Raw genomic sequence first — 72,089 nt, 5'->3', positions numbered from 1 at the left:
GCCGAGTAATGGAAGATTATAGGAAGTAATGAGGCGATATTCTTGTACCTGTTGAGTATAAATTGGAGGCTTAGACAGAGGATGGAGAGTTGGGGAAGAGAATAGAGAGCTACAGAGAAGATATTGGACGAGTTGCAGAGAATATTTTTCTGCTGCTGTAGAAAACGAAGAACAGACTGCCAAAGACAGTCGTTTTCCAACAGTGACAACGACGCTTAGCCGTGGGTCGTAGAGCTACAGTGGTTGCGACACATAGTGACAGTCGTAGAAGCTACAGCGTCAGTAACAGTTTATTGTTGTATCTGTAACAATTATAACTGTTACAAAGGCTCTGTTTTATACCTTTTCTCCTTGTAAACACCTTTTTGAGCAATGGAAAATTCCTTTGAGTGTGTTTTCACCATGCGGAGCTAGACCCCATCACTGGGACAACGGAGGAAGCAACTTTTCATGATTGTGGTAAATGAATTAATTCTTTTATTGACTTTTTGCATAGATTTAATTGTTTTATGATTTATATTAATTATTTGTTATTTTGTTAGATGTCGCATGCTTAGTTCTAAATACTTCAGATGCGTCATGCTTTTAACTTACAAATAATATTTTACGAAATCTATTTTTTGCAAAGAACTAGAGTCACAACTTCTTTTGTTTGAGCTATATTGTCTAGAGTTAATGACTGAACCATAACAATATGAAAAGTAGTGGAATCCCGCGTCTCAGCCTCTCTTCATCTTGTGACAAATTGTGTATATATATTTTTCCTTATTTTCTTTATTAAGTCTTAAAACAAATTCTCAACAAATCTGAGTGAATGAATCATCTTACTACAACATCATTGAAAAATACCATCACCGTCCTGTATCCAGATTTACAATAGTTATATATTTCTCTCTAATAATCAATTTGAAATATTCCTGAATAGCATCAATGACACATATTACTGTTCAAGGCTATTTTCAAATGATAATCTTGAATCATAATTAAGGTCATAAACAATAAATTGTTCTTAACCAAATTCATAAAGTATGAACAAATGTTCTTAAGCTTAGTCAACATATTTTGAGAATAATTAACAAAATAAACTTGACTCGAAATTTCTGCTATTACTCGAAACTTTAGTAATAGGTGGTTCAGTGTACACTTACCTTTTGTTCATGAAGCTCTTCAAAAGCTTCGGTTGATTTTAGCCTTCAAACGGTAAAACATAGTGATGTCTGGTACTCAACTACACACTTTTATCCTAATCCGAGACTTGACTAAATGTAGACTAGAAATCAAGATATAGTTTTGATCAACTAAATTTGATAACATGTTTGAGATAGCAATACTTGTAGTTCGACCGAGCAATACTCTAACAAAGTCAAGTCATGTATTAGCAACCTCAAGCGGAAGGATGATGTCTTCATTGATGACGACACGTATTCAGATTCTTCAGGTCTTTAGAGTAATACTTGTATGTCTCAACATTTCTATACTTTCTAGTCTAATGAAGTTGAGTTTAGTAATCTAATCAAACGACTTATGAGTTTTGATATTAAAATATGATAACAAACCTTGACATACCAATGCTTGGTGGGTTTACCTAGAAATGCTCTAATAAGAATTTTCTCCTTTAAGTGTTGAAGGTTCCCCGCCTTGGCACGACGAAGGTTCTTCCCTTTTAAGCAATGAAGACTCTCTGCCAGCAATGGAGGCTTTTCTTCTCTGAGTGATGAAAGCTCTTTGCCTCGGAGTGGTGGAAGCTCTTCGGATCGGAGTGATGCAGGCTCTCCGGGCCTACCCATGATTCTTCTTGAATTAACATTTGTTTCTTCAGGAGTTGAACTTCGTCATCCTTTCTTAGGCTTCATACTGTTTAAGTTCGCAAGATCCTATGCATATCTTAATGGATGACCGCATTTATGGGCCTGAGTACCTCGACTAGGTTCGACATTTTGATAGAGTTATGATTTTGCTTGGATTACAAAAATTTCGAATTTACCCTTGGGTTATAAAATGATTGTTTTACCCTTGGTCCGAAAATCACCATTTACAATCACATAAATAACCATTTTTCCACAGAAGCACTAAACCACCAGATAGTCCTTCTGGATTCAATAAAGACATGATTCGGGTTTTCATACTGATTCCGGAGAAGCTTTGCTTATCACTTGACTTATTTTAGTTTCACATACACAAAAAAAAAACAATGTCAGGGTTTTGAGCTCGATTAAGTCGCTTAAGTGATTTATGGTATAAGAGGATTTACGTACTTATACGTTCCAAGATATGATTTTCATGGATTCGAGGTCGAAAAAACAAATGTATGATGTGTAAAATAAGAGATAACGACAATGCAATGGAGTACATGTAGTGTGAATGAGTGCATAGTGGAGTTTAAGCTTAATGAATAATGCAATGATTATAAAGGAAATAAGTAAGATGAGAAAATTATTTAAGCGGTATATGTAAAGAAAAAATATTACTTTTATGAGATTGAAAAGATGAATGTAGTAGTTACTTGAAACCCCTTTTATGTGATGGAAGCTTACTCATCTCCATGAGACCATGTGAGTTGTTTAAGAGGATGTGTTGTTACCAGAGAATGGTATTAGGAGGAGAGAACACATTCTCAAAAAGTACAAGAGGAGGTTCATCATCAGCTCTGAGTATTTTACCAAGTCTAACATCTTCAACATTTTCAGAACCATCCTTTTTGAGAAAGAAATCCAAATTAATGGCAACACCATGTTTATTAGGTGGGACGAAAACCATTATCTTGACAAATTTCATTGAGTCTTCTTTGCAACAGGAGCAGTCAAAGTAGAGATTTTTTTCCTGGATATTGCTAACTTTGCCAAAGAAATATGGCTTCTCAAGCGCTTTAGCTAGGTAATTAGAAGCACCTCTACGGGCACCCTTCGAGTGGTTGATGACATAATGGTCGGTACATATGCTACTTGGTTGTCTTTCATAGAAGAATTTGATCCATCGAGAAACCCCCGCATTAGTGATGGCTTTGACTCCTCTTTGCAATGGGAACGAGAGATCAAAGTTTACACAGACCTTAACAGGATCACTTCCAACTAGAATGGCATCTTTTGGTTCAATGTCAGTCACTTCTCCTAAAACTTCTCCCATCTTAGTTACAACAACTACGTTCATATGTTCTGGTAGTAGATACTTGAGTTGATTCCAAAATTGATGAAAGCCCCAATGTTTCTCAGTATAAACCATATCTAATATATAGTCATGTACAACAAGCATATATTCATTGACACTCCATGGTCTTTCCTCTACTACTTTGTTTAATAAGGACCAGTTACTGAACTTGAATATCATTATATTTGGATATATTTCAACTATTTTGATATCCTCAGGAGACATGAAAGGACAAGTGAAATTGATAAACGTTAACCTCTCAACATTTTGGTGACTTATTCTCCATTAAATGATGAATTTTCCAATTACTCTAGCTTCCCAGTTCGAGTCTTCTTCTTCTTCATTGTTGTCGTATTGCCGAACTACTACGACTTCATTCGTATCACCTAACTCAAATGTTGCCTTCATAAACTTGTTAAACAAATCATCCACTTGGCTTGAGCTTGGATTTTCAGCTTCCATGTTATCGAAGGAATTAGGGTTTATGATGTTGCAATGACAGAGATAAGAGTTATTAACAAAGGATATACTATGATTAGGCGCGAGGAAAAAGATACGATATGAATGTTTGCAAATATTCAGGCTAACTAGAAGAAAACAGATTGATATCATGTCTGCCCTAAAGAGGAAAGTACTAAATCTATCTATTGACCAACCCAGTAAAAAGAGAAAACATACATTCTGTTTATAACTAATTTTTCGAAATTTGAAATTTATTGAATTGATTGGAACACGGGATACATCAAGACCGTAACTCAACGAGTTGAACCTGGAGCAACTCTTATCACCCCTAACACCATTGATACTTTCTAGCAAACACTTGTAAACATACTCAGCAAATGCCGTGATCACAACGAATAAACAGGCAAGCACCATTTAAAATGAAGCAAACTGCATACACATATTGGAGAATTAAACAAAGTTAGTTACACAAAATGAGAAATCATAAAGAACAGGTGAAAAAACAAGTAAAACAAATTTTCAAAGTGTTAAATCAAAGAAATAGAAAGATAACAACAAAAGAACAAGATGATATCCAGTAAGAATGTGTATAAAATGAAAAACATATTGTAGGGCCTACGGCCCATAGATGTGCGGTCTAACTAGAACCAAGGGTTTACCTTTACATGTATATAAAGAATATGATATCCATATGCATGTAACCTGATTATTCTACTGAATAGAATTCCCTCTCTTTCTCTGCCTCTTTGTCTTCTTCTCTATACTGCAACACGTTGTAGATGGTGGATTTTCGACAAGGGCTAAAATCGTAAACTCGTAATTGTACGAAGCTATGATCCAACAATCAGACGTGAGTATTGAGACACGGGTCTCTCATCAAATTCTCAATGGAGAGTACTTTCTCTCGGAGTACATTTAGATATGTAGTCTCACGACTGGACAACGACATATCTCATGAATAATGAACACTTTCAGTGATTATTTCTATATAGTATCACGAGATGGACGGATCCTAGATAGCTTGCTTTGCTAGTATAGAGCGATAACGTCTTCAGGAACAAACAACGAGTTTACCCTGACTATATAAAGGATATTACTTGCCGACAAGCTCATATCGGGATAATTAATGCTCCTAGATAGTTTGCTCTGCTAGTATAGAGCCACAAAGTTAATTATTCCTAATTAAGATTAATTCTGTCGTGACATTCACTACTGAATTCCCAGAATAATCTATTATTGCTCCTATTCCATGGTCGAATCCACGATTGGTCCCATGGAATGGCAATAACAATTGCTCCTATTCCAAGGTCGAATCCACGACTGGTCCCATGGAATGGCAATAAACAATTGTTTTGATTCTATGATCGAATCCACGACTTGATCTCATAGAATAGCAATAACTATATTATCTCATTACTCCGATTTCATGATCGAATCCACAACTGGTCTCATAAATGGTAATAGAGAAATCTTAATTACTCTGATTCTATGGTCGAATCTACGATCCCATGGAATGGTAATGCTCACTTTATTATTCTGAATTCATAGTCGAATCCTCAGCTGATCCTATGAATTAATAATAAACATCTTATTACTCAGTTTTGTGAATTATTCTCCACTGAATTCCACAATTAGTAATAAATAATCAACAACCGGGCGTCTGAGCTACCTCTAAGTAAACCCCGATCCAAATGGTGAAAGTGTGTTCAACGACGATGCACTAACAGTCACCGCTCGATCGAGTATTTCAAAATACAACGAAACGATGAACCTATGCAAAATAGGGAAGAAAATAATAAATAATTAAAAATATTGACCAAAGTGCTGGGAACACGGACACACGACCGTGTCGTGGTCAGTCCTACGCCAGTTTTTATATTTTTAATACATTATTTTCCATGATTTGATGAAAATTCTCTCATTTGATCAAATCTCCTTCGTCTCGAGGAAACTCCTCGGTTTCATGGTATTGTCATAAATCCATAAAAAATAATATAAAATTAAGGAAAGGAGTGTGGGGCGTGACCATGGGCCAACCGGCCGTGCCTTGGTCCCATCCGGCCCCACACCTCACGGTTCCTCATTATTTTATTATTATTATTATTTCTCTAATTTCATGAAAAAACTGCTTGATTTCATGGTATTTTGCACAAATCACCAAATAATAATAAAATAAAATAAATTATGAAAACTTGTGGGACCGGGACCTGGCCGGCCGGCCATGCCCTAGCCGTCCCACACGCCCCTTTGTTTTATTATTATTTTTATTTTCCTTGAATTCATCAAATTCCTTGATTTCATGGTATTTCTCTCAAATTAGGAAAAATTCCCTCAAATCATGAAAAAATACCTAAAAAAATATTAAAAATTATGAAAACTCGTGGGACCGGGCCCTAGCCGGCCGGCCGCGCCTCCATGGTCCCACACGCCCTTGTTTTTATTATTTTAATTTTTTTTTTGCTTCCCTGAACTCATGAAAACTCCTTCAATTCATGGAAACTCCTTAAATTCATCAAATTTCTCAAAATTCATGAATTTTTCATAAAATCATCAAAATATTATAAAATTAAGGAAAAGGCACCACGTGACCGTGGCCACAACCGGCCGACCATGCCTTGGCCTCGGAAGTCCCACGCCTTCTTATTCCTTATTTTATAATTATTTTCCATCATCTCATGGTGTTTTCCTCAGTTTCGTCGAAACCCCAATTTTGGCATATTTTCTCGAATGGATGCTCAATTGCACGCCAGAAAATATCAAAATTCTCAGGACTGAGACGCGGACGCCTTGGGGACACGAGCGCGCTATCCTGATCGACCAAGATTGGATATTTGGCTTACAGAAGCCAGTCCCATCAAGTTTCACAGTTTTGACCTAATTTGCACAATTGCACGTATTAGGTCCAAGACTCTTCCAAACACTTTGGATTTTCATGAAGTGATCATCAGGTGGTCACGTGACTACCCAGGGCCGGTTTCTTGACCCCATGGTCGGTCCCTCACTTCGTCATAATTAATTAGGTTTTCTCACCTAAGGATCAGACGAGCATTTTCGAATAAATGATTAAACCAACATTTAATCATTCTTTCACCAACAAATCGTCAACTCTTCAGGAGTTCTTCGTATTTTCTCACGTGAGCATATGGACACTACATGGTTGATCCACGGTCCCATGTAGCCGCTCCTTCCTTTGTTTCATGATTAAATTTCTAACAAATCATGAATTGATCATCAATCGACCAAATTAGGGTTTCTGAGTCCAAGGACCATGCTTCCAGACTCCAACCTTAATAATTCTATGACGACCCCATGGTCATTAATATTATTAAATTATGCTCGATTCTACACCAGTACTTTAATTAATATTTTTGATCATCATTAGATGAGCAACACTAGCTCTAATGATCAATATTTGCTCAAACCAAGGAATATTGGTTCAACAATCAACCAATATTCGAAAATTCATCGAACGAGCAATACTTGCTCACCTCATCATGAGAATTATACCTCTGTCTCAACAGACACGTTTAAGGTCATGAATCTCAGAATATTTCATATTCAACTCATCAAATACATGGACTCATCATCCCATGAAGTCAACAACTGACTAACTAAAATCACGTCTGCCCTACAGACTTCACGATCACACGAGACATCAATCGTGTCACTTGGGGGGATATCAACTAGGGTTTTGGTCTGGCGGTCTATGGCACGTGTGTTCATACACATGTTGGAACGTGAGCAAGTCGTGCAATCAGTTGAAGGAGTTCACAAAGTAGTGGATGGAAAATCGACCAAGTCATCATACGATAAGCAACTGGTCTCAAACAAGATTTCCATTTCCGCACTCTTTCATCCCATCAACTGTCACACTTCACGGAATCATGGTGTCTAAAATTCCAGCAATATAAATAATTCTTTGAATCATGATTGAATCATCAGTATCAACAGTATCATAAATCTCACGTCTCATCGACAACACGAGATCATCAACTCATCAATTGAGCAATTACTCTCAACTGAGAAATTTCAATCATTCAGAACTTATCACATTCAGAATTCACAACACACCGATAATCTTTGATTACCATTGATTCCACACATTTCTCAGCTTCCCTCCTACAGATCAACCCATTCTCTTTTGTGACCGAATTTACTCTGGAACGGTCATTGTCTTGATTTAGGCCGGATTACTACAGATTGATCTCTCGAATCTAAAGCACCCCCTTTGCAACGGTGCATCTGTGTGAGGTTTAACATTTCGCTCGGTTCGAGGAGTCTCCTCCATACGGTCGTCTCCTCAATTCCTTAGAAACCAGCAAATCGTTTTTACCCATCTACAGATTGGCGACCACAGTGGGAGATCATTCTCTCGGTTGCAATCTCACAATTTCACAAGATGGTTGATCTCAGGTTTTGTTCAGTTCCGAATCCTAACACAAACCGTGCTAGCACTAGCAACAACAACAATCAGAATATCCTGGAGATAATTCCGACCTCCAACACTGATGGTGGTGACATTAATCTTCCTCACATCGAAGGTCATCCACTGTCCGGACGATACCCTGAAGAATTCAGAGGAGATCCACCACCTACCATTGCTGATCTTATCAAAGCGCAAGAGACTCTTGCAAAGAATCAGACTGACATGGCTGCTACACAGAAGGAGCTGTGTAATTATCTCAAAACTCTTACTGACAAGATGTCAGAGAAAACTCAAGAGAAGGGAAAGGAGAAGGAGAAATCCTCATACGACGATCCTGAAGTAATTCCAATCCATACAGTAGAAGACGACGAAGTCCGCAAAACTGCTGCAGACAACTCATCAGCGAAGGGATCATCGAATTTCATCACTCGCGAGGATCTGGAGCACCTCTTGGAGAACCGTGGAAAAGACAAAACATCGCATGTCCATCGTCATCAACCTCCTTATCATGCCGCTACGCAGAGGATTCCACTCCATAAAGGTTACGTTTCTCCAACCTTCACCTTATATGATGGAACTGGTAATGCTCGGGAACATGTCTCTCGTTTTCTCGAAGCCCTGTGAGAACATGAACATAATCATGTCGTTCGTCTCAAGGAATTCTCAAAGTCTCTGAAAGGCAGAGCATACACCTGGTATAACAACATCGCACCAGGGACTATCAACAATTGGGGAGAAATGGTTAACGCATTCTACATGAAATACTTCTTCGTGTCAGAACAAGTCACCCTCTCCGACCTTGGAAAAATGTTTCAGAGGGTCAGTGAAAATCCCAATGATTATGTGAAAAGGTTCAGAGTCCAAGCCCTGGATTGTCATGACCCAAACGTCACGGAGCAAACTGGTGGACTTGTGCATCAATGGCATGCTCCCGGTCTACAGGGCCTTGCTGGAGAACCTTCGATTCCAGACTTTCTCAGAGCTTCACGAAGCTGCGAAGAGGTCGGCAACCACTGCACCCGCTCTTTTGGAAAGAGCAAAGTCTACAAAGATGAGGATTCAAAAGACACTCGAGGAAGCAGGCGTTTGATCAACAAGCAGTACAACCTGCAACCTTCAAAAATGTTCGCAGAAGGGAGTAAGCGAAAAGCAGAACCACACACAGCACAAGCACTTCCTCCACCCCTTCAAAGGCACACAAGAAGGAGAATTCGAAAGTCCCTCCTCAGCATACGGAAGATCCAGAAGCACCTGATTTTCCCTGTTCAATGGAAGAAGTTAATGAACTACTCGATGCCTGGATCCAAGATGGTGCAATCAAATTGCCTTATGTCAAGAAGGAACCAACTGAAGAAGCCATGGAAAATCCTCGGTATGTCCGCTTCCATAGATACGTCAGCCATCCCACAAGTGATTGCAAAATTTTGAAGCGCATATTCAAAGAAAAGGTCGAATCAGGAGAGCTCAACCTGGGGACTGAGGGAGTACAAAAAACCCCTCCCAGTCAGAACTTTTACCATCTCTGAACCTCCTGTCAAGGAAGCGGTCCAATCTCTGATCGAACATGTCTGCGAGTTGTTGTATCTTTCGAAAGCTCAAAGGAAAGACATGTTTGCTGCACTGAACCACATCGTGTCCGGAAAACGTCTGCTGATCCAAGAGACCACCACCGAACCTTCAGCCACCGACAAAGAAATGTATGACTGGGGACTGCTCACCACAGTGCACATTAAAGGAAATGAGTTCAAGAGGGCGTTCGTCGATGTTGGTACCGCTGTCAACATCATCCCTTTGAAAACTCTCAGAGCTGCTGGTATTACTCGACAGGAAGCCACCCACGCTCCCATAGCAATCAGGGACCACGAAGGAATCTCCAGAGACGCATACGGCTTCATCACTCTCAAAGTTACGGAAAGATTGATCTGCACTAGGCCAAGTTTTTCATAATCCGGAAGACCCTGGATACGACATGGTCCTTGGAAGAACTTGGATTCATGCTGGAAGGATAACGATGCCTTCAACACATCCTGTCATCGACAAGGATTCCGAGTCAGAAGACGAAGCAGAGGACGCACCACCGTTTGAGCATCTGGAAGAAGTAAAAACTCTGATGGGACTTACGCAGGAACTTGGAGAAAATCCGCACACCTTTGTCAGAAGGTTTCGAGCTCAGGCAAGTCTTATTCCTCCTCATGCTCCAATATTACCAATGTTCAGATACGCTACTATGGTCCAGGGACTTCTCCCCATGAAAAATTTAGCAGTCATCAAAAGCTACGAGTGGGTAACTTCACCTCAGCAATATTACACCCAATGGTTGGGTTCAGAACTTCTTCAAATCGGTCACTCCATCGAGAGGTTTATTGTTGAAGACCTGGCTAAGCATGATCAACACTATGCTGGATACTCTCTTCCGCGCGAGTGTCCATATGTGCCACAATCGTGGAATTCCGTCAAACAGGGAATTCCGAATCAGCGGAAGATATTCAAGGCACGATCGACCAAGCCTAACAAGTTTCATGAAGGGACCTGGTTCTCAAAGCAGTTCAGCGCGGTCTTCATTCTACAAGGAACTCCAATTGGGAAGGACCATTCATGGTCGCTAAGTCCGTGGCCGGAGGATACTACAAATTGATCAACACAGATGACAGAACCCTGCCAGTAATTCACGAAAATTGGCTCAAGGCGTTTATATGAAATTATTGGACATTTGAGGTATTGGGCGTTCGAAGCATTCATGGCGTTTGGATTTAACATTTAGGATTTTCTTTCATTTGTATTTCAATTCCTCCAAAACGTTTTCAATACTTGCAATTAGTATTTGAATTCAACAATTTATCAAAATTCAGTTCATATTTCGTAAAAGAAAATCTCTATCAAATCTACAAGAAAATCCTTAACCATCAGTCAATCCAAAACCATCTAAATATCAAAACCCAAGTATAAACCTCACATCTCTCAGAAGTTCAGAAGTTCAAGAGATAATCAAATGAAATCAGCAAGAAAAGGCTTTCGCTCATCAGCATCCTTCAAGATTTGCAAAGCCGTCCTCTCCTTGTTCAACTCCTCGGTCAGCTTGGAAATCTTGTCCTCCTTCTCCTTCACAGCATCATTGGGAAAGGGTATGTTCTTCTCACATGAATCCTTGATAACGTTTATTTGCTTGCGAAGCCATTTCACGTTGAGGCCAAGTTTCTCTGAATTCTCCAAGTTAAACTCCCAATCAAAGAGTATATCTGGAGTCACAGTATTCCTAGGTCTGGCACACATATCACTCACGACACGCAAGATAACGCCTACTTGCATGGTTAAAGCATAAGCACGCCCAGGATTCATGTCAACGATCATGTGGCCAAACTTCTTCCATATTGTCTCGTACAAGCGTGCATATCCAATGGGAACGTTGAATCCACCGATCAGTTCATGATATGGGAGTGAAGTTTCAAATGGAGGATCAAAAGCAACTCCTGTAGTTGGATATTCATACACTATTATACGGTTCTCAGTCACTGGAGAGGCTTCCACAACCAAAGCAATAATTCCTTCGGTATTCTCCGCTGCTGTCTCGGTTTCTTCTATCACTGAGGCAACAACCATCTGGATTTCCGTAACATCAGTAGCGACCTTCTCATGGCCTTGAATTTCAGGGATGGTTGTATCTTCATCAATAACTCCAGAATGGTTAGAGTTATCATCGTTGGCTCCAGTATCCTCAACTTCGGTATTTAGCACCTAATACGAAGATTACATGAGGTTAGAGTCACGAATCCAAAGGATATTATGAAACACATTATAAAAACAAGGCAACATCATCAAGGTTCATCATAATACATTCAAGGCACGAGCAAATAACATAAAAGTCATGAAAACACGTTTTACGATGAATCCGTCTGAAGAAACTGAACTCTGCTATGTACTAAGAGACGAACTGGGAGCAATCTACAAGTAATTTTAGGATGCGTCATATACCATTCTATTTGTATGGATGTACTCTACGACGTGTCAAAATTTCATGACAATCCGATGAACGAGGAAGTAGATGTGGCCAAAATATCAAGTGATGCGCAATCTGAAAAAGTCCTGAAAGTCTCCTGGAAGTTTACTGTTTCGCCTTTTTCAGGCTCTAAACGTGCTCAAAACTTAAAAATCTTCTTTAAATAATCTTGGAAATTTTCCGGGTTTGAATTTACACATCCAGACCATCAAAATCCAATTCCGGACGAAGATTCTACGGCATTTCTACTAAAAAGCTGGGTTCCGAATTTTCTGACGACGAAATTTGACTAAGTTTTCATATACGCACATGGATTCACATTCATTCATTCAAAAATCAGCACTTTTATACTTCTATGAAGAATGTACAGGGTATATGCTTACTTGAGAGGTATCCAACGCGTTCAAGGAGTTGGGATTGTCCGTGTCAACGGTGGGAGGATCATTACTTTCATTCGGCTCCAAATCCTTGGCACCGCCTGTGTCTCTATTCTCATCATACGGTCGAGTAGCAACACTCTCCATTTCCATAACGACATCCTCTTGGACATATTCTCAAACAATTAGCGTTTCATCAATAAAGCATCATAATCGAACATGTGAAGAGATACTTACAGCTTCTTCTTCATCGCTCAAGTCAAGAATTGCTTGCTCAAAGGCGGAGAACCGAAGACAATCAATACTTGATGGAGAAAAACTCTGCAATGGAATAATAATATCGGTTTTAGGATCCTAATAATATGGGCGAGAAAGAGTCACAACAAATAAAATACTGGAAACTCACCAAAGACCAACTGGGGACTTTACGGTATTGGGTAACAACTTATAACCTTTATGCCTGCCTTCTCCGCCATGAATAACCGCCTCAGTCTCTGAGAAATCTACACCGATTCGAGGTCGTATATTTGGCAGGCCTCAAAAAGGGTATAGAAATTATCCCCGGCCAAAAACTTGGTGGGCCCGGAGATATGTATAAAATTAAGCGCAATAAAAACGGGGGCCTACAGTAATACCGCAAGTGCACGGTCGTCGGTTGTAGCTCGTGCAAGTACGGGTCGATCCACAGAGATCGGGTGTGTTTGGAGTTTTCTAGCTAATTGGGGTCCTAAATTTGCTATTGTTGGGCTTTGGGTACCAATGGATTTTGGTAACCAATGGGTTATGATTGTGCTTTGGGCCTTTGAATGATTTTGAATTGGATTGAACTGAGCTTGGGCTCAGAAATGTGGACTATGGGCTTTGGTTTCAGTGAACTGATTTGAGCTTTGGGCTCAACAGTTCAACTGTGAATTGGGCTTAACAGTTCACTTGTGACTTGGGTTTGGTAGTGAACTAGGCTTTGGCCTTAACTGGGCTTCAGAGGCTTTTGGAAGTGAACTGAGCTTTGGGCTCAGCAGCAGCAGGCAGGAAAAGGAAGGCAGCAGCAGGAGCAAGAGCTGCAGCAGTTTGGCAGCAACAACAGCAGCTGAGGCAGGAGGCAGCAGCAGGGGGAAGCAAAGCAGCACAAGTGCTGCAGCAGCAATTGCAGCAGTAGAAGAAAAAGGCAGCAATGCAGCAAGGGTTACAGCAGCAGTACTGCAGCTGCTCAAGCAGTGAAGAAAATGCAAAACAGAAAAGCAACAGAGTTGCAGGGCAGGGAAGAAACAACAAGGCAAAAGCAATACAAAACAAGAAAACAAAGCTAAACAGTTGAAGATGGAATTGTGGATGAGAATGAAGTAGATTATGGATGGGAACTAGGGTTTGAATTCACTCTAACTTCTACTATGTATTCTCCTATAGAAAGTTAAACTCAACTATGTTCTATTATTTCCAAAGCACTAATTGTCTTTCTACAGCACAACTAGTCAAAGGATTATGAATTCAGCTGAGTTGCAGCTTATCAACAGCTCATGAACCTAACTACAAAGTATACTTGGCATACATTGTGAAAGTGAGGTGATGATGAACTAAGTTCAAGTTTTTCCTAAACTTGTTTAGCCTTCTAAAGCAATATGATCAATGTACTACACAATAAGAAATTAGGGATTCATCATCAAGTCCCTAGCATGGTGGTTTAGAACATGACAAACATTACACTATCATTACAGGGCAGTGAGCATAACAGTGAGTAACATGGTGAACTAACATGACAACATTCATATAAACAGAGAATTAAAATCAAGAACAAGAACAAATGCAATTAAGGGTAAAAATGCAACTAACAGGAGCAATGAATTAACAGGAGCACACACATTAAAAACTAACAGTGCAATTTAACATTGGAATTAACCTAACCCAAATTGGGTGGAAACTTGGCTAGTCCAAGAACAGTTTTCTCTACACATCAGTTCCTATTTATAGTTTACAACAAAAAACAAACCCTAATTCGAAACCCTAAAATTTTGGGGAAAATCAAATTCTCTCACCAATTTTCTGAATTAAGCTCGACCCATGCCCTGTTGATGTTCCCTCTGCTCCTCCTCAGCTCCACAGCTCCCAATTGCGTCTACTGATGCCCTAGCTTTCTCTTTCTTATCTGTAGCACCTAGGGTTGATGCTAAGAACAGAAAGGGAAATACTAGGGAGCTGGATGATGGTGAAGCTCGAGGTGGTGATGAAGAGATGGTGGTGGCGTACATGGTGTTGCAGTTGCAGCTCTGCAACTGTCGGGTGGAGGAGAAGAAGAAGAAAGAAATGATTTGGGGAGAGGGTGTTTGGCTTGAGGTCGATGGGTTCGATGGCTAAGGTGTTGAGCGGGTTCATCAAACTTTGATGTCTAGCGAGGAGACGCGTTGGATGTGAAGATGGTTGGTAGATCTAACGGTGGTATGAGAGATGAATCACTTCAACCGTTGGATTGTGAAATACAACAAAGTTAACGGCGAAGATCGAGGTTAGGTGATGTAGTGTTAAGCGGAAGTATCGAGATTTGATGAGAAGGCAAAGAAGCGACCATTGGATGATGAGATCCAATCTAACGGCTGAGAATGGAGGCGGGTATGGATATAGAAAATGGGTTTGGGTAGGGTTTTGGACCTTGGGTATGCCAAGCCCATATCTTCTTTAAGAACAATTCTTCCTTCTTGAGCCCATTCCTAGCTTTTTGGACTTGTGCGCACCATTCTTTGCGCTTCCTTGCGTAATTCTTCCGGCTTTTCACCACTCTTCAGCTCTTTTCCGCTCCGCAAGTCATCCATACTTTATTTATTACCTAAAAATGCAAAATTAAGTAAGAAAAATATTTATTCTTGAAAACAATGAAAATACAGAATATGGGATAAAATGTAGAATTAATGCACAAAAGATGAATAAATGCCAACAAAAAGGGATAAAATATATACAATATTTGGCACTCATCAAATACCCCCAAACCTGAATTTTACTTGTCCTCAAGTAAAACAAACTAAGGAAATCCTAACTATACCACTGTCGCTGGTCTCTCGAATGCATTTAGCATATGCACTAAGCCTTTTAAACCACTAAGTGTCCCTAGTGGACGAGTTGAAGTCTCGTGAAGGTTTACCAGAGGTGTGCCTACAAAACCTAAGGACAAAATAAAGCTCAGATTCCATCAAATGTGACATGTGCAAAACAGTTAAGCTCACAGCAAAAAATGGAGATGTCAATCTAGCTATCAAAGGCACAATCCTAGCACTGATAACAAAAAAAGACATGTGATAAGATGTAAAGTGTATCTACACATGTGTAAAGAAAGATCTGAAGTTATGACTACTAATCACCAAGAGATAGTTTCTCAGGCTAAGAACCAAGGTCGAAATCTAGCTAGCTGTCCGGACTTTACGAGAATTGTGAATGAGTTGGAGGTATTTCACAATTGCTCGCGTTGTACATCAATGGCATACACCCTCCTTGCTTATTACAATGAAACAACAAAGATGACAAATTACATGACTCTTATTTACATTGACTATTCTCTTTTTATTTTTGGAACAAGAGATGATGGAATTGATAAATACTTGAATTTTTTTTTTTTTGTATTTTCTGATATTTTTTTCTCTTTCTGAATATATACATCGATTTTTTTTTTTTTTTTTTTTTTTTTTTTTTTTTTTTTTTTTGAACTGATACACTTTTGATACAAATACAAAAGGAAACAAAAATTACATGACACTTTGCAAGAGGTAGCCCTTTTTGATGCACCCAGTTAAATTCGATGGTTGTCTTTCTTAATGTAACCTCCACCTTCTATCCCAACCAACCAAAGAACAAGCTAGTCAAGTTTCGTTCAGTATTCTAAAGTGATTGGCAATCGTAACTTCCTATCAAACACCTTGAAGATCGAGGCCATACATGTATTGGTAGATCGTGCGCGTGCAAATTTCTTATCACTATGTGAATTGTGCTAGAATCAGGGTGCCTAAATATCTAGACTAAGACTCCTAATAAAAATACATATTTGCACAAGAGTCAACATTTCAAGGTAAATGAGCTCCATTTTTGATTTTTCATTTTTTTTTTAATTTTTTTTTTTTTTTTTTTTTTTTTTTTTTGAATTTTTCAATTTTTCAATTTTTTCAAAAAGAAGAAGGAGTTCGTTTTCAATTATAGCATATTATCACGGTATCTACTCTATACCCCCAAACCTAAACTAAACATTGTCCTCAATGTTTCAAAATATGGAAAGAATTAAAATGTAACATATGGAAAGGGACATGCTGAGTAGAGTAAAAGGAGAGAGAATACCCGATTTCGGCGAAAGCAGAATTAAAACTCCGTTTTTCAAGGCAAAAAATCCAACATATTTCAGCCGAGATCATATTGGATTAGCAAAATATATACAAAAGGAACAAAAGTTTTTTTTTAAAATTTATCTACTTGATTATATACAAAAAATTCACCATATACCAAAAGTCTAAAGAGTTGAGGATCAACCCAAAAGAAAAAGTGTAGCGGTTTCAACAGCTTCACACATATATAACAGGAAAGAAACGCGAGTGAAACTGCGAAACAAAATGAGCTACCCCCAAACCTGGGTTTTACAGAAGATATAGTTTTGAAAACAAAATCGCGCAGTTTTGGGGGTTCATCATGTACAAGGTCTAGCTCGAAATGAACTGTGCTAGGGACGGGCAAACATGCTAATTCCAACTGTGGTTCCTCAAATGTATTATACTTAGAAGCAAAATAGTCCAAGAGGACTTGGGAAGCACACAGTTCCAAACCTAGGTTGGGAATTTTCAGAAAAACTGGTTTTACAATATTGGTACAAACCAAATCTAGGTTGGGTGGAAGGCCAACAGATTGTGACTCATGTAGGAGAATAGGTGCGTCATTATTAATCAAATCAAAATCTCCTAAGTCATCCACACATGTCACATCATGCTCACAATCATCAATCAGTTTAGCAAGTTCACACTCAGAATCATCAACATCATCAACAAATTCTTTCTCATGCATTGGCAAATCAGGAGAAATATCACAATGTGACCTAGGTAGAGAATCAGACACATCAAATATATTTTCATGCATATTAGTGTCTACAGAAGATTCAACTATTCCTATGTCATGTTCATCTTCACAGAATAATTGTACGAATCCCCTGTCAATATCAAAATCATATGAATTACAATGAGTATTAGAAAGAACAACATTCATGCAGGTCGAGGGCGAGAAGCCATATGTTATTGAACCAACAGGTTCCACAATATTTTCATGTTCTTCTAACACATAATCATCATAATCATCATCATGGTAGCATGCATATTGGTCCTCATTAAAAGTGGTGGTGTCGTTAGTCGATTCATGTTCCTCTAAATTAGGTTCATATTCAACATCATTTACATGAATGGGACTAGACACTTCATTAGGGACAACATACATTTCCTCATGAATTTCCTCCTTTTGTAGGTGAAGCAAAATCTGATCTAAATATGCCTGAATTCGTGATGTAGATCTATCGAAGTTTTGCTCACTGAGTCTGAAAGCTTCTGTAGTGGAGTCTAAATTCATGGGAGTACAAAATTCTTCATGTTCAAATTGTGGTGATTGGTACATGTGTGCATGGTCATTATGGTTTATAAAAGATTGATCGCAACCCTCAAAGGATTGATTACGGTCCCAATGACTACCATTCTCACAATTTATGGGCGTTTCATACATTGGATTTTCTCTAGATTGCCTAAAATTATGCAAAATATGACAATGCTCAACAGGGTGGTCTAAACTACCACATGCGGGACATGCATAGATTTCAGGTTGCCTAAGAAAATTAGATGTGACAGATTCCTCATGTGATTGCATTTCTAAAGCTGTGATTCGAGCTTCTATTTGATCCATAAGTGATGATTGGGTGAGTGAGGCACTAGCAAAATGTTCATTTTCACGTTGCGATAAATGATGCATGTATGAATAGTCATTAGGGTTCATGTATTGCGGCTCGGGACTTTGAAAATGTCCATAATAATTCCTATGACTATTGACATCATGGTCCGTGGAAGGTTCATAACGTGGCATATGCCCATAAGCAAGTTCTCTAAGAGTTTTATTTCCATCCCCAGGAGCAGACCAATATCCAGACATGATTGGCTCAAAAGCTAAGTAACTATGTTACAAAGCTCAGAATTTGGTTTTTAAAGGGTTTGGATTTTTGGGAAAAATTTGGTTTTGGTGGGAGACATTTGAAAATTTGGTTTAAAATGGGAGTAAAAATAAAAATTTGGTTTAAGATGGGAGCAAGTAAAAATTTGGTTTTAAAATTGGGAGCAAAGTAGAAATATTTTTTTTTTTTTTTTTTTTAAAGAAAAATAAAATTAAAAAAAATAAAATTTGGTTTTTGAATGGGAGCAAGCCCACTGTGCAAGCCTCTAATGAAATGGAAGGAAGGCTGCGGCCCACAATCGGTTATCAGCTGGGTTTAAACCCAGAGTCCAAAATACAAGTCCAATGGAAAAATTTAAACAAGCCCACACAAAATAAATACAAGCCCACAAATTAAACAACAAGCCCAAAAATAAATTATTACAAACCCAAAATAGAAAAATAAAAAGCCCAAAAAAATTGGGTTAATTATTACAAGCCCACAATTAAAAAATTTGGAAGCCCACAGGTTGGGTTCTCTCAATGAATGGGTTTAGGCTTACCTTTTTAGCACAGCCCAGCTGCTCTGATATTGTTGCAAAAACCCAGTTGGGTTTTGGTTCTTTTCCTTGGTGGCGTCCCAGCAGAGGAAAAACAGGTTCAGAACGGCAGGTCCAACAGCAAATGAAGTGAAACAGATGCAGATGCAAATGCTATGCAGTGAAATGCAAAAATAGCTAATAAAACACACGAAAAACAGCGGCGCCAATCCCCGGCAGCGGCGCCAAAAACTTGGCAGGCCTCAAAAAGGGTATAGAAATTATCCCCGGCCAAAAACTTGGTGGGCCCGGAGATATGTATCAAATTAAGCGCAATAAAAACGGGGGCCTACAGTAATACCGCAAGTGCACGGTCGTCGGTTGTAGCTCGTGCAAGTACGGGTCGATCCACAGAGATCGGGTGTGTTTGGAGTTTTCTAGCTAATTGGGGTCCTAAATTTGCTATTGTTGGGCTTTGGGTACCAATGGATTTTGGTAACCAATGGGTTATGATTGTGCTTTGGGCCTTTGAATGATTTTGAATTGGATTGAACTGAGCTTGGGCTCAGAAATGTGGACTATGGGCTTTGGTTTCAGTGAACTGATTTGAGCTTTGGGCTCAACAGTTCAACTGTGAATTGGGCTTAACAGTTCACTTGTGACTTGGGTTTGGTAGTGAACTAGGCTTTGGCCTTAACTGGGCTTCAGAGGCTTTTGGAAGTGAACTGAGCTTTGGGCTCAGCAGCAGCAGGCAGGAAAAGGAAGGCAGCAGCAGGAGCAAGAGCTGCAGCAGTTTGGCAGCAACAACAGCAGCTGAGGCAGGAGGCAGCAGCAGGGGGAAGCAAAGCAGCACAAGTGCTGCAGCAGCAATTGCAGCAGTAGAAGAAAAAGGCAGCAATGCAGCAAGGGTTACAGCAGCAGTACTGCAGCTGCTCAAGCAGTGAAGAAAATGCAAAACAGAAAAGCAACAGAGTTGCAGGGCAGGGAAGAAACAACAAGGCAAAAGCAATACAAAACAAGAAAACAAAGCTAAACAGTTGAAGATGGAATTGTGGATGAGAATGAAGTAGATTATGGATGGGAACTAGGGTTTGAATTCACTCTAACTTCTACTATGTATTCTCCTATAGAAAGTTAAACTCAACTATGTTCTATTATTTCCAAAGCACTAATTGTCTTTCTACAGCACAACTAGTCAAAGGATTATGAATTCAGCTTGAGTTGCAGCTTATCAACAGCTCATGAACCTAACTACAAAGTATACTTGGCATACATTGTGAAAGTGAGGTGATGATGAACTAAGTTCAAGTTTTTCCTAAACTTGTTTAGCCTTCTAAAGCAATATGATCAATGTACTACACAATAAGAAATTAGGGATTCATCAAGTCCCTAGCATGGTGGTTTAGAACATGACAAACATTACACTATCATTACAGGGCAGTGAGCATAACAGTGAGTAACATGGTGAACTAACATGACAACATTCATATAAACAGAGAATTAAAATCAAGAACAAGAACAAATGCAATTAAGGGTAAAAATGCAACTAACAGGAGCAATGAAAGTTAACAGGAGCATCACACATTAAAAACTAACAGTGCAATTTAACATTGGAATTAACCTAACCCAAATTGGGTGGAAACTTGGCTAGTCCAAGAACAGTTTTCTCTCTACACATCAGTTCCTATTTATAGTTTACAACAAAAAATACAAACCCTAATTCGAAACCCTAAAATTTTGGGGAAAATCAAATTCTCTCACCAATTTTCTGAATTAAGCTCGACCCATGCCCTGTTGATGTTCCCTCTGCTCCTCCTCAGCTCCACAGCTCCCAATTGCGTCTACTGATGCCCTAGCTTTTCTCTTTCTTATCTGTAGCACCTAGGGTTGATGCTAAGAACAAGAAAGGGAAATACTAGGGAGCTGGATGATGGTGAAGCTCGAGGTGGTGATGGAAGAGATGGTGGTGGCGTACATGGTGTTGCAGTTGCAGCTCTGCAACTGTCGGGTGGAGGAGAAGAAGAAAGAAAGAAAATGATTTGGGAAGAAGAGGGTGTTTGGCTTGAGGTCGATGGGTTCGATGGCTAAGGTGTTGAGCGGGTTCATCAAACTTTGATGTCTAGCGAGGAGACGCGTTGGATGTGAAGATGGTTGGTAGATCTAACGGTGGTATGAGAGATGAATCACTTCAACCGTTGGATTGTGAAATACAACAAAGTTAACGGCGAAGATCGAGGTTAGGTGCTGTAGTGTTAAGCGGAAGTATCGAGATTTGATGAGAAGGCAAAGAAGCGACCATTGGATGATGAGATGGATCCAATCTAACGGCTGAGAATGGAGGCGGGTATGGATATAGAAAATGGGTTTGGGTAAGGGTTTTGGACCTTGGGTATGCCAAGCCCATATCTTCTTTAAGAACAATTCTTCCTTCTTGAGCCCATTCCTAGCTTTTTGGACTTGTGCGCACCATTCTTTGCGGCTTCCTTGCGTAATTTCTTCCGGCTTTTCACCACTCTTCAGCTCTTTTCCGCTCCGCAAGTCATCCAGACTTTATTTATTACCTAAAAATGCAAAATTAAGTAAGAAAAATATTTATTCTTGAAAACAATGAAAATACAGAATATGGGATAAAATGTAGAATTAATGCACAAAAGATGAATAAATGCCAACAAAAAGGGATAAAATATATACAATATTTGGCACTCATCAATATTACGACCGTCCTGTGGTGAAATCCAGTAATATAATCAGAATACAGTTCTTATAATTTCGTGAAGATTATATGAAGAAACATACCTGAGAGCATCCTGGAGACGACTTTCGTTTATCACCAGAAAGATACTTCAATCTTGGTCTACTGGAAATCATCTCAGCCGAAGGAAGATCCTTGAATGGAGGTCTGGGAAATATTACAAAGCCACGCAAACGCCCAAGTTGGTGATCCCAGAATTCTACATAACCTGGGGTTACATAGGCGAATCTATCAGAACCAGGAAACCAGTAGCTACTCCCTTCCACATAAGTATGATCCAAATGAGTCCTGAGTTGCTCAACTGATGGCTTCCTTCTCCGTATGGTTGGAACACACTGATTCATACCCATTTGTCGAGTTGCTCTATCAATATTATACTCCTCCACTGAAAGCTCTCCAAACGTGGCTGATAGCAAATGACCAGGGGTGCAACTCAACATGAAAGATCTTTCGCCATCACTCAGATGTGCACCAGACGTCAAACTCGTGCTTTCTCCAGTATTGAAAGTCATCGGTTGAGAAACATAATCAGGGACTGACACCCACGGGCGAAAATTGAACTCAGATTCTTCATATAACACATCAATGAAGCGTATTTTAGAACGAGGCTGCTTTGTGGACCAACGCATGATCCTAGCATTATCTTTCTCAAGGAAAGTATGGCGCGCATCAGTATGCGGTCCTTGCAGAACATTACGTGGAATAGGTGCATAATTATTAAAGTTCTCCCACATCAAATCTTGAAGAAACATCGTGTTGGCATAACACTCAATCTTCATAGAGACGTTCGACACACTGGAGTCTATAATCAAGGAGTCCAGGTTGTAATACAAGGAGCCTAAGAATAAACTACCTATCGGAAGTTGCTCACCTTGAGCCATATTAATAGCAAAGGGGATCACAAAAGGCTTCAACAAGTTTCCACTGTCTTCAAAAACGTCTCTGGACAACCATAAACATAAGAAAAGGTAACATACAGTCGATGGGTTTATCAGAAACCTCGTCTTTAGGCCACCAGTGTGTCAACCAGGAAGCATAGCATCCTTTACTACCAGCCTTATTCGCTTTCTCCATTGCAGATGTCAAGACATGAGAAATGACGGTCTCCTCATCTGAAAGATCCCCAGGAAGATTGCCCGTGATTGGGAGATGCATCAGAGCTGCCATGTCTTCCAAGGTAATGGTAAACTCTCCCCATCTACATATGAAAGTGTGAGTGGGAATGCACCAGCGAGCAAACAGAGCCACAATACCACTTGCGTCATGATAAATGAACAACTCTCCAGAAGCTTGAATAGCTCTCGTCACCTGCGCCTGGTCGAGCATAGTCCTCACATGAGGAAAACCCAACATATGCCTCGCCCAACCGGCAAATTTCTCCAAAGCTTAAACTCTATGATTGATGAGGTGAAGATCCCTCGTTCAAGACAAAATCGAATCACTATCTTAGGAGTCACCAATTTCTTCTGAGTAACAGTTCTGAGATTTATCAAAAGACGATACACTGGGGATTTCAAATGTTGCTCATCTCCTGGAATATCTTTTTCAAAGAATGCATCATCTATGTTCGGGACATTCTTAATCCCAGGGATTTCGTCTTCGTCTCCCCCAACGGAAGTTTCATCCATGCATGTCTCATCTCTAGAGATACCATCATCAACGCACATCTCTTCCCTCGAGGCGTCGTCAGCTTGGGAATTGGTCATCTTTGCTGAGTAGCTGAAAAGGTTCACACTACATTCTACTTCAGTATGCCGTCTAGATATAAATCAAGGAAATACAAGCGAAAATGGTAACTCTTAACTCTTACCTTTTATACTTCCACTAACAATAGTGATGGTAATGCTAGAGTTAACACCTCAAAATCGTTCGTCTCTTCGAAAACTGAAAAAACGAACGAAACTTTATTTAATTTCCGAAACTGATTTTTCATGAAATCACGAACACAATTTTCATAATGTGAACATTCACACAACTGACTTATGAAGTTTATAACAATAAAATATTTCATCATAAATATATTGTCTATCTTCGAAGGTTCCTCAAAACACACGCTTTGATTTTTCGAAAAAAGCAGCAATTAATGCAACTTGCATACATAAACTCTCAAGGATTTTAATTAATGAAAACAAACTCATGAAAATAAAATATATCATCATATTTTGCATAATATATGTAACGTCTGCATATATATATAAAAAAAAAACTATTTTTCCTTTGTATCATCGTTATTTGTCTTTAAAACGAAGGTTTATTTCAAAATACTGTGAAAGCTCACATCTCATACATATGATAAAGTTTTGTATTTTACATGAAAGCTCATAAGCAAAATTTTATCACTAGACACAAGTTCATCATATGAATTTTCCTTCGAGTCGTCGTAATTTTCCTTTAAAACGAAGGATTATTTCGATTTCGTGAAAATTTACTCCACATGAAAGCTCATACACTAAGTTTTATCACTGGACCTAAGTTCATATATTAAAAAAAAATCTCTCCTAAATCAGGGATTATAGTTAGTTTTCAAAACTAACGATCGAACAAACATACATTTTCAAAAAACGAGGGTTTTCATAAAACTCACACCAATATATACACACATGTATATGATTTCATCATGAACATGAACAACTCATGAAGGTCACAACATCAGCAAACATCAAAAAAAAATGCACGCACCTGGTCGGCCAAAATTTGGCCGGCGGCAACGGCGACTGGCGGCGACGACGACGACGATCAGGTGGCGGCAGAACTTCAAGCTTCTCCTGCTGGCGTGAAAGAGGAGATGTGATGGAGAGCTGGACATGGAAAAATTAAAAAAGGATTAACTCCTTTTATACAATTTTTTATTTCCAAAACCTAATTTTCCAAGGATTTCCTTATTGGGCCGTCCCGCCAATCCTGACCAACCACGGACTCGTCGTCCAAACCAGCGGTTCAACACCAATTTATGCTCATCAAGCGACACTCCAATCATGACATTAAAGCCTTCATCAAGTCGTGGTTTGATCATGCTCTCTAAATCCGGTAACGTCTCAACTTACGACTAAGTTCAATTACTGGTATTGTTATTTATGGCCGGAAAATCACCATTTAATGCTGACCGAGGAACACAGCTTTCCTCAGTAAGCAGGGGACTTAATGTAGATGGTGGATTTTCGACAAGGGCTAAAATCATAAACTCATAATTATACGAAGCTCTGATCTAGCAATCAGACGTGAGTATTGAGACATGATTCTCTCATCGAATTCTCAACGGAGAGTACTTTCTCTCGGAGTACATGTAGATATGTAGTCTCACGACTGGACAACGGCATATCTCATGAATAATGAACACTTTCAGTGATTATTTGTATATAGTATCACGAGATGGACGGCTCCTAGACAGCTTGCTCTGCTAGTATAGAGCGATAACGTCTTCAGGAACAAACAACGAGTTTACCCTGACTATATAAAGGATATGACTTACCGACAAGCTCATCTCGGGATAATTAATGCTCCTAGATAGCTTGCTCTGCTAGTATAGAACCACAAAGTTAATTATTCCTAATTAAGATTAATTCTGCCGTGACATTCACTACTGAATTCCCAGAATAATCTATTATTGCTCCTATTCCATGGTCGAATCCACAACTGGTCCCATGGAATGGCAATAACAATTACTCCTATTCCATGGTCAAATCCACGACTGGTCCCATGGAATGGCAATAAACAATTGTTCTGATTCTATGATCGAATCCACGGCTTGATCCCATAGAATATAGATCGAATCCACAACTGGTCTCATAAATGGTAATAGAGAAATCTTAATTACTTCGATTATATGGTCGAATCTACGATCCCATGGAATGGTAATGCTCACTTTATTATTATGAATTCGTAGTCGAATCCTCAGCTGATCCTATGAATTAATAATAAACATCTTATTACTCAGTTTTGTGAATTATTCTCCACTGAATTCCACAATTAGTAATAAATAATCAACAACCGGGAGTCTGAGCTACCTCTAAGTAAGCCCCGATCCAAATGGTGAAAGTGTGTTCAACGACGATGCACTAACAGTCACCGCACGAACGAGTATTTCAAAATACAACGAAACGATGGACCTATGCAAAATAGGGAAGAAAATAATAAATAATTAAAAATATTGACCAAGGTGCTGGGAACACGGACACACGACCGTGTCGTGGTCAGTCCTACGCCAGTTTTTATATTTTTAATACATTATTTTCCATGATTTGATGAAAATTCTCTCATTTGATCAAATCTCCTTCGTCTCGAGAAAACTCCTCGGTTTCATGGTATTGTCATAAGTCCATAAATAATAATATAATATTAAAGAAAGGAGTGTGGGGCGTGACCATGGGCCAACCGGCCGTGCCTTGGTCCCAGCCGGCCCCACACCTCACGGTTCCTCATTATTTTATTATTATTATTATTTCTCTAATTTCATGAAAAAACTGCTTGATTTCATGGTATTTTGCACAAATCACCAAATAATAATAAAATAAAATAAATTATGAAAACTTGTGGGACCGGGACCTGGCCGGCTGGCCATGCCCTAGCCGGTCCCACACGCCCCTTTGTTTTATTATTATTTTTATTTTCCTTGAATTCATCAAATACCTTGATTTCATGGTATTTCTCTCAAATTAGGAAAAATTCCCTCAAATCATGAAAAAATACCTAAAAAAATATTAAAAATTATGAAAACTCGTGGGACCGGGCCCTAGCCGGCCGGCCGCGCCTCCATGGTCCCACACGCCCTTGTTTTTATTATTTTAATTTTTTTTTGCTTCCCTGAACTCATGAAAACTCCTTCAATTCATGGAAACTCCTTAAATTCATCAAATTTCTCAAAATTCATGAATTTTTCATAAAATCATCAAAATATTATAAAATTAAGGAAAAGGCACCACGGGACCGTGGCCACGACCGGCCGACCATGCCTTGGCGTTGGTGGTCCCACGCCTCCTTATTCCTTATTTTATAATTATTTTCCATCATCTCATGGTGTTTTCCTCAGTTTCGTCGAAACCCTAATTTTGGCATATTTTCTCGAATGGATGCTCAATTGCACGCCAGAAAATATCAAAATTCTCAGGACTGAGACGCGGACGCCTTGGGGACACGAGCGCGCTATCTTGACCGACCAAGATTGGCTATTTGGATTACAGAGGCTAGTCCCATCAAGTTTCACAGTTTTGACCTAATTTGCACAATTGCACGTATTAGGTCCAAGACTATTCCAAACACTTTGGATTTTCATGAAGTGATCATCAGGCGGTCGCGTGACTACCCAGGGCCGGTTTCATGACCCCATGGTCGGTCCCTCACTCCGTCATAATTAATTAGGTTTTCTCACTTAAGGCTCAGACGAGCATTTTCGAATAAATGATTAAACCAGCATTTAATCATTCTTTCACCAGCAAATCGTCAACTCTTCAGGAGTTCTTCGTATTTGCTCACGTGAGCATATGGACACTACATGGTTGATTCACGGTCCCATGTAGCCGATCCTTCCTTTGTTTCATGGTTAAATTTCTAACAAATCATGAATTGATCATCAATCGAACAAATTAGGGTTTCTGAGTCCAAGGACCATGCTTCCAGACTCCAACCTTAATAATTCTATGACGACCTCATGGTCATTAATATTATTAAATTATGCTCGGTTCTACACGAGTACTTTAATTAATATTTTTGGTCATCATCAGATGAGCAACACTTGCTCGAATGATCAATATTTGCTCAAACCAAGGAATATTGGTTCAACAATCAACCAATATTCGAAAATTCATCGAACGAGCAATACTTGCTCACCTCATCATGAGAATTATACCTCTGTCTCAACAGACACGTTTAAGGTCATGAATCTCAGAACATTTCATGTTCAACTCATCAAATACATGGACTCATCGTCCCATGAAGTCAACAACTGACTAACTAAAATCACGTCTGCCCTACAGACTCCACGATCACACGAGACATCAATCATGTCACTTGGGGGGATATAAACTAGGGTTTTGGTCTGGCGGTCTATGGCACGTGTGTTCATACACACGTTGGAATGTGAGCAAGTCGTGCAATCAGTTGAAGGAGTTCACAAAGTAGTGGATGGAAAATCGACCAAGTCATCACACGATAAGCAACTGGTCTCAAACACGATTTCCATTTCCCCACTCTTTCATCCCATCAACTGTCACACTTCACGGAATCATGGTGTATAAAATTCCAGCAATATAAATAAGTCTCTGAATCATGATTGAATCATCAGTATCAACAGTATCATCAATCTCACGTCTCATCAACAACACGAGATCATCAACTCGTCAATTGAGCAATTACTCTCAACTGAGCAATTTCAATCATTCAGAACTTATCACATTCAGAATTCACAACACACCGACAATCTTTGATTACCATTGATTCCACACATTTTTCAGCTTCCCTCCTACAGATCAACCCATTCTCTCTTGTGACCGAATTTACTCTGGAACGGTCATTGTCTTGATTTAGGCCGGAGTACTACAGATTGATCTCTCGAATCTAAAGCACCCCCGTTGCAGCGGTGCATCTGTGTGAGGTTTAACATTTCGCTCGGTTCGAGGAGTCTCCTCTGTACGGTCGTCTCCTCAATTCCTTAAAAACCAGCAAATCGTTTTTCCCCATCTACACACGTTATCAGCACGACTCTTTCAACTGTGGAAATTTTTTAATCGTTCGAGAAATGTGATGGATTACTTCTTGAAGATTAGCGTGGTTATGATCTTATTGTTATAATTTTATGGATGCGTTACCAGGTACTTCTTTTTAACAAAAGAATTTTGTTTTCATAGTATTTTCTAGGGTTCAACGAATATATGATTATCAAACATAGTTATTTCACCGTTAGATTTTCACGAAATTTGTATATGTTCAAATTAATTAGGTGTTACATACTCTATATATATTTCAATCAAATCGGAATACGATGCAATCTCCATAATCTAATTTTAATGAAACTATCTATGTTTAGAAAAACCCTAGTTTATAACAGTGTAATAATACTTAATTTTTCAGAATTACAACCGTTGGATTATTCTGTATTTCTAGTATGCTTTACATATTGTCCTTATTGACACACTGTAAAAATTTCATAAATATTCAACCATGGGAGGTACTCCAAAGTACGTGATATTTCCTGTTGTGTCCACAAATATATTTCCTGTTGTGTCCACGAAAACTAATTGAAAAAGTCATACGGCGTTCTGAATATATTTTTATCTAGCCGTTGGATGTCTTTGAAATTTTAGTATGTCACAACATTATTATTAATCTACTGTAGAAATTTCATCATCATCGGATATGTTTACAATTGGTTTCTGATCACCACAGTTGGATGATGAAATTTCTAATTTTAGGGTTAACAATATATTTGAGCCTCTGTGATAATATTTCAAGTTTATTATCAATGGGCCTAAATAATTCATATATAATGGACCATATATGTGTATTTTGTTAACCATGACCTAGTCAACCCAATGGATTGGGCCTTGACCAAACCGTTTATTGGGTTTGACTAAACCAACTCGATTAGAATTTGACCTTTTGGACTCAGAAGTACTTGAGCGCCATTAAGGATCCTCTGATACAGAAGTCATTTGTGTCTACAAGGACTTTACAAAAGGTGACATGAGTCAGAAAAATATTTCCATTTTTATCTTTTCAACTTCATCTGTTATGCTAAAGTAACAATAGATTCTGAAGTATGTTAACAAGAGATTCACGGTCTTTGGTAAGCTATTCAACCCGATGTAAGTGGTTGGGAGGCATGTGAGATTCTATTAAACAACAATGTTTACATTGGGATAAAGAAATTTCTCAACTTGAGGTAACCGTGCCAAGGATAAATATGGAAAGAACCTCGAACAACAGAGGGTTAGACGTGCTAAATCATACCAATATTGGTATTCTAGAACAAGTGAAAGAGTTGGAAATGAACTTCGTTATAGGTGTTGGTATATGCAATGTAATGCGTGTACCATAGTAGCAACCAATTTCTAGAGGAGATCATGCTTTAGACATCAACTTTAATGACAAGAAGGACTTTCTCTGGCCAATTGACTATTTACTTGAACTAGATCCAATATCTGCGCTTATGGAATGAAAAGTACATCATTCCCACGAGACATAAATTCTCTAAAGCATGCACTTGAGATATATCTGGATGAAAAATATAACATATACTCACTCTAAAGTACTTAAGTTGAATCCCACTTTTGTTACGCAATAAGATCACACCACTTATTAAATCTATCAAGACTTAATGTCAAACTGATAGTGGTTTTTTCTCCCACTAATTAAGGAATATACACCAGTTGTTGACCTAATTCCTTATAATGTGACTACGATGATTAGATCATCGAGCGAACCACTGCTCAAAATTTGTTTTCAAGATAGAACATAGACGTCACAAAATTTCTACATGTACCAAGAGATAATCACACATTATTAAATTCCAAATAAACCCATGCAAGTGGATATCACATGGAAACTCACAGTAATGAAAATAAAATTAATTGCATCTTTTATTGTCTTTAATGAATATGAAAGGAAGCATATTCTTAGAGAAATTTTACGAGTGAATTTGGTGAAATGTAAATCATTAATATTTGGATTATTGAATCCATATTGACCCCGACAGTGAAATATTGGGTATTGACTCATACAGGTTTGGCATAACCATAAAGCCATTTTGGTTGTGACATGGTGATCGTTTTAAAAGCGCTCATACGTACATCACTTTATTTGAGTGAACGATACAACGAAAAAAAGATTGATAGAATGCGAAGTGACGACATATCTATCAATAAGTGTTTTCTAAAGTACTAGATGCACAACCCCGTTCTCATGATGCTTTTAAATAAGAAAGCATATCGCTCATTTTACAAAGCCTTCAGTAAAACAGGATCGAGACAATCCTAAGATGCAAATGGTCAAAAATCCATATTACAAAGAAAACAAGGTGATATTTAAAAAAATATCCATACAGAATGCGGATCATTAAAGTGACTTATGGCTCTGGATGTTTTGACATTTTAGACTAGTTATAGTTCCCAATAAATTTTGCGTTTGGAAAACTACTAGCACATATTATACATGTAAGGCCTCACCACCACTTGTAAATGCTAGCGAGTGTACATCAAAAGGATTTGATGAATATTGCATGTTTAATAGGATCAATGTAAAGCATCTTATACCCAATAGTCTCGCACAGACTACCATCAAATGTTACAGATGATGTCAAGGGATAGGTTATGCGTACCAATCTACTTTTTATTGCTTTGGGGATATGCAATATTACACGAATATTTACTTAATTCATTTTAGAACCCAATATTAGTCAACCTTTTCTGTGTACCAGTTGGTAACTGGATTTAAGCCTGACATTCATGTTCTTATGCTTTTTTGGTTGCACTATATATGTGTCATTACGACTCCACATCATACTACGATGGGTCTTCAAAACTGTTAAGTAGTTATGTTGGAAATGAGTACCCAACAATTATCCGCATTTTAAAACTTTTGGAAGGAGATCTCTTATCACTAGATTTGTGGGTTGTCATTTTAATGAGATAGTCTTCCCGTCGTTAGGGGGAGATAAGAAAAAATATTTTATGAGGGAACGACATGAATTGTTGTGGTGTGTTCCCAATGTGTCTCATATTGATTCTTGTACTCCACAAATGTAAATGTGAAGTGACATGGTATAACCGATTTTCATAATGTACACTGATGTCGCTAAAGTGATGAGATCACACATACCAGCTGCAAACCTACATGCAAAGTTACAAATCCTCAACAAGGAATATACACCATAGACTAAGGTGTTTCAACTACACTTAGTGGAAGTGTGGTTGAGGCCGTGGCTCCATAAAGGAAGTTGGAGACACCACTTGGTTCGATCAATCCTCACCTAGGAAGAAAGTGGATGAATAAGGCATAACTTATTTATATCATCAAAAATCATCTCATAAGATTGTCTCTGAATATGTCTATGAATCAAACTGGAGGACGCTACAAAGTTTAATGATTCCAGAGAAGTATGATATCCCAAGTGGATTATTAGAATGCGCACAAGTCAATGAAAAGATCATGCGAGCATATTGATGATTAACTTCATATACACTTGCTTAAGGAAATAGAGCAAGATGAGATCGAACCAAGCTTCTTGTTTCTTAATGTCAACGAAGAGCATATTCAGCCTATACAATCCATGTAGAACTTGTTTCTTTGACAAAGTATTTGGTGCGGTAGTGCTAACCAACCAAGTGTAAAGCCTATTGGACATACATGATTAACTTTTCACAAAGCATAATGAGAAGAAAGCAGTCTTAAAGTATAAAGACTCTCCTTGTGGCACGAGGTTTCTCACAAAACCCTAGAATTGTTCTCTTATAATGAACGTTATAGCATTCCGCTACTTAGTTAGCTTGGTAATTTCAAAAGGACTTGAAATGCAACATATGTATGTGGTTGTTACGTATCTCTGAAAGAATCAAGAGATAACAGATATTTACAAAAGTACTTGATAGCCTTTTGTTGCCCAAGTCAAGTGATCATAAACCATGGAGTGCGTTTACAGTTAGATAAAACGTTCACTTATAGATTGAAGCAATCAGGGGATGTGGTATACCCATCTAAGTGGTTATTTTATTTGTAGGGGATAGACAAGTAAGTTATTTTTCCTTGCGTATTCACAAGAAAATTCCTTTGTAGCTATCTATTTCGATGGTACATACATGATGGGTACTCTTGATGTAACAAGAGACCTTAAAAGCTATTTGAAATCCGAGTTTCAGATGAAAAATCTGGGAAGCTCGACCGAATACTGAGCTTGTGGTATATTATTCCACCATTTTGCATATGTCTAAAGTTGCCAGGAAATTTAATAAATACATGCATCCTGATAGCACTCCCATGATTAGTCGAGGTTCAAATGTAAGTAACTGACCATTTCGTCTAAAGGAAGATGACAAAAATATGTTGGGAGATGAAATTCCCATATCTAAGTACAATAGACACATTGTTGTACTTAGTATAATAATGTACTCGATTAAATTTTACATCCTCGGGGAACTTGTTAACTACATATAACTCGCGCCAACGCAACATTATTGGAATGGTATAATGAACATAATCATATACTTAAAAATAACCACTGACATGAGTTTATTTTTATCCCAGCAAAGACATAAAAAGGGAATGCTAAATGTACTGCAATCCAAAGGTTGTTGATTATAAAGGAACAATAATCTCTTCTCCAATGAAAGTAATCAGGGGGAGATATGGTGGACTGTTTTCTAAGTCATCACTGATATTCAATTCCGAAAAGTACATGACTAAAGGAACTATCTGGAACAACTCTGAAAGTAATCAAGGGGAGATGCCGACATCAGAGGGAGGATCCAAGGATATGATGGCGACATATTTTACTTCAGAATTGAAGTTGTGTTGTACTTTTTTCCTTCATCGAGGTTCCTTTTTGCCACAGGGTTTTGTTACTCGGCAAGGTTTTTAATGAGACAACAACAAACACCGGGAAGTAATTTCCCAACTAAGGCTATATCTGTCCCACGAGGATTTTCTACTTTAAGAGTTGTGAAGCAACTAATCAACTTCAACGGAGCAAAGTTATCATATGCAATGAATCACCTTTACTTGCATCTGCCACGTTGTACTCTTTTTCCTTCGTCAAGATTTTGTCCCACTGGGTTTTCCTTGTCAAGGTTTTAGCGAAGCAATTAACTTAGACTCGTCGATCTTTGAAGATCGTATTGCATGTGATGAACTACATGTGAAGTACTACATGTGAAGAGTTCTACCAAGGTTTTGTCCCACTGGATTTTTCCTTGTCAAAATTTTAGTGAGGCAATTGATTTCGGCACAAGTCATCAATGAGAGAACGACATTTGAAGAACTACATTCGAAGCACTATATGTGAAGCACTGCATATGAAGTTCTATTGAACCGCACAAGGGGGAGTGTTGTAGGGCATACGACCCATAGATGTGCGGTCCAACTAGATACCCTGGGTTTACCTTTACATGTATATAAAGGATATGATATCCATGTAACCTAATTATTCTATTGAATATATATCCTTCTCTTTCTCCGTCTCTTTGTATTCTTCTTTATGATTCTACTGCAAAAAAACATGATTAGAAGCGGATTTAAGAGTGTAAAAGTCTTAAAAGTTTTATACTGAGTTGACTCAATGAGGCCGCCCGATTCTCAGAGAAGAGAGAATGAATGGTAAGATATTTACAACAACATACTTCCATTAAACAAAACAAAAAAAAGTCTTCTCCTTCCTTCACGTACCTTTCAAAGTTGTCGTTTTTTTTCTCCCCTTCCCCGCCGTAACTCCAACCTTTCATTTTTCGATTCTAAATTCCAGAATTCACACACAAACACCAAAAGCTCTGCCCTCTCATCTAAATTTCGATTCAAAATTTCGATTCTAATAATTAATTTCTCAAGTTCATGGTTGGTTTCAAAATTAGGGCAAATTGGTCCTTATTTGAAGGACCTTTGCCGTTGATGAACACAGACTAACTTTGATCAATTGATCGGAGAAATTGAAATTAGGGGTTTTGGGTTTTTTATCTGATATTTTTGATGGAAATTATTCGTCCTTGTACTTGTAATGGAAGAAACCAGAACGGGTCGGGAATTTGTGGATTATGTGGAAATCTTGGAATGGTTTCGAGCAGAGGATCATCGTCATCGCGTTCGTAAGTTGGAGGAATGACTGGTGGTGGAGATGAAAGAAGATATGAAAGTAGAGAAAGTTTGCTTTATTATTACAAGAAAAAACTCCCAAAGTGGAAATCCGTTGCAAGAACTAACCCCAACAACAACAACAATCCAAGTAAGAATGATGAGGAAACTGCTGCTGCTGAACAAATTTTCCCAGTCACCAATACCCCAAAACACTTCCCTTTTAATATTCTACCTACTTTGGCTCAAATCAAAGCTAACATGGAAGTTAAAGCAAATAAGAAGAAAAAAGCTGCATGGAAAGCAAAGAAAAATGACCATACTTTTGAGAATCTTGATAATATTTCTCTCAACACTACATCTACCCCTATCATGGATACCAAGAGAAAGAAGTCCATTCCCAATGAAGAAAATGATACCCTCAACAGCATGGAAATGACAATTGTCAAAAGATATACCAAGATTGATTGTTGATGCACTTTATGGAGCTCTTACTGGCTTATTTGCTCTTACTGCGCGTTTCTGTTATGTGGTATTTCCTATACTACTTTGTGTAATAAGGACCAGTTACTGAACTTGAATATCATAATATTTAGATCTATTTCAACTATTTTGATATCCTCAGGAGATATGAAAGGCCAAGTGAAATTGATAAACGTTAACCTCTCAACAGTTTGGTGACTTATTCTTCATTCAATGATGAATTTTCCTATAGCCCTAGCTTCCAAGTTCGAGTATTCTTCTTCTGCATTGTTGTCGTATTGCTGAACAACTACGACTTCATTCATATCACCTAACTCAAATGTTGCCTTCTTAAACTTGTTAACCAAATCTTCCACTTGGCTTGAGCTTGGATTTTCAGCTTCCATGTTACCGAAGGAATTAGGGTTTATGATGTTTCAATGACAGAGATAAGAGTTATTAACAAAGGATATACTATGATTAGGCGTGAGGAAAAATATATGATATGAATGTTTGCAAATATTCAGGCTAAGTAGAAAGGAAAGTACTACATCTATCTATTGACCAACCCAGTAAAAAGAGGAAGCAGCCTTTCTGTTTATAACTAATTTTTCAAAATTTGAAATTTATTGAATTGATTGGAAGGCGGGATACATCAAGACCGTAACTCAACGAATTGAACCTGGACCAACTCTTCTCACCCCTAAAAGTTGAAATTTACTGACAATGCTTTCTAGTGAACACTTGTAAACATACTCAGCAAACGCTGTGATCACAACAAATAAACACGCAAACACCATTTAAAATGAAACAAACTGCATACAGATAATGGAGAATCAAACAAAATTAGTTACACATAATTTGAAATCATAAAGAAAAGATGAAAAAACAAGTAAAACCAATTTTCAAAGTGTTAAATCAAAGAAATAGAAAGATAACAACAAAAGAACAAAATGATATCCAGTAAGAATGTGTATAAAATGAAAAACATGATTAGAAGCCGATTTAAGAGTGTAAAAATCATACTAAAGTTTTCTACTGAGTTGACTCAATGAGGCCGCCCGATCCTCAGAGAAGAGAGAGAATGAGTAGTAAGATATTTTCAACAACATGCATCCATTAAACAAAACAAAATAAAGTCTTCTCCTTCCTTCACGTACCTTTCAAAGTTGTCGCTTTTTTTTCTCCCCTTCCCCGCCGTAACTCCAACCTTTCATTTTTCGATTCTAAATTTCAGAATTCACACACAAACCCTAATAATTAATTTCTCAAATTCATGGTTGGTTTCAAAATTAGGGCAAATTGGTCCTCATTCGAAGGACCTTTGCCGTTGATGAACACAGACTAACTTTGATCAATTGATCGGAGAAATTGAAATTAGGGGTTTTGGGTTTTTTATTTGATTTTTTTGATGGAAATTATTCGTCCTTGTACTTGTAATGGAAGAAACCAGAACGGATCTGGAATTTGTGGATTATGTGGAAATCTTGGAATGGTTTCGAGCAGAGGATCGTCGTCATCGCGTTCGTATGTTGGAGGAATGACTGGTGGTGGAGATGAAAGAAGATATGAAAGTAGAGAAAGTTGGATTTATTATTATATACCAAGATTGATTGTTGCTGCACTTTCTGGAGCTCTTACTGGCTTATTTGCTCTTGGTAAATTAACCTTACAGATTTTAACCTCTTGTTTACTCCTATCTTTTTTTTTGTCATGAGCATCCATTTGTTCCTGATTGACTGGAATTTGGAATCTCTTAGTTTTATTTATCACTTAGAAGAATGGATTGGGTAACTTTGAACTGATTCATTGGAACTAGTGAACCAATTGCTTTAATGGTAGAAGATTATACATCATATGGCTGCACTTTCCTAAGTGTGAAAATGAGAAGGTTGATACGATGTTTTTTCATATATGTTGCTAAGTTTAGGACCTAAACAAGGAATTTGACAATTTTGTTGTCAATTGTCGTTATTTGTTATCATTTCACCCATTTTGGTTGAATGCAGTGTGGACTAGTTGAGTTATTACTTGTCCTTTTTTGAGGCTTATTGTTTGCTTGCATTTATCCTCAATGTGTTCCTAATTTTCAAATTGATATACATCTTAGGAACCCTTCAGCTTAAACTTGTAGAGGACCAGTGTAGTTTCCTATATAAAGAAGAAAATGAAGTTATATAGTTAATTAGCAGCATGCAGGGAAGCAAGGGTTTTAGAGACTGCTTACCTCCTGTTCATGTGTTATTGGGGCGCATTACTCATCATTTATGTATTCACTGAAGCCAATATAGAGATTAATGAATTTGTTGCTGTTTCATTAAGCTATTTAGGAGGTTTTACTCAGCGAAGATGTGTGTGTGTGTTTCTCTTTTTTCAGCTTCTTATTGTAATCTCTTTGTATGGTTCATCAGCTGGAGCTTTCACAGGTGCAATTACTGGTGCATTAGCAGGTCGTGCTTCTGATAGTGGTGTTCTTCGTGGAGCTGGTCTAGGAGCTGTTGCTGGAGCCATCCTCTCTGTTGAGGTTTTAGAAGCATCACGTGCATACTGGTGTTCAGAACGATCTGGTTCCCGGACCTCATCATCCATGGTTAGTAGACAAAGCTGAAATACATTACCAGTGTCCTGGCACTTCTCACAAACTTTTGTGTATCTTTGTACACATACATATTGGTTAACAATAGCCGTTTAGACTTCTTCCTAATGTCAAATGTTATAGGTGTTGATATAAAGATCAAATTCTCTGCTATCTTTTTCAGGCAGATTTCATAGAGGAACTACTCCATGGCCGTTTTGCACACCAACAGTTTGCACCAATGTTCACAGCCTACCGCTTGCAGGTTGTATTTTCTTGCCCAATTAAACTTTTGAATGGATGATTGTCTCCCTCTGTAGCCGGAATATGCTCACGTTTTACCTGAATTTTGATGAAATGATCAGGTAAGCATTGGCAACGTAAGATATGATCAGATGTATGATGTTCCTAATGAAGTTGCATCAAAGGGTTTGTCTGCCGATTCTATGAAAAAGCTCTCGTACCACGTGGTAAAAGATGAAAAGAGAGGCACTAGTGATAGTGTCTGCTGCGCGATTTGCTTGCAGGTAGAATAAAATTAGAGTTACATGGTTCGAGAAAAACAGTTCTTATGTGTTAAAACGAATATCTCCTTTAACTCCTTTTGTTATTATTGATTCTTAGGGTTTTTTCTATTTTTAGTGCTCTTTTTATATCTAGGTTTGGCATCTATCTTATTTGCAGGAAATTGAAGTGGGAGATACTGTGAGATGTCTACAGCGATGCCGGCACACGTTTCATTTGGCATGTGTGGATAGATGGTTCCTTGGCCATGGCTCATGTCCAGTGTGCAGACAAGATGTAACTTTGTAATCTCCATTTTTTGTGTAGTTGAATACGGAGCGGGACATGTGTGCGGGTAATTATTCTGTTTTATTCTTATGGTATGGTATCTCTTCCACTGCTACATGTTTTACTAGTATGTATCGCCACATGCAAAATGTATATATTCTCGTGTAATCTGTATACGTCTATATCAGTGAAGTTTGTGTTGTAAATTCAATAGATAGAAAGTATAGCGACGCCTTTGTGTACACTTATTTTGTACTAGAACCATAACAAATACTTGTTGTCTGATATTTTATGAAAATCAAAGGTGAATGATTTCTTAACCTAAAACCAAATGCTTATTTTTGCAGGGCAACTGAAATATTGCCTCAAACCGTATTTACTTAGCAGGACTACTCAGTTTTCATCACCAGTGTTCTGTTTCTGGGCTTTTAGTTGTCATAAATAGATGTTCATTGGTATTATCGCGAGAGTAGAATACAGTGATAGGTAGGGGGAGAGAAAGTGATAGCTGCAGTTTTAATTTCTCTCTGAAATCAATATTTAGGTGTTCTTGGTATTAGGATTTTGATTACTTCATGATGAGATACAATTATTATGCACATTGATGTTTGGATAGCTGTTTTAATGATACTCTTGGCTTGGATGCCATGGTGGTTATAAAACATAGGGGTAATCAATTTGCTGGGGAATACGTTTCTCCAAAACCGCCAGTTTATTTTTTTATTACTTCACGACAATGTCACGTTATCCTCTTCTGCTTAGAAGAAAAACATCACGGTGAGCATCCTTTTTGCTAATTTCGCCAAAAGGAAGGAAGAAGAAAGTATTCACTCACTCCACTTTGCAAGAGAAATTTGTTTGGTTTTCACACAAGGATTAAGAAATCAGGAAATGTAGCAGTTTTCTCCATTTTATCCTTTAAAAAAATCTTAAAAGAAAATATTAAAAAGGGTTGGATGATTAATCAGCAGATAAGTAAACTGGAATGGTGCTAAATGGACACTCTTTTTGTGTACTACAGACAACATAAATAAATGAGAAGAACTGCCGGTGGCTCTTCCGTGCAGCATCACCTCTGGTTTCACATGGTCCAGTAGTGAAAAACTGAAACATTAAACGCATAGAATCTTGGCCAACCACCGGCATTGCCCATAAAAGCAAATTTGAAATCTGAATAAGATTTATTCCGGTACTAATGAATAAGTAAACACAATAAAAGGATGCTACGACAAAAGAGACAAAGATCTTTACGAACCTTAAACAATGCTCTTTCGTGATAGTTCACATTGACTTTTTTTTGAATGCTAGACCCACGTTGTAATCATAAAGCCTAACCTGACGGTGAATAATTTGAAGCCTAATCTCGTAATTTCACCCGACCAAACCTTTTAACGAACCTTTTACCGTCTTCACCATCACCGATACGCTTCAATTTTCGTGTCCCAAATTTGTAACACTCCGTACATTCCCTATTTCAAATCCTAAGGACGATGACATGATCACATCATCCTCAACTGAACACCGTCAGATGATTACCAGTGTAAATGTCTAGAATTTACCTAAGTAATGATGTATTATTATTGTACACCTAGGGTAGTCACTTTTATGTTTGGTAATCTCCGCTTTACCATTAAGAAAACAAAAATTGAATTCTGTAAAAATCAAATAAGAAGAAAGAGAAACAGAGAAGTGTGTCGTGTTAATGAGATCTCCTCCTGTTTATTAAACTCTTGTTGCTGTTACCCCGTGACAGATCACACCATCTTATCTAGGGTTTCACTTCGTCTAGGGTTTTATCTCTTTTTCATTTTTGTTCTGGATTGTAACTTGTAAGTGATTTTGACGAATTGGGGGGTTTTTGGTTTGATAAGTTTTATAACAAGAAAGGAATATCATTTATGGTGTAGGAGTGAATTTGAAGTAATGGGTTTTGATTCGATTTTGATTTTGGTTTGTGAATGTTGACTATTCGATGAAATGTATGTGAAACGGGGAGTTAGATTGGTGTAATTAAGAGATTCTATGGAGGTGGAATTGCTTCTGAGTTGAGGTTGAGCTGAGATTATGGAAGTTAGATCTGATGTTGTTCATCACTTGAGAAATGATAACAACAATAATAATAATAAGATACCTTCTTCATCATCATCAACATCGTCGTTACCAAGAACTAGATTACAAGTATGGTTTATTCGTGTATGTTCAAGTATTTTGGTTTGGACATTGTTCATTCAGTTAGTTGCTGTAGGTGAGCTCTGGCAACCTCATTTGTTAAAGGGTTTGTCTAATCACTTTAAGGCCGTTCGGCTTGAAGAAGTTGCTCCTCCTCCTGCCCCTCTTCTTCCTCAAAGTGAGTCTTTGTTTGGTAATCTTTGGATTTTTTATATTTGGTTTGATTTGTATTACTGGTAATGTACTGGGTGACTGGAAAAATTTGGGACATTTAGTGGTGGGTTTGAGCTAATCATGCAAGCAAGTGAACTTTAGTGCCAGAGAGATAGTCTAGTCAATTGAGTAACGGTTTCTGAGGATAAAATGCTGGATTGAAGCATGTAGCATTCGTGGAGTTTGAGGGTAAGGAAATAGCTAGTCATGCAAGGCAACTAAAACCACAATGTAGTTCACATTGCTGTTGATCTGAATTGTTTGAAATGGTTTTTAGCTGCTCGATATAGTTATTGGCCGTGCCAGGCTACTCATTCCTTGAATAGTATTTGCGCATGATTTAATGTGGCGCTCACTCTGAGGCCCTGATTATTAGAATCATGAAGCCTTTGTTTGGGGTGAATGCCACGTCTGCAGCCGTGTGTAAGTAGCGATCAAGCAGCAATGTGTTCTATCATTTTCCTATAGGGTTGAGTGTGTAATTGCCTAGACGACGGGGCATGGCTGATGGGTCAAATTAAAGGTTCAAGTTAACTTTAGGAAACTCTTTTCAGTAAAAATCTTCAGTTTAGGTCTTGTATGGTTATAATGTGGGGGGTGATAATTCCATTTCTTGTTTTAGACAATTGGGTGTACTCCATGGTAAATACCACCTTATTTGACATGCTGCAGGAGTCTACAAAAGCAATGGTTATCTTAAAGTGTCTTGCAATGGCGGCTTGAACCAAATGCGAGCTGCAGTATGTATTCTATATTTTGTTATTATGTTTGATGAGCTTTGGCGTTTTATGCTTAATCTTTTAACAGTGCCAGTATGGCTTTTCAGATTTGTGACATGGTGACAGTTGCTCGATTTTTGAACCTCACATTAGTTGTTCCAGAGCTTGATAAAACATCGTTTTGGGCTGATCCCAGGTATTTTTATTGCGTGCACCATTTATGACTTGATTTTCCTTTGGGGGTTGAGTTAACTCCAACTTTTGTCGGATTGTTGCAGTAACTTCGATGATATTTTTGATATGAAGCATTTCATTGATTCATTAAGAGATGAGGTACATATCATTAAGAGGTTGCCAAAGAGACTGAACAGGAAAGTTGCAAATCAACTGCTTGAGATGTCACCTGTAAGCTGGTCAACTGAGAAGTACTATTTAGAACAGGTTGGTTTTCACTATTACGTAGTTAGTTGTCTGCAAGCCCTAGGTTATTTGACAGAAAAGAAACAGCAACACTTTTTTGGGCATTCATACAGAGGGATGGCTTATTTGTGCCTTCACCTGTTCACCCGCACATAGGCGCAAGTGGAAAATCATCTCAATAACTTGCTTGGAAAAACATAGATAGGGACATCATGTGGACCTTGAGTTCCACAATGCTTGCTTCCTTGTCGGTCTCCTTGATAAACCTACCTGAAATCTTAACTAGTAAAGAAGAAACCGGGGACCAAAGGCTTAGCTATATGGGACAAACAGTTTGTGATTTTTCTGTTCTTGAACCTTGGTGACGGGTTGAAGCAAGTTTCCCTTTGTCTTACACCATGTCTTGCTTCCCACAGGTTCTGCCACTTTTTAGCAAGTATAAAGTGATTCATTTTAACAAAACTGATGCACGTGTGGCCAACAATGGGTTACCAGTTGACTTTCAAAAACTCAGATGCCGTGTCAATTATCAAGCCCTGAAGTTTACCCCACGAATTAACGCATTGGGGAATAAATTGGTTCGCCTTCTAAAAGAGAAGGGAACTTTTGTGGCATTGCATTTGAGATATGAGATGGACATGCTGGCTTTTTCTGGCTGTACTCACGGATGCACCGAGGCAGAAGCGGAAGAGCTCAAAAGAATGAGGTTTGTTGCTTCCTCAGTTTCAAATTAATGAGTTAGTCTTATAGTAACTTGGGCATCTCATGGGTGATAAAACAGAAGTCTGGATTAAACTTTTAACCCTGTTGGCAACCACCATTTTATCAAACGAAACCTTGTTTAGTACCAATTGCAATAACTATTTTTGTCTGGGTTAAATCAGGTATGCATATCCGTGGTGGAGAGAGAAAGAGATAGTTTCAGAAGAGAGGAGATCGCAGGGGTTATGTCCTCTTACTCCCGAGGAGGCTGCATTAGTATTACAAGCCTTGGGCTTCCATAGAGACACCCAGATTTATATTGCCTCTGGTGAGATCTATGGCAATGAACGGAGGCTCGCAACGTTGCGTGCGGCATTTCCAAGGATTGTGAGTTCCCTTAAGCTTCTTTATCTCCATTTCTTGTGATGCGTTTATACTACTATACCTACTGGCTATAGTTTGGTATAAAATTATAAATTGGTGGTTATCTTGTTGAGTAAATCTATCAACAATGTGTGATGTGGCCTCTCAACCTTTTGCCTTTTGTATTTAGAGAACTAGTTGGTCAGCAGTAAGATCCTACCCATCAAAGCCACTTAACTTTACCTTATCAAGAATCTATGTTCTTTCCGTCAAGTAGGTAGAATCATCCCATGACAACCTCACCTCCTTGAGACTTTCCTAAATAGACTTCATTTTGCAGATTATGCGTGTTAGTTGGCACCAGAAGTAGTATTGTCAAGTGGACGATTTAAATTAGTCTGACATTTGAACTCATCAATTCAGGTGAAGAAGGAGATGTTACTAGATCCTTTGGATCTTCAGCAGTTTCAGAACCACTCATCTCAAATGGCAGCCCTAGATTTTATGGTCTCAGTTGCCAGTGATACATTTATTCCCACTTACGATGGGAACATGGCTAAACTTGTTGAAGGTCACCGCAGGTACGTTTTATGTTATTATTATTGCTTATTACCCATGAAACCTTTTATTATAGCTTAAAGTAAAACCAAAGCTAATGCAGCTTGTTGTATTAAAAAAGAAATTTTTGCTTCTTGTTCTGCAGATATCTTGGGTTTCGCAAATCTATACTGCTAGACAGAAGAAAACTTGTAGAGTTGCTAGACCTTTATCAAAATGGAACAATTCCTTTGGGAAGGTTCTCAAGTGATGTTCGGTTGATGCATGAGAAAAGATTGGGACAGCCAAGTCGTCGGAAGGCTATCGTGGACAAGCCGAAGGAAGAAGACTACTTCTACCCAAACCCTCATGAATGTGTTTGTGAAAGAGTGAACTGTGATGGGTTGACAGGAAACCTTGGAAACTCAAGTGTTGGTTAACCAATGAGACTGAGAACCAATCCTTGATAATCTGAACTGCACATCATACTCCCGCCCACTATGAAGCAGCGTAGCGTCGGGACCAAGTAATCCCAGCGTTCCTCTTCATTTTCATTTCAAATTTATTTGCTCCATTCTTTCAACAACAAAAAAAAAACACACACCCATTTTTATGTCAAATTCATAGCGTAAATAGTGTGTTTTTGTAAGGTTTAGCTGATTCCGAGAAAATCAGCTATTGGGTGTAAGAAAACATGGTGTATCAAAACAAAAACTAAATGTAATTAGCTGCAAATTTCTATCACTGAATGTATCCTAAAAGTATCTCCGAGCTTACCTTGTAAGTTGTTTATAGTAGTACTACATAAGTTTTACCTGCATCAGCGGATCAATAAAACATTCTTGATGCTGGGAGTATATCCTCATCCAGACTAATAACTCTGGGGGGTCATAATATTTGGTTGGGGTGGACCTAACATCTAACGTTCAACTATCTTGTCAGATTTTTTGCATCACAACACCTAATCCTTTTTGACAAAAGAAGAGAAACTCCTCCGTGCATTCATATCTGACAGCTATAGGCCACCCATTGTTACGCGCAATTACTGAAAATGGAGAGGATACTGGCTAATGCATTTAGAAAAATCCAGTCAATCTCGGTCATTCTTTCAATGAATTTCATCGTTTTTATAATCATTTCTAGGAAGGTGGTGCAGTGATTTTGTCAACATATTGAAATAAAAATGGATTTGATTAAATTTTAATATGGCGTTTGCAAAATCAGATCCATTAAGCGGTGATTGACAGAGTACACCAGATGGCATGACAATTACAACAAGAATTGCATAATAAAAACTTTTATTAGTAGGAAAAGTATTCACGCTATCATGCAAAGTTGAACATATATAAACAAATAATTGTTAAACCAAATAATGAAACAAAGACATAATTGAGTCTTGTCTTGTCTTTTCAAATCAGTACACTTCATCATTTTTTATGTTTCACAAACAAATCTCACTCTGTATTAATGCAAGATTGAATAAGACTCTTAACTTTGTTCTCCTTTCTTAGCTTCATTCATTGTCTTTCTGGAAGAGTGATTGATCGAAAGAATCACAGGAAACATGAAGTTTGGGAAGGAATTGTCCTTGCAGATGGTGCAGGAATGGCAAGAAGCATACATAGATTATACTAATCTAAAGTCATTACTGAAAGATATTTTGCACTTCAAACAGAAAAACAAACCTCCACAGCAGATGCCCACATTGCCTAATGGCGGTTTAAATAGGCGTGTATCTTTATACCGCGCTTTCAGTGGGTTAACACGACGACCGAGTAATATCACAGAGGAAGATGTAGAAGATCAAGTCATACTGGTGAATGCAGTTCAACAAGTAGGATCTGAATGTTGTTACCATACCCAGTTTCTCAAGTCATCTGAAAGAGGAGGAGAGTATGAGCTTGTATTCTTTAGAAGATTAGATGATGAATTTAACAAAGTAAGCCAGTTTTATAAGATGAAAGTTGGATTAGTTTTGAATGAAGCTCAGGAGCTTAATAAACAGATGGATGCTTTGATTGCTCTACGGCTTAAGGTGCATAAACCAACTGTTCCGTTTGAAGATGTTATCCCTTCGTGGGATTCAAAAGGGAATCGATCACCAGTATGTAAAGAAATGGCGCATATGGAAGTCATAGAAGAAATTGAGAAGAGTCAAAGAGGTACTGATCACAAGCCTGAAGCGGATTCTACACTTGCTAGTTTAGATGTCTTGAATCATGTCAAGATCAATGTCAAACTTGAAACTCCAAGGTCGACCATAAAAGGCATTTTCACAGATTCAAAATATAGAGACTTGACTTTCAGTATTCAAGAGCTAAGAGAAGTAGAGGAACAACTTAAACGCGCCTTTTTCGAATTCTACCAAAAACTAAGACTTCTAAAAAGCTACAGGTAAGAGAGATTTTCCTTCATCAATGGTACTGCAAGACTTCCATTTCATCTCTGGGAAGAGATCGGAATAAGAGATTTCTTTTATGTTGCTGTGTCAGTGTTCCGAATGGTTTCCTCTTCACAGTTCTTAATCATTTCTTTTGCCGATTCTTACAAACAGCTTCTTAAATCTCCTGGCAGTTTCAAAGATCGTGAAGAAGTATGATAAGGTTAGACCAAAACGCATAATCCCATGTACCAAGTTTCTTACCTGAACTTCACAAATACTAAGACCAGATTTTTTTAACTGAAAGAGTAATATTTCTATGTGTTAAAACCAACACAGATCACTTCGAGAAGTGCGTCTAAAGCATACTTAAAGATGGTAGATAATTCATATATTGGAAGCTCCGACGAGGTCAGCTTTATACCTGGGATTTACTGTTTTTGTTTCTTCATTTTTCTATTGACTGCACACACGGCAAAGACACTGTTGCTGCTGAGCATTTTCACATATGAGTTATTCTTGACAGGTTACTAAGCTAATGGAAAGGGTGGAAGCCACCTATATCAAGCATTTCTCAAACGCCAATCGCAGCAAGGGCATTATCGCTTTAAGGCCAAAAGCAAGACCAGAAAGACATCGAACAACATTTTGCTTAGGTAAGAAAATCCAAGAATGTCACGCAGAGCTCATTTTGAGAATCTCGCTTAGTATTATAATTTTTGTTAAGAAGAACAATGGTTTGCAGAAAATTGCTATTAACAACTCGATGAGTATACTGACAGACGTGGTTGTACTGCACAGGTTTCTTCTCTGGTTGTTCAGTAGCTCTTGCAGTGGGTATTGGTGTTATCATACATGCAAGAAATATCTTTAACCATGACAGGCGTGGTCAATACATGGAAAATATGTTTCCACTGTATAGGTATTTCTGAAGTTCTCTTTATGTCCTGCAATCCTCAACTTTCTGAATACAATTGTTTCTTTCTCTGACATCAATTCCACTTTTTTTCAGCTTGTTCGGATTCATTGTGCTACATCTTGTCATGTACTCCGCAAATGTATTCTTTTGGAGGCGATATCGTGTGAATCATCCTTTCATATTCGGCTTCAAACCAGGGACAGATTTGGGTTATAGACAAGTTTTTCTTGTGGGTGCAGGACTTGCTGTACTAGCATTAGCTGGTGTCCTCTCAAACTTGGACATGGATTTGGATCCAAGAACCAAGAGTTTTCAAGCGTTAACCGAATTGGTTCCTCTGGGTCTAGTCTCTGTAAGTTTAGTTTACTAGCCAACGCGAACATGTAGTTGTAGAAATCGTAACCTCACCTATTACCATTTCTTTGAAATAATATTTATCAATTCCATGGCAGGTTCTACTTCTTATTACATTCTGCCCTTTCAATATCATGTATCGTTCAAGTCGCTTCTTCCTTCTTCGTTGTTTACTACACTGTGTTTTCGCTCCTCTTTACAAGGTAATTAGAAATTGGGATGATGATATTTCCAAAATACTTCGAGGTTGAAAATCATACCAAAACAGATTCCTCCTTTTCTGTCTTTACAATGTTCCATTTGTTTCCCTTGCAGGTTACTCTCCCCGATTTTTTCTTGGCAGATCAGCTTACTAGCCAGGTAAGATACTATGCCAAGTAAATTTCTAGACAACTCAGAACTGTCATAGGCCTTCTCTTAGTTCTTGTAAGCTGCAACTTGTAAGTCTAACAGCTTAGATCTACCTATGAAGTATTTGGTGTGAAAAGCGTACATAAATTCTTGTTCTAGTCTAGTTTTCAATCATCTGCACTCAGTCCAATCACACATAAATAGAAAATAATTTCAATACAATAATTCAAGAAAGGATACTCTAACATGCTATAATTTTCTTGACTATTTATGTTCAATCATAAATAGAAAATAATTTATGTTCTAGTTTATGTTCTATTTTATTTATGTTCTAGTTTTCAATCATCTGCACTCAGTCCAATCATACATAAATAATTTTAATACAAAACAGGTTAACTAAAAGATACCCTAACATGCTATGATTTTCTTAACTAAAAGCTTTCGGTGCCATCAAAACAGGTTCAAGCGTTGAGATGCCTGGAGTTTTACATTTGCTACTATATAGGGGGAGATTTCAGACAAAGAAAGAACAGTTGCAACAAAAGCCAAATCTTTCAGATATTCTATTTAATTGTAGCAGTAATTCCATATTGGTTTCGCTTCATTCAGGTAACTCCAGTCTCAAATTCTTTTCATGATTAAACACAAATCACTATGGTATTGAATGTACAGTGTTTTCAGTGTATCCGGCGCTTTGTTGAAGAGAAAGATAAAATGCAAGGGTATAATGGGTTAAAATACCTGTCCACAATAGTTGCTGTTGTAATAAGAACGATATACGAACAAAAGATGGGAACAACTTTGAAAATCATGGCAGGAGCAAGTTCAATGATAGCAGCAGTTGCTAATACATACTGGGACCTTGTCATAGATTGGGGTCTTCTACAGTGGCACTCGAAAAACTTTTGTTTGAGGGACAAAATCCTTGTTCCTCACAAAAGCGTCTATTTTATAGCCATGGTATGTTTGAGCATGAGAGTTGATCAGAAAGAAGTGTTCAAATTTCAATTTGATCAAATCTGAGGTTTGTTTTCCTACTGCAGATCTTAGATGTTCTACTCAGATTCGCTTGGTTGCAGTCAATTCTAGGTTTCCGTGAGTTCTTTTTCTTCCATAGAACAGCTGTAACAGCAATATTTGCCTGCCTAGAAATCCTACGCCGTGGAATATGGAATTTCTTCAGGTACATATGTTTCTAACTCACATATCTCATCAGCAACCTATATTTGGTAAAGTACGACATTTATTGAGAAGTTTTCGCTAACATTAGATTTCAACTGATCAGGTTGGAGAACGAGCACTTAAACAATGTAGGAAACTACCGTGCATTCAAGTCAGTGCCACTACCTTTCAACTATAACGAAGACGATGACAAGGATGAGTAGAAACAGTATAGACGTAATACAGGATACATACTTGGTAAATCTAAAAAACACACTCGGTCACTCTTGAAGACACTATATAATACGGCCATACGGGTTTCTACCTTTTGGGACAACAACTTATCATTCTATCAGACATATTCAAAATCCACAGATCAAGCCATGTCCTTATTGCAAACAGAAATTTTGTCAATAGTGTAATATCAATAGTTGAATTGTTATATCACCTGATTATTCCTACTCAAGTAGAATGTTGTTTTTTCTTCTTCATTTTCTTAGGGTAGTTAGTCACATGTATTCCGATATGAAAACCAAGAAAATGATTGTGATGATATGAGTTGTTATCCAATAAAAGCTAAAATTAAACAAAGTGCTCAAATTGCTCATGTAAACTCCAACCTTCACAAAGACTATATCCGTAATGCCACACACAGTATAATATTTTATCTCCAACAATACCAACAATAAACAAAATTTCCGATAACATAGTTAAACAGCTCAGAGGGATCTCTTAATTATTGCTAAACATCCCATATTTCCAATAGAAAAACCCAAATCCTATTAATTTCCTCATCCATAAAATTTTAACAAAATCAATGGACTGAAACTAAAAAATAAATAAATAAAACCAAAATTGGGGGGAAAACCTCTAATTTTCTTGTTGTTTCTCCTTTTCCTGTTCCAGTTCTGCCTTTCGCTCCAATTGAGTCTCCTCCGCCTTTTCTTGGTCCAATTGGTTGTTTACTTCTTCTTCCATTGCCTTTTCTGCTCTCAGTATTGGTGCATAGTAATCAGCATGTTCATCCATACATTTCTTAAGTAATGAAGTAATCTCAGAACATTTCTCAACAATATCTTCTTTATTCCTTTCTCCTTCTTCAACACATACTTCCCAAGCAGTAAAACTATCTTTACATCCACCTCCTTTCATAAACAAACAAAACCCACATTCCCCCTCTTCTCCTTCTACTCCTTCACTTTTTTCTTCTACTTTTTCTGTATGATCTGAATGTTCCGAGGCTTGATCTGAAATTTCTTTAATTTCAGCATTTGACGTGGAAGGGGTCGATTCAGAAAGTGAGGATTTTTCGTTGTTTTGTTCAACTTTGATTTCTAGGGCGGAAGCAGCCGTAACCATGCCTAGGGTTTTGTTAAGCTGTGAAGAATTTTGGTGAGATTGGAGATGATTAAAAAGAGGAGGATTTATTAAACCCTAAAAACCTTTTTTTCTCTCTGGTCTTCTCTCTGCTGTTTGTTTCCCTTTTTTCTAAAATTGCCGAAGTCAAAAGGTTTTAGTGAAAAGTCAGAAGTATAACGTCGAGTATGTGAAAGGTTTGCCTTTAATAACAAAGAGTCGAGTTGGCAGTTGGCACATTTAGGTTCGCGAACTCGGTTAAGCTTTGTCTAGGAACCATTATCTCTCAGCTAGGTTGGCGAATAAAAAAAAAATCCGGAAGCAAAGTACAACATTTTGGGTTTAGTTACTTTTTTTCCTTTCCCCTTGTTTTTCATGAATTCAAGAACTCAAAACTTAGGTTCGCGAACAAGTCAAAATCGGGGCGTACGAAGTTTTTTTTCTCTTGTGGGTTCGCAACTCAACGAGTGTAAAATTGAAAGGTTTGAAAACTTAACCAGCATGTAATACTCCATATTCGGTAATGGTTGGCCGAATGGAATATGAGTAATGATTTGTCTTTCCCTAACACCGAGACCTTTTCAGCACAGTTGGCTACAAAGTTGGTAGAAAACTCTGCAGTTAAGCGTGCTCGGGCGGGAGTAATCCAGGGAGTTGGTTCCAAAGTTGGCAGAAAACTCTGCAGTTATGCGTGCTTGGGCGTGAGTAATCCAGGGATGGGTGACCATCCGGGAAGATACTGTTGGATTACCGCAACGATGCCCATTGAAAACCCCACATTGTCGGATAACCGCAGTGGATAAGTGGGGATAGTATCGGTGGAGGAACGAGTCATTGCACAGTAGGTTTGCGAAACCTATACATTCAAAACTCATGAGAAAATAATTAATTGATTCTAGTTTCGATTATACTTGATTCTAGTTTCAAAAAGTGGTAAAAAAGAAACTTATCATTGAACATCATTATACATTTACACGTAAAGCTAATCTGTGATGAGAAAGAGCAGGTTCTGTTAGTTTTTTTTCTGCTTCAGTAACATTAATCTTGGATTCCATGTTGTTGAGACTCTTTGACAGGTTCATTGAGTTATTGCCGAAAATTGAACCTGATTAAGAACCAAATATAAATTTGATGAAAGTTTCTTGACATAATTGTATAAGATTATTCTTTTTTTACCGGTAAAGAATTTGGTGTTGGCGTGTTTTGGACTCAGGTCACTGTTACATCACCCAATGACTTTACAATTGTATTATACTGACACCGATAATTGTAGAAGAAATTTCTTGAACAACATTAGCACAAGCTTGAATCGCTATTAGAAGAGTTGATACAAATTTTCTTATTAGGAAGAAGTACTATCTAAACACCATGTTTTCGATAAGAGTTTAAGCTAGCTTGACGAAGAAGACATGATTTATCCAACCTTACTGATCGAGTCATGGAGGACACGACTAATACAAACCTCTTTTCAAATTGTTTCAAAAAATAAATCAATTGTAAAAAGAAATTAGCTAAAAGAGGCTTGAGTCCCTTAATTTAGCTATGAAACCAAAATGGCTAGGTTTCAAAACTACGTTATATTTTAGGTACTTTCCAGAACAATTTTCTTATAATCCTTGGAGAATAAGATGACATATTTAGAAAAAGGTAGATAAATTACATGGACTGGTTTGAATCCATCAACTCACAAGATGAGATGAGTATATATAATATATGTTAGAGCATTGCTCGGTCGAACTCGCATGTGTTTCTATCTCAAGCATGTTTGTCAATGTTAGTGATCAAAATTATAAGTCTTGATTTTTAGTCTACTATAGCTAAGTCTCGGACTAGGATATGAAGTGTAGTTGAGCTCAAGAACTCCATGGCAAGCATCATACAAGACGAAAGATTACTCAAGGAACTGGTGGAACTTCATCGACTAAAAGGTATGTGGAGACTTGAACTTATCAATCACTCAAAAGTGTATCTACTCTATCTCCTATCTTTGAGACAAAAGTCGTTTTGCTATATAGACTTTGATTATACACATTTGCTATTTTGAGCCGAGTTTATCTCGCCTATCTATTTCTCGGAATATGTGTCGGTAAGGTTTTGCTTTGGCCAAGTTCATCTTTACCTAGTGACGAAAGTCATGATACGTTTCAATCACTTTGAAAATTGCTTACTTTGACGAAAAATAGTTTGTGAATAACAACTATATAATAATGTCCTCTAAGAATGTTTCAATGATTGAAATGAGAGTTTAGATTATATAACCAATGATGGATATAAGCATTGTGTGGCAACACATATATGTATAAGTCCTTTTTCCTTAAACCGAAGTTTGCGAACTTTGTTGATCAAGATAACCGGAACAAGAGTCGTGAACTCAGTCCGCGAACTGACGGAAGTTCTCGACCCGAGAAAATCTGCTGGAGTTTGAGAAATCCTTCCGGGAACTTAAGTCCGCGAATCTGCGAACTTAAGTAGGCTATATCTAAAGATGATTGTTTGTGAACTTATTTATATTAACTAAGGAATGCAAAATGCAAACCGTGGGTATAAAATTCATGAACCGATTCGAGTGAATCAAATCGTTTTTGTTTCGATTGTGTCTTGTGTAGTTACATAAGATTTCCTTGCAATTGAACAACTCTCTAACTAGTTCATTTGAGTCATTTGAACTAGTTATGGTGAAGAAGAATATGGTTGATATGAAAGTGCTCATATGGCTAACCATTTGGTTAACTATTGTTGAACCAACAAATGTACATGTTTGGGTACAGTTACACAAACCTAAAATCGTGCATTTCATTTGTGTGTAACAAGCTAAGTTTTCGATCAAACGGTTGAAAGATATTAGCTTGAATCTAATCAGGTTTTCATCTAACGGTGAATATTGAATGCTTTGTTACCAAGCTAACATTGATTGCAAACCCTGATTTGAAAGACATAAGGGAGAACTCTATCAACTGGGAAACCTAATCCTCACACCTCCTGTGTGATACTAGTTGTATTAGCTAGAGTCGATTCTCCTTTAACCTTAGGTTTCTTCTTGAAAACCAGGTTAACGACTTGAAGACTTCATTGGGATTGTGAAGCCAGGCCGATACTACTTTCTCGTAGTTGTGTGATCTGATCTTGTTGATTCTATCGTTTTGAGTACAATCGTAACGATTGACTTGAGATTTATATCTCTGATAGGCAAGGTAGAAACTAGTCACAAACATCTTCGTCTCATCGTTTGTGATTCCACAATATCTTCTTTCGCCGCGTCGATTAAGATTATTGTGAGGTGATTGATAATACTAGGTTGTTCTTCGGGAATATAAGTCCGGGTTATCAATTGGTTCCTGTTCACCTTGATTTATCAAAAGACGGAACAAAACTTGTAGGTATTTCTGTGGGAGACAAATTTATCTATTCATGTAGACTTTTATGTGTGATACAGATTTGTTTATTAAAGTCTTCGACTTTGGGTCGTAGCAACTCTTAGTTGTGGGTGAGATCAGCTAAGGGAATCAAGTGCGTAATATCCTGCTGGGATCAGAGACGCAAGGAGCGCAACTGTACCTTGAATCAGTGTGAGATTGATTGGGGTTCAACTACAATCCAGACCGAAGTTAGTTTGTAGTAGGCTAGTGTCTGTAGTGGTTTAATATAGTGTGGTGTTCAATCTGGACTAGGTCCAGGGGTTTCTCTGCATTTGCGGCTTCCTCATTAACAAAATCTGGTGTCTGTGTTATTTCTATTCCGCATTATATTTTGTTATATAATTGAAATATCACAGGTTGTGCGTTAGAATCAATCAATTGTAAATCCGACCTTTGGTTGTTGATTGAAATTGATTGATACTTGAACATTGGTCTTTGGTACCATTCAAGTGATTTCTCTTGTATTCAATTAGACACGCAAATTTCTATTTGCTTGAGAAAGAATTGAATCAAGAAAGAGAGATATGACTCTTTGATATACTTTATTAAGATTGAGTCTAGTTGATTCTCTTGAAAGTATATTGGAGTTTGTCCATACAGATTGTTAATCGAAATATTTGGTGAGGTTGTTGTACCCCCGCTTTTTCAATTGGTATTAGAGCAGGCAAACACGTTTAAAGACCTTACAAGTCTGTGTTAGTTGCAATCTGAGTCTGAAGACAGAATCTCTTCTCTAGCATTTACGCATACCAAGATGTATCCAAAAGCTTTGAATTATACCAAGTGTCTTGGAAATACCTCAAAGGATTACTCCTTAGTTGATTCTTCCGAATCCCGAGGTAGAAAGGTTGTTCCATCAGATGTTGACATCTCTCCCTCCGATGAGGCATGTGACACTATGCAAAATCTGAAATGGAGCTCACCAGAATCTCAAAAAATTCTACTGAGGCTATTGACTTTCAGGATCATGCTCAGCTTATTGATGAATTTGAAAAGTCTCTTGATCGAGAACGTGAACTCTATAATATCATTGAGTCTTTCTCTAACAATATTGAAAAACTTCTCCAAGAAACTACTCTACAACGTGAAAAGATTAATGTTCTTGAGGATATTGTCAAGGAAGACTCAATTAGAGAAAAACGAATAATGGAGACACATTCATCAGATCTAAACAGACTTCGTGTCGAAAAAGAGAAACTAGGTGCATCTCTTGTTCTAGCCCATGAACAGTGCAGATCCTGGGAAAAGGAAAACTCTGTCTTAAGGAGAAATTCTTCTGTACCAACTAATTCTCATGAATTACCGCACGTGAAAAAATGCTCTCCAGAAGAAGGTTGTGTCAAGAAGGGTTTGTGTGATTTACTATCCTCTCATATGGCTATGAAGTTAAAACAAGTGCCAGTTTTTGTTTCTCCTCCACGAACCTGTACTTTCTGTGGGAAAAAGAATCACTATGTTATCCATTGCCTTGCCAGGAGGAAACAAATCTAGAATCTTCATAATTTGCTTCTTTCTACTGTTAATGGAGTAAATAGTCTGTCGACTTCTGCAGTGAATCTTGTACCCATAGAACACCAGAAACCTTATAAAAATGATCTCCAATCTAGAAATTATCACAGGGAACAAGTTCATCTCAATGGTATAAACTCTTGTGCCACTAATGAACACATTCCTTGTGTTTATAATAATGAGTCTGGTAAATCTAAGTCTAGAAAATGGATCCCTATCTATTCTGATCCTCTTGAACCAATTGCAAGAGGCCCTAGATTTAGTCCTCAGAGAAAGCCTTGTGACGGATATGTTGAACAAGCTGTGTCTTACCCTTCTGGGATGAGTGTCAACCGAAGAAAGGCAAAGAACACAAAGATCAAGCTGTCAGATGATATGTACAACTCCTTTCTCAATAGTGAGATTATCTCTCACTCTACCACCTGATGTCAGGTACTATTTTCCTTGTGTCTAGCTTGAGAGGTGCAAGGATAATGGTTGAGAAATGCTCAAGTATGTTGTATATTATTTTCTGTGTTTTATGTGCTACCGGTCCACGAACGTTCGCGTCTTCCTCTTGTGAGTTCATAGGGTTTCCAAAAACAAGAGTTTCCTTCTCTTGTTTACATACACATATATATTACTCTATATTGTGTACTTCCATACCTAACAAAAAATTATATGGAGAACTCTGCAAAATCTCAAGAGATTGTGCATCTTGATATGGAGGAAGACACTCAAGGACGTGAATCAATTCAAGAGCTGGTTCTTAAGAAGATGCTTGAAAGAAAGGATCACAACTCCTGGATTGATGACTCCGTCAAGGATTTAACTCGTTTTCAGAACGATTCAAAGGTCGAGTTTGCAAATCTTCAACTGCAGATAAACCAACTCTTAGATGGTCAGTCCAGAATCCTTGCTAATCAGAATGTTCTGATACATAATGAAAAGAAGCTCATCATGGAATGCATCAAGGCTAGACAGCTTGCTCGGGTTGTTGATCGTAAAGTTGGTGTTCTAACTCACGAACATGGTGTATCTACGGTCAAGAAGGTAAAGGAAATCATTGACACCTTCTTTGATGGATTCATTGAAATATATGAGGTTCTCAATGAACTCTGATTTTCTTTCATTTGCCTAGTAAATCTTCTATTTCTTGTTTTGTTTAAGAAGAATAACTAGAGTTTGGAATAGCCATTATTGTGATTACACCTAGCTATGTCCAACATTTTCATCTTCATGTTTTTAGATTTATTGGTTTAAATTCTAAAATTGTTTGGAAGATGATTTTTGCAGTATTAATCTTTATGGTTTTATATATTGCAACTTGTTATGGGATATGTGTGTTTGCGTCCGTGAACTGTGATTGTCCCATACCTTGTCAAAAGATTAAGTCCTTTATATGTCGATATGCATTTGTGGATAAAAGAAGGAATAAACTTTTGACAAATACAAAATTTAAGCCTATTATGTCAATTATTGATGGAAGATAGGTCAAAATCTTTTGTTTCAAGGATTATGTCTATTGTATGTCATTGTGCAAATGGTGATGGAAAATAGAATGAATCCTTGCTTATTCCACAATGTTTGATTGACCTCCGGTCTACAATTTTTGTGCATATACTGTGTTGTTCCATAAGGTGTCTTATGTTGAGCCCAAACGACTGAGTTATTCATTCGCTTATGATTAGCTTAGTTGTTGCTCCGTGAGGTACTTTATGTCGAGCATGATCAACTAAATTAATCATCCTCGTTTGGTTATTTAGTTGTTGCTCCGTAAGTTCTCTTATGTCGATCATGACCAATTAAATTGATTACTTTTTGTGGTTAATTTGGTTGTGTATTCCGATTAGATTAATTATGGGTTCTCTTGTGATTAATCTAATTGAGTATCTTTGAGTCTCCATAAGTTCACTTATGTTGAGTATTTCGGATTAAATTAATCATGGGTTCTTTTGTGGTTAATTTAATTGAGTATTTTGGATTCAAATTCATACTTGTATGTGATTTGTTATGTCCAAAGAAATCCTTCTTTTCTTTTGAAATTAAGGTCGCTCTTGTTGTTCTTTCGGGAATGACATATTATGGGGGAGAGTTCTTAATTGAACTTGTGCTTAATTGCTAAATCTTTGTGGGGAGTGCGGCTGTGGAATATTATAGGGGTTATCTTGTATCTTTATAAACTCCTTGATGAATGCATTTAGCTTCGGCTATTTGATTGCATCTAAATAAGATGATATGTGCTTTTCTTTTGGTCATGAAATGTCTCTTTTGTAAATTTCATTAGGATCCCGTTTTCGTACCTTTGCCAATTTTATTGACAAAAAGGGGGAGAATTAATATGTAGTTCACACTACAAATACATATGGTTTTCGGATCATTATGTAAGGGGGAGTGGTTTCCATGTGAGATGGAGTATTGACTAAGGGGGAGTGATACATATCACCATAGTATTGTTGTCGAAGTTGTGATGCAATTGAACTTTGATACTATAGAATGATACTATGACATTGTATAACAATGATTGAGAACTCTTGTTTTCTCATTGTTATAGCTACAGATTTTCAACAACGATGATGCTGAACTTACAACCTTTGGGATCATTGGAGTACTTGGAAGTGACGAAGATTTCGAGTAATGTTGAAGATTAGGCATGTGGAATAGGAGCTACAAAAGTTAATTCATTTATTTTTGTACTCCATATGTGTTGATAGTTTTGTCACTAAAATTGACAAGGGGGATATTGTTAGAGCATTGCTCGGTCGAACTCGCATGCGTTGCTATCTCAAGCATGTTTGTCAATGTTAGTGATCAAAACTATAAGTCTTGATTTCTAGTCTACTATAGATAAGTCTCGGACTAGGATAAAAAGTGTAGTTGAGCTCAAGAACTCCATGGCAATCATCATACAAGACGAAGGACTACTCAAGGAACTGGTGGAACTTCATCGACTGAAAGGTATGTGGAGACTTGAACTTATCTATCACTCAAAAGTCTATCTACTCTATCTCATATCTTTGAGACAAAAGTCGTTTTGCTATATAGAATTTGATTATACACATTTGCTATTTCGAGCCGAGTTTATCTCGCCTATCTCGATATATGTGTTGGTAAGCTTTTGCTTTGGCCAAGTTCATCTTTACCTAGTGACGGAAGTCATGATACGTTTCAGTCACTTTGAAAATTGCTTACTTTGACGAAAAATGGTTTGTGAATAACAACTATATAATAACGTCCTCTATGAATGTTTCAATGATTGAAATGAGAGTTTAGATTATATAACCAATGATGGATATAAGCATTGTGTGGCAACACATATATGTATAAGTCCTTTTTCCTTGAACCGAAGTTTGCGAACTTTGTTGATCAAGAGAACCGGAACAAGAGCCGTGAACTCAGTCCGCGAACCCAGTCCGCGAACTGGCGGAAGTTCTCGACCCGAGAAAATCTGCTGGAGTTTGAGAACTCCTTCCGGGAACTTAAGTCCGTGAACTAAGTCTGCGAACTTAAGTAGGTTATATCTAAAGACGATTGTTTGTGAACTTATTTATATTAACTAAGGAATGCAAAATGCAAACCGTGGCTATAAAGTTCATGAACCGATTCGAGTGAATCAAATCATTTTTTCTTCGACTGTGTCTTGTGTAGTTACATAAGATTTCCTTGCAATTGAACAACTCTCTAACTAGTTCATTTGAGTAATTTGAACTAGTTATGGTGAAGAAGAATATGGTTTATACGAAAGTGCTCATATGGCTAACCATTTGGTTAACTATTGTTGAACCAACAAATGTACATGTTTGGGTATGGTTACACAAACCTAAAATCGTGCATTTCATTTGTGTGTAACAAGCTAAGTTTTCGATCCAACGGTTGAAAGATATTAGCTTGAATCTAATCAGGTTTTCATCTAACGGTGAATATTGAATGCTTTGTTACCAAGCTAACATTGATTCCAAACCCTGATTTGAAAGACTATATAAGGGAGAACTCTAGTAACTGGGAAACCTAATCCCCGCACCTCCTGTGTGATACTAGTTGTATTAGCTAGAGTCGATTCTCCTTTAACCTTAGGTTTCTTCTTGAAAACCAGGTTAACGACTTGAAGACTTCATTGGGATTGTGAAGCCAGGCCGATACTACTTTCTCATAGTTGTGTGATCTGATCTTGTTGATTCTATCGTTTTGAGTACAATCGTAACGATTGGCTTGAGATTTATATCTCCGATAGGCAAGGGTTATCAATTGGTTCCTGTTCACCTTGATTTATCAAAATACGGAACAAAACTTGTAGGTATTTCTGTGGGAGACAGATTTATCTATTCCTGTAGACTTTTATGTGTGATACAGATTTGTTTATTAAAGTCTTCGACTTTGGGTCGTAGCAACTCTTAGTTGTGGGTGAGATCAGCTAAGGGAATCAAGTGCGTAGTATCCTGCTGGGATCAGAGACGTAAGGAGCGCAATTGTACCTTGAATTAGTGTGAGATTAATTGAGGTTCAACTACAGTCCTGACCGAAGTTAGTTTGTAGTAGGCTAGTGTCTGTAGCGGCTTAATACAATGTGGTGTTCAATCTGGACTAGGTCCCGGGGTTTTTCTGCATTTGCGGTTTCCTCGTTAACAAAATTCTGGTGTCTGTGTTATTTCTATTCCGCTTTATATTTTGTTATATAACTGAAATGTCACATGTTGTGCGTTAGAATCAATCAATTGGAATTCCGACCTTTGGTTGTTGATTGAAATTGATTGACACTTGAACATTGGTCTTTGGTACCGTTCAAGTGATTTCTCTTGTATTCAATTAGACTCGCAGATTTCTATTTGCTTGAGAAAGAATTGAATCAAGAAAGAGAGATATAACTCTTTTATATACTTTATTAAGATTGAGTCTAGTTGATTCTCTTGAAAGTATATTGGAGTTTGTCCATACAGATTGCTAATCGAAATATTGGGTGAGGTTGTTGTATCCCCGCTTTTTCAATATAAAAAGATGATGTTACCCAAAATATATTGGACAATTCACCAGGATAATGTATTCAATCTTCAATTTCTAAGAGAATCATGAGTTTGAATTTTGACATCATGATTAGATAAAAAAATTTAAGCGCATGAACATCTTAATTATCATATTATGTGATTGTTTCCTTAGATCATGTTCTCGACTGTTTCTTTAGGATCCAGAGGTAGGGACAATGTGACGTATAACATAAAAAGTGTTGATAGCCACGGTAAATTATTATATTTTGGACTCATTATTAACATGTGATTATACCTTGAGTCAGAGTTTTCATTATTGTGATTTTTATCCTTTTTATAGGTGGGCAGAAGACTATTATGAAAACCACATTCTTGTTGGGTTTTAAAGTCATAAACCATTTTACAAAATACCACTAATATCTTGATAGTGGACTCATCTTTTCGGAGCAAAAGGCTGAACAAGAAGGAAATGAAGATTAAAGTGTTCTAAGAAAATAAAAGGTTTTAATTGAAGAAGCTATTCTATATTATCGACATACCAGGATCTCACAAACCATTTTAGTGAAACATAAAAATAATCCAATTCAAAAAGGCAAAAACCCTTAGCATTGTGTTGTTCTCATCCATGGTAAATAAAAAGGTGAGAGCGCTATATATGACATTTATAGAATGTTAAAGCGAGCAAGTTTTTGCTCATTATTGGTGTTTGAAAAGATCATTTTCTACTTGCACTTTTTCGTCTTTATGTAATCTTTCTTTCTTCCAGGAATCATAGATGAATTAGTAATGTTTCTTGAGCACATACCTAGAAAATCTCCTTGTTTCGTCTAAACAAACAAAGTGTTTGCTTGAATCTCATGTTAACTTAGCTTGGATTCTTAGCAACCCTAGTTTTCAAAACCTATAAATTGGGACTCAATCAACTGGGAAATTCAATCCATGACACTTCTATTCACTATTTGTTTGCTAGAGTGTTCCTCTATTGACCTAGGTTTTCTAGAGAAATATAATTAGGTCTACGACTGAAAGACTTCACTCAGGGATTCATGAAGTCATGTCCGACTATCTTTCCCCTGATAGTTCGTGTATCCAGATCTTCTTCGTTCTGTTATTGGGGTTTTAATAATCTCTTACATGAACGAGATGGATATAAATCACAAAGTTCTCTTCATCTCAGATTTTGTGAATCCTCAAGATAGATATCTGAAAAAATATTCTTAAGTTAAAAATACTAAGGGTGTTCTTAAGATGTGGTTAAGAATCCAGGCTTCTCAGCTAACTGATGTAAGTGTTACAGATTTGTGAGGTTTGTTAGCTTTGTCCGTTGCAAACAGATTTCAAAGACTTGATCTATTCGATCTAAAGGGAAACCAGATAGGCTTATTTGTTAGAGGAAAATTGGTATCAAAAGTCTTCACTTATGCTGAAGAAACTCTTAGGTTGTAAAGGATGTCAGCTAAGGGAATCCATTGTGTAGAGCCTTGTGAGGTTCAAGAGACGTAAGGAGCATGACTGTATCTAAATTGTGAAATGACGAGGGTACCAAGTACACCACAATCTTTTAGATATCAACCTATAAGTCTGATACCTTAAGTGATCGTCTATGAACAAAAAGTCGAGACAATACAACACCAAGGTAATCACTTGATAATAGTTACGTTACAAGACCGATATACTATAGGATCAAGTGCTTTTGGATTAACCTACAGTGTATTTACTTTTAATTAAAACTAAACCAATAATTATAACTGCAGAAAGTAAAAGTAAAGACAAAACAAGATTTTTTTAACGAGGAAATCGCAAATGCAGAAAACCCCCGGGACCTAGTCCAGTTTTGAATACTTTCAGAGTTAAACCGTTATACAAAGACACTACCAACTTCGTATAGTCGAGACCAAGTAAAATACCCCTAGTTACCTAGTTTCATCAGTATGCCAGCGCCTACAACAAATCTGGCTAATCCACGTCATTCCTAAGATAATGTCCACTATCTTAAGTTGTTCTAGTCTGTCTGAAGACTTGAATCACCCAACCCTTTGGATCGTCTTCCAAATAGTAAGTGATTAATCTGTTTGGTAACTACTCTTCTATCTCAAGATGTAAATCAAAGATATGTATATATGTTGAGTGTGACAAAGGATTTTCTTCTTTAAAATAAATTAAACCTCCTTTGTCGGTTAGATCTTCCAAGATCTGGATTAAACACGTTAAACATATCAAGTCAAATAAAACTACTAGATTCGGATACTGAAGAGTACCACCAAATGATAGCTTGTCGATATAAATACGACTAGTCAATAATAAATCTTTCAAAAGATAAACCAGATCTAGTCGGATCCCAGCCGATCAAGTTTGTGTATGAAGCAAACCACGAAGATACAAAACCTGTAAGCAAAGTCTTCTTGTCTTGAATCTTCAGTAGTCTTCTGTACCTGCACAATAACTCTTAGAGCATTGCTTGGTCAAACTCGCAAGCGTTGCTATCTCAAGCTTGTTTTCCAATTTTAGTTGTCAAAAATATAAGTCTTGATTTCTAGTCTACTTATAGCTATGTCTCGAATTAGGATAGAATGTGTAGTTGAGATTTAGACATCACATCGTTCATCGATTGAAGACGAAGAACTACTAAGGGGATCTTGTGGAACTTCATCAACAAAAGGTATGTGGAGACTTGAACTCATCTATCACTCAGAAGTCTTTTTATATTCTATCTCCTATTGAGACAAAAGTCGCATAAGTATATAGACTTTACTTTATACAAATTTGATATTTCGAGCTGAGTTTAACTCGCTTACATATTTCTCGAAATATGTCTTGGTAAGTTTTTGCTTTAACCAAGTTCATCTTTTATTCTTGACGAAAGTCAAAAGATGACCAAGTGAAAATCGCCTGGTAACATCTTACATGATTTGTGTGAGACAGTCATTTGATGTAGACTCGGAATGTTTCGTATTGATCTATTGATCACTTGAAAATTGCTTTGAAGCTAATAGTTTATGTGAGACAGCTATTTCCGTCTTCTAAGAATGTTTCAATGATTAAAATGTAGTCTAGAACAATTAACCATTAATTGGATATAGCACAGTATGCGTACTTGTATGCTAACTGTTGCAAGTTACTCCAAGTCCGGGAACCAAAGTATGCATACCCGCATGCGTACTGGTTTAACAGTTGAAGTCTGGGAACTTAGTGTGCATACCCGTATGCGTACCGGATTAACAGTTCAAGTCCGGGAATTTAGTATGCGTACCCGTTTGCATACTAAATCAACTGAGTTCGTTCGTGAACGACAATATGCTAACCGTTCGCATATTGGCGGACAGACCAAGTTCGGAACTCTAAGTATGAGTGCCCGTTTGCATACTTGAGTGGGTTAAGTTCCAAAATCGGTTTGTTCATGAATAAATACATTTATAAATAATAAGGAATGCAATCTTTTGCAAATCGTGGCTATAATGTTCATGAATTGATTCGAGAGAATCAAAATCGATTTTGCTTCAATTGTGTCTTGTATACTTCTATGTGAATATAAACAATTGAACAACTCTATAACTAGTTTCATTTGAGTCATTTGAACTAGTTGTGATAAAGATGAACAAGGTTGATATGAAAGTGTTCATATGGCTAACTTCGGTTAACTATTGTTGATCCAACCAAATGTACACGTTTAGGTACGGTTACCTATATCTAAATGAAGGCACATTCCATTTGTGTATAACAAGCTAAGTTCAATCTAAAGGTTGAAAGATATTGGCTTGAATCTAATCAGATTTTCATCTGACAGTGAAGATTGAATGCTTTGTTACCAAGGTAGCATTGATTGCGAACCCTGATTTGAAGACTATATAAGGGATAACTCTAGCAACTGGGAAACCTAATCCCTACACCTCATGTGTGACACTAGTTGCGACTAGATTCGATTCTCCTTTAACCTAGGTTTTTCTAAAACCATTATAGGTTAACGACTTAAAGACTTCATTAGGATTCTGAAGCCAGACCCAACTATTTTCTCTGTAGTTGCGTGTTATGATCTTACTTTGTTCTACGTATTAAGTACTATCTTCTCTAAGATTTTCTCAAGATTCAATCTCCAATAGGTAAGATAAAAAAGTAGTCACAAACATCTTCGTTTCATCGTTTGTGATTCCACAATATTTTGTTCTGATACAATACGGTTAAGATCATTGTGAGGTGATTGATATTACTAGGATGTTCTTCGGAAATATAAGTATGGTGTACCAATTGGTTCCTGTTCACCTTGATTTATCAAAAGACGGAACAAAAACTCATAGGTATTTCTGTGGGAGATAGATTTATCTATTCAATAGACTTTTCTGTGTGAGACAGATTTGTTTATCAAGTCTTCGACTTTGGGTCGTAGCAACTATTAGTTGTGGGTGAGATCAGCTAAGGGAATCAAGTGCGTAGAGTCCTGCTGGGATTCAGAGGCGTAAGGAACGCAACTGTACCTTAATTAGTGTGAGATTGGTTGGGGCTCAACTGCATTCCAGTCCGAAGTTAACTTGTAGTAGGATAGAGTCTGTAGCCGCTTAATACTGTGTGGTGTTCAAATATGGACTAGGTCCCGGGGGTTTTCTACATTTGCGGTTTCCTTGTTAACAAAATTTCTAGAGTTGTTTTATTTCTTTTCCGCATTATATTTTATATATAATTGAAACATCATAGGTTGTGCGTAGTTCAATCCATTGGTGAATCCAACCTTTGGTTGTTGATTGAAATTTATTGACGCTTGGATATTGGTCTTTGGTACCATCCAAGTTATTTCTCATATTAATCCGGCTCACAGATTTCTATCTGTTCGATTGCAGATTGATTTGAGAAATTGAGATATAACTCTTGGATGTATTTTATTTGATTGAGTCTGACTGTCTAGTTGATTCTCTTGGAAATATATTGGAGTTGGTCCATATAAATTTTCTAAACGAAATATTGGGTGTGGTTGTTAGACCCTCGCTTTTTCAATTGGTATCAGAGCAGGCAAACACGTTTAAGACCTCATAAGTCTGTGTTTGTAGCAATCTGACTCTATGGACAGAAACATTATCTATATAAACGTACCACCAGTCTTCGATGAATTGAATTATCTATGGTGGAAAATTGTTATGCGTGCCTTTCTTCAAGCGCGTGATTTTCAATCATGGGTTCGTGTAGTTAATGGCTATGATCCTCCGGTTGTTACAGAAGGGGATGTAACTATTCCGAAGGATATTGGTGTTTATGATCCTGCCGAGATTCTTGTTGCAAAGAAAAATTCTGATGGATTAAATGCAATCATCCTTGCCATTACCCCAGATCTTCAGCACCATGTGACTACGTGCACTAAGTCTAAAGAATCTTGGGATATCTTAGAAACTGTATTCGAAGGAAATTCCTATGAGAAAGAAGCTAGGCTTCAAAACCTAAATTTTGATTAGGAAAACCTTCGTATGGCTGATGAAGATTCATTTGATGAGTTTAATCACAAAGTGTCTGAAATTGTTAATGCATCTTTTGCATTGGGTAAGACTATTCCTAAAAAGGACATTATGATGAAAATTCTCAAATCGTTGCCAGCCAAATACGATTCTAAGAAGCGTGTCATCGTTGAAGGAAATAACCTTAATACTTTATCCAGAAATACTCTTGTTGGGAAGTTAAAGATCTTTGATCATGAGCACATATCCAAATATGGGAAGGATATTGCTTTTAAAGCACAAAAGAAAACTAAATTACTTGACAAAAGTAAAAGTGTTGGCAACTCTGTTGTTGATCCTATTGAGACTGATTCATCAGATGAAGATCTTGACAACTCAGTTTCACTGATCACAAGACAGTTTAGAGATCTTCTTTTTAAGAGAAGTAAACGGTTCGTCAGAGATAAACCCAGGTCATAAGTCAAACCTCATGACCTTGCTCCTCCTAAAAACAGGGACACCATCGATACTTATGATGAGGATATGCCACAGTGCTTCAAGTGTAAAGGTTTTCGTCATTTTGCTAATGAGTGTCCAAATCGTAGAAAATACACTGGGAACAAAGGTCTTGATGCAACTCTTGATGAGATGTATGATCAGTATGATTCAGATGAAGATGAAAAGTCAAGTGTTGCACTCCTTGGTGAAAATATTGACTTTGATAATTGTAACAATACGTACATCAATCTTGATATTCTTCCTGGAGAAACTTCATCAACCACTATGGAGGATAAATTGGATTTTCCCTGTTTACTGAAACTTCTATTTCACATGTTTCAGGTACCTCAATTTGTTTAGCAGCATGCTCAACTATGCTGTCTGAACCATCCTCCACATTAACATGTTCTTACTGTACTTTTACGGGTCATGAACTCTCTAAGTGTTACAAGTACAAACATAAAATAAGATATGTCAATAAACTTCAACGGAGAGCAAATCGATTAGCAAACAAGCTCAAACTTGTTCAACAGTCTAACTCACCTGAGGTAAGTAAAAAACTCAATTCCTCTCCGAAAAAGTTAATTTCTAAAGAATTAATTAGACCTCTCCGGAAAAGAACAAGGTCTAAACATTCTGTGAAAAAAGGTATTAAGAATTTCGTACAAGCACTGTACGGTGGACAGATTATTGTTCACCCCAACACAGCTTAATTGTGTTGAAAGTGCGTCTTATCTCATGTGCCTGACCTCAAAGAGACAAGAGTTTGCACAGTTCAGGCTTTAGGAAAAGATTTTTTTTCTTTGGTTGTTGTTTTCTGGAATTCTGTTGATGTTTTCATATCATAATTTGGTATTGAAAAGAATTTCCCTTTTCATTAAAAAAGGGTTAGAATCAACAGTTCTACCTTCTTTAGGATTATGAATTGGACGTACATGAATCCCACTCTGTATATAGGTTCCGTAACCCAATATTCCTTTTTCCTTTCCTAAGAAACTCTTTTTATGACAAGATTGCTTGTTGAGCTTTATTTGTGTATTTATTTCACAATTCCATACTTGTATGGAGACTCCAAGCATCATGTCTTCTGATAGAAAATATGTGAATATGATTGTTAAGTCATCAATCATGAAGGAAAAAGATAAGTCTCCTTCGTCTACAACTTTGAAGAGAAAAAAGAAGAATATGAAGAAACCAAGGGCTATCCTCTCTAATCTCCAGAAGTTTTCTGGTGTTCTTGAAGAGTTGAAGGAAACATGGAAGGAGATTCAACAAATAAAGGCTATTGTTTTAAGGACTCTTGAAATTCAGAAGGCCCTGGCTCGATATTAGTCAATAAGGTTTGTTGGAATTGACTCATTTATTCATGAACCTTATGTTCCAATGACTGTTGACGACAAGGAGTTCGGGGATGATAAAGAATTTTTCAGAGGTCTTAATGTCTAGGAAACTTCTTACGAGGATTTATTCTTGTATTTTAAGAAGGATAACTAGGATTTGGAATAGCCTATACCGTGATTACACATTTCTATTGCCAACGATTTTCATCTTGCAATGTTTTTTGATTTATTTATATAAATTCTAAAGTTTATTTGGAAGATGATTTTGCAGTATTAATCTTTATTGGTTTTATATATTGCAAATAATGGGATATGTGTGTTTGCGTTCGTGAACTATGATTGTCCCATATATATATCAAAAGTTAAACTCTATTATGTCATTATGCAAATATTAATGGAAAATAGAATGAACTTTTGATGTCAAAGATTATGTTTATCGTGTCATTATGCAAATATTGATGAAAAATAGAATGAATCTTTGAATATTCCGAAGTATTGATCTTTACCAGATCCACTTTTATGTGAAAGTACTACATGGCTCCGTAAGTTCTTTTATGTTGAGCATTTACGATTAAATTAATCATGGGATCTCTTGTGGTTATTTAATTGAGTTTTCTGGATAGAAATTCATGTTTCATGTAATTTGTTAATGTCCAAAGAAATCATTCTTTTCTGGTAAAAGTAAGGCCGCTCTTGTTGTTCTTTCGGGAATGACATTTTACGGGGGAGATTTCTTAATTGAACTTGTGCTTAATTGCCAAATCTTTGTGGGGGGTGCGTCTGTGTAATATTGTAGGAGTTTTCTAGTATCTTTATAAACTCCTTGATGAATACACTAAGTTTCGACTATGTGAAATCATCGAAACAAAGTTGATACGTTCTCTTTTAGTCATGAAGTATCTCTATGAGAATTTCATTATGATCCTGCTAGTTTTCGTACCTTTGCCAATTTATATTGACAAAAAGGGGGAGAAATATTGTGTAGTTCACACTACAAATACATATGGTTTACGGATCATTATGTAAGGGGTAGTGGTTTTCATTGTGAGATAAAGTATTGACTAAGGAGGGGTGATACGTATCAACGCAGTATTATTGTCAAAGTTGTGATACAATTGAACTATGTTGTGTAATAATACTATGACACTGGATAACAATAATTGAGAACAATTGTTTTCTTATTGTTATGGCTATGGATCTTCAACAACTATGATGCTGAGTTGAACACGTTCAGAATCACTAGAGTACTTGGAAGTGACGAAGATTTCGAGTAATGTTGAAGAACCAAGGAAATCAAGCATTTGGATGAGAAACTACAAAGTTTATTTATTTTTTAATCCATATGTATTGATAGTTTTGTCACTAAAATTGACAAAGGGGGAGATTGTTTGAGCACTGCTCGGTCGAACTCGCAAGCCATGGTATCTCAAGCTTGTTTGTCAAGTTTAGTTGTCAAAACTATAAGTCTTGATTTCTAGTCTACTTATAGATATGTATCGGATTAGGATAGAATGTGTTGTTGAGCTTTAGACTTCACGGCGTTCATCGATTAAAGACGAAGGACTACTAAGGGGAGCTTGTGGAACTTCATAGACAAAAGGTATGTGGAGACTTGAACTCATCTATCACTTAGATGTCTTTTTATATTCTATCTCGTATTGAGACAAAAGTCGTATAGCTATATATACTTTGCTTTATACACATTTGATATTTCTAGCTGAGTTTAACTTGCTTACATATTTCTCGAAATATGTGTTGGTACACTTTTGCTTTAACCAATTTCATCTTTTAGTCTTGACAAAAGTCAAAAAATGATCATGTGAAAATCACATGGTAACATCTTACATGATTTGTGTGAGACAGTCATTTGATGGAGACTCGGAATGTTTCGTATTGATCTATTGATCACTTGAAAATTGCTTTGAGGCTAATAGTTTTTGTGAGACAGCTATTCCCGTCTTCTAAGAATGTTTCAATGATTAAGATGGAGTTTAGAACAATTAACCATTGATTGGATATAACACAGTATGCATACTTGTATGTTAACAGTTGCAAGTTACTCCAAGTCTGGGAACCATAATATTGATACCCGTATGCGTACTGGTTTAATAGTTGAAGTCCGAGAACTTAGTATGTGAAAAAGCGGGGATCTAACAACCACACCCAATATTTCGTTTAGGCAATCTGTATGGACTAATTCCAATATATTTCCAAGAGAATCAACTAGACAGTCAGACTCAATCAAGGAAAATACATCCAAGAGTAGTATCTCAATTTCTCAATTCAATCTGCAATCGAACATATAGAAATCTGTGAGCCGGATTAATATGAGAAATAACTTGGATGGTACCAAAGACCAATATCCAAGTGTCAATCAATTTCAATCAACAACCAAAGGTTGGATTCACCGATTGATTGAACTACGCACAACCTGTGATATTTCAATTATATAAAAATATAATGCGGAAAAAAAATAACACATACACCAAAAAATTTGTTAACGAGGAATCCGCAAATGTAGAAAAACCCCGGAACCTAGTCCAGATTTGAACACCACACTGCATTAAGCCGCTACAGACTCTAGCTTACTACAAGTTAACTTCGGACTGGAATGTAGTTGAGCCCTAAACAATGTCACACTGATTAAGGTACAGTCGCGTTCCTTATGCCTCTTGAACCAAGCTGGATTCTTTGCACTTGATTCCCTTTGAAAAGTGGGGGTCTAACAACACCACCCAATATTTCGCTTAGCAATCTGTATGGACTAACTCCGAAATACTTTGCTAGAGAATCAACTAGACAGTCAGACTCAATCTAGATAAAAGTATCTCAAGGAGTTAATATCTCTCTCTTGATTTGATTTTTACTCAAGCTAAAAACAATAGCGAGTCTTTATCAAATACAATGAATAACTTGGAAGGTACCAAAGACCAATGTCCAAGTGTTAATCAGTGAAATCAACGACCACAAGGTCAGATCTCTAATCGATTAAACTTTAACGCACAACCTGTATTATTTCAATTATAAAGATAAACAATATAATGCGGAAAATGAAATAACACAGACACCAGAAATTTTGTTAATGAGGAAACCGCAAATGTAGAAAACCCCCGGGACCTAGTCCAGATTGAATACACACTGTATTAATCCGCTAAAGACACTATCCTACTACAAGCTAACTTCGGGATGGACTATAGTTGAACCCCAATCAGTCTCCCACCGATCCAAGGTACAGTCGTACTCATACGCCTCTGATCCCAGCAGGATACTGCGCACTTGATTCCCTTAGCTGATCTCACTCACAACTAAGAGTTGCTGAAACCCAAACTCGCAGACTTGATAATAAACAAATCTGTCTAACACAAAAAAGTCTATCAAAGGATAAATCTGTCTCCCACAGAAAAACCCTAGGTTTTTGTTCCGTCTTAAGATATAAAGTCAAGGTGAACAGGAACCAATTGATAATCCGGTCTTATATTCCCGAAGAACAGCCTAGATTAATCAATCACCTCTCAACAATCCTTCTTGACTACACAAGCGGTTTGTAGAGGAATCACAAACAGTGAGATGAAGATGTTTGTGACTTCTTTATCTTGCCTATCGGAGAACTCTCGCGATCTCAAGCTAATCAATATATTGTACTCGTACGATAAAAGATGCAAGATCATATCACACAACTACGATAAAATTAGTATCGGTATGGCTTCACAATCCCAATGAAGTCTTTAAGTCGTTAACATGGTTTTAGAGAAGAAAACCAAAGATTAAAGGAGAATCGACTCTAGCGAGCGCACTAGTATCACACAGACGTGTGGGGATTATTTTTGCACAATGCTAGATGTCTCCTTTATATAGCCTTCAAATCAGGGTTTCCTTAGTTACAAAGCAATCCATATTCACCGTTAGATGAAAACCTGATTTAGATTCAAGCTAATATTTCTCAACCGTTAGATCGAAAACTTAGCTTGTCACACACACTTGGGTAGACGTTTACTGGTTTTGTGAAAATCATGCCCAAACGTGTACGTGTATGTTGGTTCAACATAGAAACCCAAAAGGTTAACCATATGAGCATTTCATATTAACCTAGTTCTTCTTCACCATAACTAGTTCAATTGACTCAAATGAACTAGTTAGAGAGTTGTTCAACTACTATGAGATCTTATGTAACTACACAAGACACAATTGAAACAAAGATGATTCGATTCGATTGAATCGACTCATGAACTTTATAGCCACGGTTTGCATAAAGCATTCCCTAGTAATTTAAGTTTCATGTTCAGAGCACATCTTTAGATCATAACCACTTAAGCTCACAAACAAGTTCGCGGACTTAAGGAAACCGGCAGAGTTTTCCAAACTCAGCAGAAAATCTCGGCAAAAAGACTTCCGCCAGTTTGCGGACTAGGTTCACGGACTAAACACGCAAACGAGTTTTTGGAAAATCCCAGCAGAAATTCTCGGCAAGAGAACTTCCGTCAGTTCGCGGACTGAGTTCGCAAACTGAGTTCGCGGACTTGGCAAAGCAAATTCCTCCGGTTTCTCTCAATCAACAAAGTTCGAAAACTTGGATCAAAGAATACATGGTTATGTAATCTAAACTCTCATTCCAATCATTGAGACATTCTCAGAGGACGTTATATAGTCGTTATTCACAGACCGTTTCACGTCAGAGAAATTCTCAAAGTAATTGAAACTTTTCATGACTTTCGTCACTAGGTGAAGATAAACTTGATCAAAGCGAAATGCTTTACCAACACACGATTTCGAGAAAAAGATAAGTAGTGAATACTCAGCTCGAAATGTCAAACGTGTATGATCTAGTCTATATAGCATACGACTTTTTATCTTATAAGAAGTAGGAGATAGAATAGATAAACT

The 72,089-nt window shown here is 37.4% G+C and overlaps 4 protein-coding genes across 5 annotated transcripts; 3 read left to right on the top strand and 1 right to left on the bottom strand.

Moving 5' to 3' along the window:
• The first annotated feature begins 36,211 nt into the window (after positions 1-36,211).
• On the top strand, positions 36,212-38,756 carry LOC113281729 (NEP1-interacting protein-like 2). Of its 2 annotated transcripts, none has more exons than XM_026530543.1 (5): positions 36,212-36,720; positions 37,489-37,652; positions 37,822-37,902; positions 38,003-38,164; positions 38,322-38,756. In XM_026530543.1, exons 1-5 carry the CDS (start codon positions 36,474-36,476, stop codon positions 38,448-38,450), a joined length of 783 nt encoding a protein of 260 aa, XP_026386328.1. In that variant the 5' UTR covers positions 36,212-36,473; the 3' UTR covers positions 38,451-38,756. The 2 variants fall into 2 exon arrangements, with proteins under 2 accessions (XP_026386328.1, XP_026386327.1); XM_026530542.1 differs by having other exon boundaries at positions 36,216-36,720; positions 37,474-37,652.
• Positions 38,757-40,067: 1,311 nt separating this feature from the next.
• LOC113281728 (O-fucosyltransferase 3-like) lies at positions 40,068-44,329 on the top strand. Its single transcript, XM_026530541.1, has 8 exons — positions 40,068-40,776; positions 41,484-41,551; positions 41,638-41,726; positions 41,809-41,971; positions 42,367-42,656; positions 42,835-43,039; positions 43,439-43,596; positions 43,719-44,329. The coding sequence occupies exons 1-8, from the start codon at positions 40,494-40,496 to the stop codon at positions 43,990-43,992; spliced, it is 1,530 nt and encodes a 509-aa protein (XP_026386326.1). The 5' UTR covers positions 40,068-40,493; the 3' UTR covers positions 43,993-44,329.
• Positions 44,330-44,941: 612 nt separating this feature from the next.
• Positions 44,942-49,308, top strand: LOC113281726 (phosphate transporter PHO1 homolog 3-like). The gene is made up of 12 exons (XM_026530538.1): positions 44,942-45,946; positions 46,107-46,155; positions 46,272-46,343; positions 46,459-46,588; positions 46,734-46,854; positions 46,945-47,203; positions 47,304-47,408; positions 47,521-47,565; positions 48,016-48,165; positions 48,238-48,516; positions 48,600-48,739; positions 48,842-49,308. The coding sequence occupies exons 1-12, from the start codon at positions 45,117-45,119 to the stop codon at positions 48,939-48,941; spliced, it is 2,280 nt and encodes a 759-aa protein (XP_026386323.1). The 5' UTR covers positions 44,942-45,116; the 3' UTR covers positions 48,942-49,308.
• Positions 49,309-49,394: 86 nt separating this feature from the next.
• LOC113281727 lies at positions 49,395-50,228 on the bottom strand. Its single transcript, XM_026530539.1, has one exon. It carries the CDS (start codon positions 50,074-50,076, stop codon positions 49,588-49,590), a length of 489 nt encoding a protein of 162 aa, XP_026386324.1. The 5' UTR covers positions 50,077-50,228; the 3' UTR covers positions 49,395-49,587.
• Between the last annotated feature and the right edge of the window lie 21,861 nt (positions 50,229-72,089).

This window comes from Papaver somniferum, chromosome 5, assembly GCF_003573695.1.
Source record: "Papaver somniferum cultivar HN1 chromosome 5, ASM357369v1, whole genome shotgun sequence".
Taxonomy (NCBI): domain Eukaryota; kingdom Viridiplantae; phylum Streptophyta; class Magnoliopsida; order Ranunculales; family Papaveraceae; genus Papaver; species Papaver somniferum.
The sequence above is the reverse complement of the archived record's forward strand: the minus strand, read 5'-3'. Positions and strand labels throughout refer to the sequence as shown.

Coding starts and splice junctions, on each gene's coding strand:
- LOC113281729 (XM_026530542.1), top strand. CDS start 36,474: ATGGAAATTATTCGTCCTTGTACTTGTAATGGAAGAAACCAGAACGGA. Junction 36,721..37,473: donor TACTGGCTTATTTGCTCTTG/GTAAATTAACCT, acceptor ATGGTTCATCAG/CTGGAGCTTTCACAGGTGCA. Junction 37,653..37,821: donor CCCGGACCTCATCATCCATG/GTTAGTAGACAA, acceptor TATCTTTTTCAG/GCAGATTTCATAGAGGAACT.
- LOC113281726 (XM_026530538.1), top strand. CDS start 45,117: ATGAAGTTTGGGAAGGAATTGTCCTTGCAGATGGTGCAGGAATGGCAA. Junction 46,855..46,944: donor AATATGTTTCCACTGTATAG/GTATTTCTGAAG, acceptor ACTTTTTTTCAG/CTTGTTCGGATTCATTGTGC. Junction 47,204..47,303: donor TTCCTCTGGGTCTAGTCTCT/GTAAGTTTAGTT, acceptor ATTCCATGGCAG/GTTCTACTTCTTATTACATT.
- LOC113281727 (XM_026530539.1), bottom strand. CDS start 50,076: ATGGTTACGGCTGCTTCCGCCCTAGAAATCAAAGTTGAACAAAACAAC.
- LOC113281728 (XM_026530541.1), top strand. CDS start 40,494: ATGGAAGTTAGATCTGATGTTGTTCATCACTTGAGAAATGATAACAAC. Junction 40,777..41,483: donor TGCCCCTCTTCTTCCTCAAA/GTGAGTCTTTGT, acceptor GACATGCTGCAG/GAGTCTACAAAAGCAATGGT. Junction 41,972..42,366: donor AGAAGTACTATTTAGAACAG/GTTGGTTTTCAC, acceptor TGCTTCCCACAG/GTTCTGCCACTTTTTAGCAA.